At 43.7% G+C, this 60,948-nt stretch overlaps 2 protein-coding genes across 2 annotated transcripts; one reads left to right on the top strand and one right to left on the bottom strand.

Moving 5' to 3' along the window:
- Nucleotides 1-9,093: 9,093 nt before the first annotated feature.
- On the bottom strand, nucleotides 9,094-31,986 carry pamr1b (peptidase domain containing associated with muscle regeneration 1b). Its single transcript, XM_041938736.1, has 14 exons — nucleotides 31,814-31,986; nucleotides 23,856-24,032; nucleotides 22,839-22,964; nucleotides 22,192-22,306; nucleotides 19,243-19,460; nucleotides 18,401-18,508; nucleotides 15,766-15,936; nucleotides 15,389-15,580; nucleotides 14,285-15,163; nucleotides 14,030-14,206; nucleotides 12,197-12,263; nucleotides 11,769-11,998; nucleotides 10,174-10,532; nucleotides 9,094-10,094 (listed from the first exon to the last, which is right to left on the bottom strand). The coding sequence occupies exons 1-14, from the start codon at nucleotides 31,971-31,973 to the stop codon at nucleotides 9,513-9,515; spliced, it is 3,561 nt and encodes a 1,186-aa protein (XP_041794670.1). The 5' UTR covers nucleotides 31,974-31,986; the 3' UTR covers nucleotides 9,094-9,512.
- A 13,635-nt stretch (nucleotides 31,987-45,621) lies between these two features.
- On the top strand, nucleotides 45,622-47,959 carry fjx1 (four-jointed box kinase 1). The gene has a single exon (XM_041939512.1). The coding sequence runs from the start codon at nucleotides 45,990-45,992 to the stop codon at nucleotides 47,271-47,273; it is 1,284 nt and encodes a 427-aa protein (XP_041795446.1). The 5' UTR covers nucleotides 45,622-45,989; the 3' UTR covers nucleotides 47,274-47,959.
- Nucleotides 47,960-60,948: the final 12,989 nt, after the last annotated feature.

Below are 60,948 nucleotides of genomic sequence, written 5' to 3'. Positions count from 1 at the left end.
TTTGTTTAGATAAAACATGTTCAGCAATTTTAACTTGTTACATCCAGTTCAGTTCCTATAAAAAGCTTTTAATTTGTTCTTCATATGAGCTAATAGCTCCCAAATGAATTATTAATAGAAAGTCGTTTCTAAAATTCTTATAATTGATGGCAAGCCTCCAGGCTTCTGATCATCCGGATCCAGACATTAAAACAGTACTCTGCTTGCTGACTGTAATTAATGCTTGTTGGGCAAAGATGGACTTCTGTGCTGTGCTTGTGAGTCTATATATTCCATCACCGCCCTTCACCACCGTGCCCCATCTCAGAGGGTCAGCACAAACCTGAGCTAGCAGTGGCTTCAATCAACCTATTTTGTCACAGCCCAGTCCTAATCTGTCCTGCAATCTAACATGCAGGGTTGGTTCTGCATACTCCGGCCCACTTTTCCCCTGTGGCCCTGCCCTCTGGTGACAATGGTCTGAACCTTCACCACACCACCTGCGACCAATCACCTACCACAGCCCAGCTACAGCTGCTTCCACTCTGCTCATCAGCCACGGCTTTAAAACTAAGCCAAGGACTATGGTCGGCGCTAGATTGTTGTTTGCCACTCTGAAGTGAACTCTACCCGTGTTGCCCATGCTCAAGCCTTGCTTTGCCTGTTTTTGCCTTATTGTGACCCTTATTGCCACGAGAGTTTTTCTTTGTTATTTGAAGCCTTTTGGAGCTGTTTTTGAGTTTTGCCATGTGAGCCTTTTTCTGTTTTTTGGTCAATTTTGGGACATTTCTGCCTCTTTTCTTTGCTTGTGTTTTTGGCCTTTTTTGGAACTTACTGCCATGTGAGCCTTGCCTATGTTTTTGTTTTTGTGAAGATTTGCTTGCTCATTTATTGCCTGCCTGTGCTTCGAACTCTGCCTGCCATTGACTCTGATTCTCTGCCTCATCCCTGTCAACGCTTTTGCCTGAATAAACTACATTTTTGATTGACTTTTTGTCTTTGGTCTGCTCCTGGGTCTCCTAGCCTTGTTCAGCCATTCCACCCTGACACTTTTTCCAGCCTGTCCTCTTTTCCTCCCAGTAACATCTTTACCCTTTCACACTGGCTCTTTGCAGTGTCTTGTCCATCTCCGACCAATGCTTGAATACTACAATCCATGCATACAACTAAATATACCTCTGTCCCTCTCACTGTTCATGCTCCTGTCTTTAACTGGCCCTAATTCTCACCCTTTTCCTGCACTCCCAGAAAAACTATCCATCGCTTTCTCCTCCCTTATATGAAGGTTCTCTGTCATCAAGGTGAAATCTAGTATCAAAGGTAAATGGGTTTGTTTTACGCCTTGTCTGTGTTTGGAGAGTAGCACATTAGCACCACAAAAGCAGGGGCACCATGGCCATAATATGCTCCTCAGGTGCTGGTCAGTCACTAGCACCACCTTTGACCTCTTGCCAGTCGATGCTGTGACAACATTCTGCTGAGTCTCTTGTCCACAGCTGTTGCGTGTCATGTCGTCTTAGAATATTCCTGACCGCCCTATTGGATTTAGCAGTGTCCATCCTGGTCTTAAGTCGGGCTTGGATTCTCATTATCCACTTCTTGTACATATTGTGTAGTAGGGCCCTTATGTAGTGATGTCTCCATGAAAAAAAGGACTCTTCATTGTCATAAAGAATCGCAAAAACTCATTTGTCAAGCATGGATTTGGCCTTTTTTTTTGTTCCCTTGGTTAATACTTGGGGAGACATACCTTCATAATGTGATTTAATTGTGTCATATTTGAAATATTCAACCAGATGTGTCATGCTCATTCATGCTGGGGGCACATGTGCCCTACCAGATTTTATCATTTTATTGCAACTTTTTGTAGTTAAGATTTTTACATAAACATATTCTTTGAATTATGTCATAGCTCATACCCTAAAAAGTCACACACCCGTTATCTATGATACTTGTTTCTTCCAAAAGTTGCAGGATAAAGTCAAACAGCCTTTGCACACAGCCCTCTGGTGCTCATCAGTGCTAGAGGAGATGCAGGCTATAGCTTCAAGGTATATTGCTGAACTAATTAGTAGAGCAGCTGAAATTCAGCTAGTAATACACATGTAATATAAGCATAGTTTGCTTTGCAAGATAGTTAGCCAGGACCAGCTAAATGTAGTAGCCATCTCTCACTTTGGTTGTTTAGCCTTCTGGCTTGCTAGCTTGACTTGTATAGCACAGCGTCCTCTTTCATATTGCTAAAGGAGAGCTGTGTGAATCCTTTGGCAGTGAACTGAGTTTACTGCAGCTTGAGTTTTTACCACCACTATCACAGGTTATATTTAGCAAAACGCTGAATTCATTTTGATATCTGCTGTCAGGCTTTACAATCAACACTGCTCCCAGTAGACCACACACACACCCCAACTGAGAAATTCACTCATGCACTATCAGTGTATACTAAGCTGAATATCAGTAATCCCTGTGTGCAATAATGGGAGTTCAACCACTGTCTCTTTTACCTACATATTGTTTATTTGTATATCCAATCTTTCTCTGCTGTGGGATTGATAAAGAATATCTTATCATATCTTACTGTATCTTATATAAATATACAGCATTTACCCTAACATAAAGTGGGAGATTACTAAAAAAACGTACTAAGTTAAAATGGGCGTGTGTAGCCGATGCTAACCGGTGGCAAACTGATTAATTGCTAGCCTATTAACAGGCATGCAGGGCGTATGAATGGTTCTGATTCACCACTAAGTAGGTGTTAAGATGGCATATGAAGCCTTGCTGGAAGGCCTTGAGGAGACAACACATCTTCCAAGACCAGATTTCATGTTTAAGGAGAGAGATGACCGATCAGCCGTTTCTGCCTGCAGAGACAAGTTTTGCTGCAGTTATGCAGTTTTCTGGAACAGCTTCCAAGTCATCGGACACGCCGCCCTCCCCTGATACCTTGTAAGGTTCAGAGGGTATGTTTCAGAGGGAAATAGCAGATCAGGCTGGGAATTCACAGCCTTCCCTGAGCTGTGCCATCTCAAAGGTTTTAAATGGCTTCATAAGGCCCGACCGTATTAAATTCCCTTGTGATGAATAAAATCAGGTTAACGTGAAGACGGGGTTCCCTGTCACTGCTGGATTGCCAAATACTATTGGACCAATAGACTGCACCCGCACACACATCAAAGCTTCGCCTACTGACTCCATTCGATTCATGAATGATCCGTCAATGAAAAATCCATCAACGGCGTTGTTGCCCGCTGGCCAGGAGGCCACAACAACGACTCCCTCATGTTACACAAACGCACAGTGGGAATGCGTTTGGAGGCAGGAGCTGTGAGAAGCAGATAGCTTGCTGGTCAGCATCTTTTATTTATCTTTTATGCTATTATATCTAAACGCTCCAGTCCATTTGTGCTAAAAAACTTTATATTTTTTAAGTTTGTTTATATTGTTTCCTTCTTCTTCCACTGGTCTGGTATTCTCTTTTCACATCAACATTAATGTCAAACTATTTGTTTTTCACCTGAGCCACAGCGCGTATCTCAGGGGAAACAACATTCACCACCTCGGTTATGGCAGCCCAGGCTTTTTTTTTTTTTTTACCGTCACCCTAGGGGGCCATGATTCTCTCACAACAACCTCACTGCTTGCTCCATAGTGCACCTCTAGGAAAATGTATATTTCCTTGCAATGGGGGTGGGCAGGATGCTGAGAGCAAATAGCAGGCTCACGTCTGCCAATTTCAAATGATTCTGTTGAACAAAGGCTGGGTGTTAAGAATAAAATGTGCAGGTGCACATGCAGCATGAATCTGACAGTAATTTTACATCATTTTGTGTGCAAAGTAAGAACATTTCCAGACACATATTTGTGAATGAGGCTCATTGTATTTGTGGAATAAGGGCAAAAACTGGAATGTTTCGCGCATGTAACCGAGTCATAGTGTTGTACGTCTTTAAAAAAATTTATTTCATTTGGAGCCACTAAATTACCAAAAAAAAAAAAAACAAAAAAAAAAACTGAACTGTGTCTGCACCTGGAAAGGTTTTTTTTTTATTTTACTGAAAGCTCAGAAATGGCAGACATTATACACCTGAGATGAAAAAATCCATTAACCGCACTGTGGGTTCAGAGCAGGAACATGCTCCAGTGCACACAAATGTGCTTCACCTTTGTCCAAGATATAACTGCATAGAAGGGTGTGGGTCCCTGTCAGGTCTAAGAGCGAGTATTCTGCAAGGCAAAAGACAGTTACACAACATTCAAAGCGACACTGTTTGTTCAGCCCTGTATGTCGCCTAATGCTGACAGCCCATCTCAGATGAGTATTGTTGCACTTCGCCGTGTTTCAGCTCTGTAGGACAAAATGTGAGCCAGGACCATTCTGACATGGCTGCCAGATGTGACTCATTTTCTGGGTTGGCTACCTTATGGGCCACATGAGCTGATCTTAAATGAGAATCAGCTCCACTTAGCACTTGGGCCAACGTTTGGCCAGCATCACCATGGAACTGATTCAGACTGATTCAGTGCTGGATTGTTCAATTTAATTTCAGGGAATAGTGAACCTTTCCCTGGGTTTGCTTCCCCTTGAGACAATTATCTGGGCCGCTAACATTTGGCGCATTGGTCAGTTCACCTCACTCTTTTCTTACTCAAATTTGTGGGTCGCTGATGTTTAATTTCAGCCTCTCACTGGCTGTGGCTGCCTGACAACATCAAAAACTACAAAATAGGACAGCAAATAAAGTTGGTCTCCAGCGTGTTGAGTGGCATTCAAGGGATTTAAGAATTGTTACAAATCAGGAACATGTATACTTCATGGTACAAAGTGATGAGAAGCATCAGATATGACAGATAGATAGTGTCTAATGATACAAAACTACTTTTTACACTTTCAGAATTTATCTTTTAAGGCAGGATGTTTATAATGTTGTGCATTTTAATAAGTTATTTATGGGGAAAAACACAATATACAGCTACCATTTGCCCCTGCCGCAGTATGAAGGGTAAACTAAAGGGTGTGGGTCAGTGTTAGTGGCCTCTCAGGAGCAATCAGAAAACGCAGAAAGGTGTTACGAGGATGTTCGAGAGTAATAAAACTGGCAGGTCTTCAGAAATTCCCCCGGGGACTCGGGGAGGCTTCCTGGGGGGAGGAGGCTTAATACAAGTATTGAACTGTGTGCTAAGCCTTGTATATTTGAGAGATTGGCTTCAGTGCTGGTGAATGGTACACATGTTTACAATAACCGCTAAACCAAGAGAATGCTATCAGCCAGACAAAGGAGCCACACCTGCCCGCACATATGCATGCTGCATATCTCTTGTGGTCGCTTTCATTCATCCCCCTCTATCTTGCTATCTCTGTATTCTCTTCCTCCAGTTCTCTCTCTCTCTCTCTCTGTCTCATACACACAAACACACACACACTCTTTCTCAGTTCAGTAGCAGCAGCCAGGCGGCTCTCTCCAGCTGCTGCAGCAGTCAAACAATCACGGCTATAATAAATCATATTGCCACTTCTGGCTGTGCATTCAGTCACAGGCCTGCATATGGATGAAAACACAGCCAGGGCTTTACATCAATGCAGCAAAATTGCTTTGTGTGTTGAAACATGAGCGTGTTGTATATTTATTCAAGGCTGTGCAGAAGTGTATAAATGGCTATCTTCCATTTTACGTAGGCATATACGGCAGGTAATGACCGAATAATGCCCTGCTCTGTTTGGTTCATATGTATTGCAGGGCTGAAGGGGCTGTAGTAGGAATGGGTATGGGTAATATGATGAGTTGCTGAGGACATGGTGGGTGGAAAATGGGGGTAGGGGTAATTTCAAAGGGGAGTAAACACATTATTGTATAAAGAATGAGGCTAGCAACACTCCATGATATTTTATGTAAAGCCAAAAGACCAAAACCAACAATGACTCCATCCTTTAAACAAGCTTTGCCCCGAAAAAAAAGCCTGGTATTCAGTATTTTATTCCTCCATGCCATTGACCTCCATTAAAAGTATGCCACACCATTGCACTGGGTGACAAATAACTTAATTTCAACGAATGTGCCGACACAAATTTATTTTGAGTCAATTCCAAATGCAACATGCTGGTGCTGTAATTGCTCTCTAGTGCTACAAATGTCAATCTGCAGCCGAAAACAGTTCCAAATAAAAGCGCCATTTACTCCCGTTTGAGTAATGTTTGCTAAAACCTACAGTCTGACAGACTTCTCAGTAAGAACAAGAGCAAGGAAAAATACAGACTTATCCATTACATGTAAATTTTTCAGGACATCATCCCAGCAGTCCCACATTAGGCCAGACCAGAATACTAACACCGGAGCAGTGTGTGAATCCTTAGCTCAAACGGTTCCTCTCCTCACACTGAGAACAATGCAAAGAGGGCCCAGCTGGGAAACTGGACTGAAACCTAAACATTTTGTGTAAGTCTGGTGTTAAGTATTTTGCCCCTCCGCCTCTCCAGCGTTAACTATGGAGTTCTCATGGTGCCATTTTCTCATCATTATCCAGGTACTCTACTCAGGGTTACATCTCTGTTCCCAGGACAGTCCAGAGTGTTGCCAGTGTTTCTATGGACGGTGCCCTGTGAGCTAACCAGGGCCTGTGAACAGACAGTCTCCCAGACCAAGCAGGCAGGATTCTCCTCTGGGAAATATGGGACTATACTAAGCTGTTGTTGAACATCAGTAAGTGAAGGGAAGACAGAAAGTCTTTGATAGATTTTGTTCCTGTGGAGTCATCAAAGGCATGGTAGCAGCGCTGCCAACTGTGATCCTATTACCATGAAGTGTTATAAATGGATGGATATTTTTTTTGTAATAACAAAAATAATAAGAAGACGAAGAAGAAGAACCACAGTATATAAAGAGGTACTTTTTAAAATAGATCTTACAAAGTGCTTTTGAAAGTAAACAGCAAAACTTTACGACACTGACAAATGACAAGTCGGCCTTAAAACACAGAGAGCGAATGGTGATGATAAAATAAAAAAACACATCAAACTTACAACAACCCCATCCTGAAATCTTCTAAATCTCCCCTGCTGCTAAGAAAATTACACCAAATGTAGAGGCAAAGTCTCTCCGATGACTTCAGGCTATGCTCAGGCTTGTAAGGTTTTAGAAAGTTCATTATATATCATGGGCCCAGTCCAAGTCCTGTTGTACATTTTTTTTTAAAATGGAGAATATTTATGAGAGTGAAATACGGCCAAGACAGATGTGACGCGACTCCTGTTCTGGCACGTCTGGCAGCCCTGTCGTAGACCAGCTGGTGGGGTAGGAAAGGAGAGAATTTCAATTCAAAAACAAAAGTAACAAAATGTCTGACCTTGATACTGAAATACAAGAATCAGATCCATAGACAATTTCCCTCTGAAGAAAGACATCAAATTACATAACACTGATTTGCTTTATAATCCACCAAGTTATTACAGAAGCCCTGAGAGACAAGCAAGGAAAAAAAAATCTTAAGGACAGCTAACAAAAAGGTTTTGTTGGGATAATCTTTGCAAATTCCCTCATTTGTTTTCATCTGTGAAACTGGTGGAAAAAGTTTTGAAAGGATAATTTTTCTAAGTCGCTTTTTTTTCCCCATCGAAAACTCGAAAAGAAAAGTTTTGGCAGTTGAAAAGGAAAAAGGATTGTCAGGATCATTTTTCTGTCTCTGTTGTTGGAATACTCATTTGAGCTGGAGGGCACCACTGCCCCCGTGTCCTGAACAGGACTAAAAGCATGAATGTTTTCTACGCACGGGAGTTTTAATGTCTCCACGGAGAGACCAGCAAAGGTCGCTGATCCAAATTATTAACTTGTGTGCACAAGATCCACTGAGAGATAACTTGTTGGCACAGGATATTGACTTGTTGAATCATGGTGAACATTTGACCTGATCTAAAGAGGCAGGCGGCAGATGACGCAGCACACTGAATAGTGACTAACCATCACGTCACTAAAGATGAAGTTACGTCCCTGCTCTACTCTTCCTGTCAATTAATTACGTTACATTTGTTACATGTATAAATAAATGACTATAAACAGTGTGAAAGGGGTTATTGGTCAGATCCAGCGCCACTGAAAGTCTTGGGGTGGGTGGCCATGGCAGTGCCCATGGTCAAATCTCTCTTTTTTTGTTTGGCTTTCCGGTCCTCAACTCAACACTCATCCACCTTTCCAGCCACAGCAGGAAGCTGCTGTCAGTGAAAACCTACCTGCCTACCACTAAATAACAGACAGGTAGCAGCTAGTGAACATAGTGGAGCATTTAGCAGCAAAAGAGCCAGATATGTCTCTCAAGAGGTTAAATCTGGCAGAAAGAGAGAGAATAGTAGACTTACAATTAGACAGTGTTGCTCCATGTACGCACTCACCGAAACAACTTAAGAAGGTGAAAATAAGTCAGTGTTGTGTTTTCAGCTTGTTGTGCTGCCTCCCGGTAGATTAAAAAGTGATTTTAGTTGTGATTTTTCTACCCCCTGTGACCTGCCGGCCCTTACTCAGGCAGGGTCCTTCACCTTTGTTTGAGGCTTGCAGATTTTTCACCTTATTTTGTTGCATTGCATTTTATTCTATTCTGTCTCGTTGTTATGGTCTGTAGTCCTGACATGTTTTAACCTTGATTTACTCATGTGAAGCAGCAACTTTAATTATTATTTTCAAATCACCACGTTAAGAACAAATGCACCACCAGCCAGAGCCCAGCTCTTCTATCGCTGCTTCTGAACATGGAGGAATGATGTATTCTTTATTGCCCCCTTTTGGAAGTCGATATAAGCTGCAGCCGCTCTATCTATGTAAACTCATGTCTGAATAATGGAGGAAGGTCGGAATGGAAGTAATTGATTTAATTTGAGCACAGAGGAGGGAATTGATCTGTGAATAACGTGCTCCGTTCATGGTTGTGAAAATGGTGGAGCTCTGACCTGGATTCATTTGCTTCACAGCACAGGCCCGCTGTGTGCTTGATAGAGCAAATATAAGGTGTTTCTTTTCACATCATCTCAGTATCAGGATTTAATACAATAGGATCTATTCATACAGGCGCACATGCTGAGTTTTACATGATGACATGATGCAAAATAATCACACTCTCACAGGCTTTACCACACCCACATTTTCTTTAATTAAAAACCTGACTTTTCTGTCTTTCAATACAATATGTACATCTGGTTCGTCATATGAATTGATAGAGTAGTTCAGTACATTACAACATATATACATACCAATGAGTACAATACAAACCGCCATCAGCCAGAGGCTTGAAATGGATTTCTGCTCATTTTCAAGTCTGTAACGTCAGGTCGAGGGGCCTGAACGCTGAAGTCTTCTGATGAGAGCACATCTAATGTGTTAGCACCCCCTTCAGTTAGAGCACTGCGTTGTCCAGTGTTTCCAGTGCGTCTGCATTGAGTAAGAAAATGCCCTTGTGCATGAGACCAAGAAAAAAGGTTAGAGAGGATGAATAGACTGGATTTAAATACTTTAGAAGCATTGGGGCGGCGAGGTGAGGTGACAGTAGACTTTTTATTTCATGTTGCTCTCTATCCAGTCTTTGAAGTTGGCTACATCTGTGTACACTGTATAGAGGTCAGGATCACACTCCCCTTGGTCATAGCCAAAGCTCACCAGTCCCAGGAGTCTCCACAGGCCTTTGCTCTCCCTATTCACCTGCATAAAGCTCAGAGAGGGATTCTGGCTGCTGCTGGCTTGGTTCTCAGAGAGGGCAGGGAGGACGAGGACTCCCCCGGTGTCAGAGGGACATATGTTCGAGGGTCCATAGTCAGGCTTCTGGCTGGCACACAGCATATTGTCTGTGACGCTGACTGGCACGCCGTTGCGAGCGTACTGCTGCTCACATGGGACTATGTCAGCAAGGTGAACGAGCCCAACCCTCACCTTCTCGTTGGCACCTAAACTGGAATCGGGCAGTGGAGACCAGCCTGTCACGAGCCCTTGTCCAGAGTTCACCTCCTCTCCCTGGTTGTCTGAGAGACAGAGGGGCAGGACCTTCTCCCCGATCCTTGCTTTGTCCAGTAACTTGACCACGGCAATGTCAGAGTCGAGAATATTGGGGTCATAGTTTGCGTGAACAGCAATGGAGGCCACCTAAAGGAGAAAGAGATGGGCTAAATGTGCAGGTTTGACTAAAAGGGATCATGAGAAAACAATATCTCCAGGAGCTTACCCTCAGGTGTTGGAGGCCTTTACTGTCCCTGTGGTCATCACGGTAGTGCTTCCCCACAACTACCTTGATCTTGGCTGCATCCAAGGGATACACCTTCCCCAGCTCTGTCACACAGTGGGCTGCCACAACCACACTCCTTTGGTTCACCAGAGCCCCGCTGCACACCAGCTGCCAGTTCGAAGCCTGATTGTGGTTGCCAGGTCCTGCTCCATCGTCCCTCTTCAGGGATCCTGCCTGGCTGTCCGCCTTGGACACCTTTGTCTCAGCTCCGCTGGTGGAGCGGCGGTAGATGGCTGCCAGCCAGGGCCAGTGAGCCTCTGCCGGCCTCTCTGGGTCAAAGGTTGGATGCTTCCCACACACTGCCAAAGAGGAGGTGACAGGATGAGAGGACAGAGAGGGAATCAAGAGAAGGGGGGGATAAGACAGGAAAAAAAATACACTTACATTGAGACTGTGTCAACACTTGTTTTTGAATCTTCTTTCCCTTTGAGGAGCTTTTATTTTAACCTTGCAGATGAGATGCAAAGCAGCAGCATTGATGGAGCAACATATTAAATACTCAAAAGCCAAACAGTCTTGTGAGAAAGAAGCTTTAGTGCGTTGAATATTTCTTTTAAAGACAACCTCTACATAGTCCATTAACATAGAAGATGGACACCTGCTTTACCTGTTCATGAAGTGCACAACACAGGATTCAAACATCTTATACTTGATGTCAAAACTGTAAAAACAGACTAACAACATAGACTTCAGGCATACGCTTTTAGACTTTCAAGAGGCTTATTGCTGCTTCGTTCCTCAATATTGTGATCAGCACCCTAAAAAATGAATCTACCTCCAGTGCTGCTGATATTGTTATAGATGTGTGCAGACTCCTTTTATTAAAGCTGAACACAGCTCACACATCAAACATCTATCCAGGTTGTTGTTAGGGCTGTCCAAGAAAAACAGTCACTTTTGTGACTGCAACAAATGATTAAAGTGTGTAACAAAATGTGTCCAGGAGCCTTCATGTAAGAAGCAGTGACAAAGTTGTTGGTACATGGACGTGTTACTATTTCAACATCATGTGTGAGAAATGTGCAGACATTTGTCACAGCGCCTGTGTGAAAACATTGTCACACTCTCCAAACTAACTGCTTTGACATCCGATGTTTGTTGCTGCTGATGAAGAAACTATTAAACATTTGCACATTTGATTACCGCCTGGAAGGAGCCTTGTTTGCTCTGGATGCTGATCTTTTAAACTCTCATCGCATCTATCTCACAGCTCAGCCATAAATGTCAGCTATCGGCTTTTCATCCTAGCAGTGTTGGGAACTTTCACAGAGTTGTAATGAGCGGACGACGGCTGGCCAAAGTGATGGGTGGAGATGCTGAATGTGTATTCTATGAATTAGAGGCTGTTAATGCTGCTTCATGAGATAAATGTCTGCAAAGACATCATGTCTGAGTGATGGCATAATCATTTGTATCACATTCTGCATCATTGCATCAAATCACTGAGTTAAAATGTTTATCAGTGTGTTTGCTCTGTGAGAGTGTGGTGGTGAGCTCCACTGGTCAGACCACTAGCAGTCCTCTGCTGCCCTCACCTGGTGAACATGACACATGATGCCCGCTCCATTTCCCAGTCTTCAGGCAAGTGCGGCGAGAACTGCCTGAGTGCTGGTAGAACTGAGAGGCGCACTCGTACTCTATGTGTGTGTAAAGGTGGTGGAAGCCCTGGGGCAGCCGGGAAAGCACTGGAGGGCCTTTGGTGGGGCCGTCAGACTGGAGCTGTCGGCCCAGGCCAGAGGAGTAGAGCTTGTGCACAGGTGTCTTTCTGAGGTGAGAAGAGGCCGAGGTTAAGTGAATGCTTTTGAGTTTGAGTGCAGAAAGATGCACTGTGTGACTTCAGTTAATGCTTTTAATTCTTCAGTCATTAAATATCACAGTGGTGTAGACTATACTATAGACTTGTGGATGTCAAGCATGCTGACAATCGCTCACATTATATGCCATAACGCACTGGTAAACATACCTGGATGGTGTCTGAGGTGGCAGGACTCTTTGTTTAACCAGCTCTGACACTTTGGGCTCCCGGCATGCTGCGAATGAACACACACACTTCACTTAAACCTTTAACTAGCTGTGACCTCCTGATACAGGCCTGAGACGTCTGTGCTCTGCCTCATGCTCATGCACTGCGGCACTTCTTTTAACATGCTGTATTTTACTTGATTTTATGCATGTCATCTATTTTTACCTAGATTTTATTATTTTATGTTGTGATTTGATGCCTTATCCTTATTTTTAGATTTTTATTCTACTCAACTTCTACCTATGGCAGATTAATCCTGTGGTTTAATGCATTGTCTTCATTTTTATTTATTTTTATTTTTATTATCATTATCAAGTGTGTTTTGTTCTCTGTCTTATTTCACGATCATTGTTTATCTGTTTTTATGTCTATTTTGTCTTTTCTATGTAAAGCACTCACTTGGATCCACGGTTCGATCCAACCTGGGATCTTTCTGTGTGGAGTTTGCATGTTCTCCCTGTGCAGCGTGGGTTTTCACCAGGTTCTCCGGCTTCCTCCCACAGTCCAAAAACATGCTGAGGTTAATTGATGACTCTAAATTGTCCATAGGTGTGAATGAGTGGTGTGCATGGTTGTCTGTCTATATGTGTGTAGGCTGGCGACCTGCCCAGGGTGTCCCCTGCCTTTGCCGAGAGACGGCTGGGATAGGCTCCAGCCCCCCCGTGACCCTGCAAAGGATTCAGCGGTGTATAGATAATGGATGGATGGATGGCACTCACTTGGTGCATGTGATTTTTTTTCTTGTAAAGCACTTTGAGCTGCAATTCCTGTGTGAAAGGTGTTGTACAAATAAAGTTTATCATTATTACTAAAGTCGCATTAACATCTGCTGTGATTTAATGGAGCTACTGGAGCAGTGACTGGACTGGGGGGAATTGTGAACTGACAGAAGTACCAGGTATTTATCGGTACCACTGTATAATATGGCACACTTTATGAGGACTTCAGAAGTTGTAAGTAACAGCTTTAATAGCGGTTATAGGAAAAAGACGATATCTTGCCAAGAGTTGAGTTAGATGAATACCGCTCTCATGGCTGTAGATTAAACATGAGCCAGTTATCTTAGCCTAGCGTAAAGACTGGAAACAGAGGGGAGATGGCTAGACAGGCTCTTCGAAATTTCCCTACCAGCACTTAAATTTCACTGATGTGCATGAATGTGTGCTTTAGAGCTACAGAGGGTGCAGGTGGAATCTGCTGCCTCCGGACAGACAAGCTGTTTTGCTCTGTTTCCGCCTTTAAGGCAAGCTGGCTGCTGGCTGCAGTTTCATCTGTAAAAGGCATGAGAGTGGCATCAATCCTCTCCTCTAGCCCTCAGCAAGAAAGAGAAAGAGTTGAGCCACTATTCAGCAAGGTTGAAAAAAATGGAGCTGGCTGCTGTATATCCTCCGACTGCAGAACCTGCTTTGTCTTTTTTAATCCTCGCTCTTTAATTTATCAGGAAAGTCGAGCCAATGGACTGTTCGACTACTTACCTTTTGGCAAAGAGCTGAAGAGCACCCAGACCAAAATCCATTAAGAACTAATTAACATTTCCAACTCTAGACTGATGGATTATCATACTGTAGGAATCCTTTAGCCACTAGCATTTAACATTAGTATTTCAGAACCCTTTACTTCTTTCATATCTACAAATCTTCAGTCTTCAGATGATATACCTTATTAGAAGGTGGTAACTGATTATCAATGCAGTAACCATCAGAAATGTATAAATTACACAATAAGCGAACATCTTCATCAGTAATTAAACGGTGACCAAACAGGTGACGGTACCTCTGACACAGAGGGGCTGTTTGCCACTCCAGGTACCATCTGGCTGGCAGCTACGTCGGGCATCACCACTGAGAGCATACGAGTGGTTACAGAAGAACTCCACTGTTTCAGGCTCCACCCCGGGCACCGGCTGGTGGTAGCCGTGGTAGAGGCGAGGAAGAGGAGGGCAGATTTTATCTGCAGGAGGGGAACAGGCGGTAAGCGAGGGACAAGGGGAGAGTATTCGTTTTTATTTTTTATCAGCACGTGTCTTACCGGTGAAGCTTTGGTTGGCTTCTTTCTCCTTCTCTTTCTCTTTCTCCTCCACCTCCCTCTCCAACTCCTCCTTTGTTTTCTCAGCAGAATCCTTCTCTGTCTTCCCTTTAGCCGTTGTTTTTTCTTTCGGTTTCCCACTTTCCTCACCCCCCGCTCTGTACATGGTGTACTGTGTAATGTTGACTCTAGTGGGAATGATTTTCCTGTCCGTCTCTGGAGAACTTATGCTATTATTTTCTTTCTTTGTGTCCTTTGCATCGTATACGACTGTGTGGTTCTTCGTCTTTTCCAGTTGGAATATCTCCACTGTGTTTTCACCCTCAGCTATGACCGTCCTCAGCTTGGTATCATTAGGGCCGACTTTATCCGGATCTCTTTTTCCATTCACCTGCTCCTCTTTTCTTTCCTTCCCTTCTTGTCCTTTGTCTTTTATCACAAATATTTCTGTGATATCTGTCTTTCCTGTCTCCAGGTTTGTGTCTGGGCTGCCTTCTTTTGTCTCAGGTGGCTTTCCTACCTCAGGTTCCTGCTTTTCTACTGTATTCAGGCTGTTGTCTGGGCCTTTAGCATCCACTTTGTCTTTACTGCCTCCGGTGGATTTCTCTGACCCAGTATTTCTTTCCTCTGGCTCTCCTTCATTCCTATTCTCAGGCGCAGTTTTCTCTGGAACTGTACCAGTATATTTATCCTCTTTATCGACTGCTGTTGTATTCTCATGCCCAGGGCTTACATCTTTCCCGCCAACACTTTCCTTTTCTCCAGCTGTGTTCTCTTGACCTTTCTCTTTAGTTTTGCTGATATCTTTGTCCCTGTATGTATCTGTTTCTGTCTCGTTCGCCTTGTCTTTGCCCTTTCCTGCTTCCGTCAGAGTATTATTCACTGTGGATAAAGGACATAAAGAGAGATCATTACTGAATTGTCAGTCAGCAACTGATTGCAAATCTTTTTGTTCAGAGTTGATTTGTCACGCTCGGCGGCTATAGGCACTGACTCATTTTCTGATTCATTATCCTTACAGAAATAAAGGAGAATGTCCTTTGCACTGTTTGCTCTGACTCATCCATTTTATCTCTAATCCCCATTACTTAAGAAGCTTTGTCTGACCTTGGGTGCAAGCAGGAGGAGTCCCACTCCAGGTGTTGTTAGGGAGGCAGGTCCTCTGGGAGTTCCCAGTGAGTTCATAGGGGTGGTAGCACAGGTACTGTAGAGCAATGAGGACGTCATTGGGTCCATAAACCAAGAAGTGGTCCCCATGTGTTGGCTTGGGAGGTAAAGTACATACTCTTTCCACCGCAACTGGAGAGAAAAACCAAAATTGGGCTTTTAGAGGTAGCAAATTGTCCTTTTTTCCACAATCTGCACCATCTGTGGGGCGGTATCTATGGCATCCAGAGACAAGCAAATGACACACATACGACTTACCTAGATCCTGAATTCTAATTATTTGGCAGGAAAAAAAACAATTCACATCATTATCTTACCACACTCTGGAGCAGAAGCACTCCATGTGCCGTCACTCAGGCAGATGGCAGTACGATACCCCCGCAGCTCAAAGCCAGGGTCACAGCGGAAAGTGATGCGTGCCCCTGAGTGATGGAACAAACCCTCTGTGGATCCATGGGTGGGCACTGGAGGCCTGTGGCATCCCACCACTGAGTGGAAATACAGGCATGCACATTTTATTCATGAACACATGTTGTCACACACACACACGAGATTTTCCTGTTTCATAAGCGAATGCTGGGTGATGTAATGCAGATTTAGGAAGCATCTCTAGCATTGCTCAAACGCCAGTTTGTTGCACCTCCCTGTTGTAAAAGACCACCCATAGAGACCTTCAGTGAGTAACTGCCTTCTTGTGTTTGTTTTCAGACAGGTAGCTCACGGACCAAAATCTAAGCTCTCAGACTCATTAATTTAAAAATGTCCAGAGCTTTAAAAGGATAGTCTGCTACCATCGAGGCTCATTAATGAATAATTTTACCCATTGTGGTAAAGTGTGAACAGTTCATAGTGAGACTTGAACACATGGCTTGTAAATGAGGAAGAAATAGATGCAATAAAAGAGCTTTAGTCAAACTGTTCAATTTTCCAGTGCTGTAAAAGTGGATTTTATGAAGTAGGGCAGTAGAGACTGGTATTGTGGTGGTGGTGGACAACCGACTGCAGGATAAAAGTGTCTGAGGCATAAATGAGGAAAATAGCATGCAATTCTTTTAGGATTTTGTGATGTGCATAAGTATCTATTTCTATCTTAAAGGCAAATGTTTGCGCAAACATTGTGGTACGGCGCTGCACCACCCACAGCTGAGTTAACAAAAACTCAAACACACATGTTAACATGACGGTTATCGCACCATTACAGCACTCTCTGTGAGACAGTCCCTCAGGAGGTTTTCTGTGGTGTTGACTTTAAGTTGGGTCAGATCCATGAAATGCGCTGTCTGAGGTTTTATAGCTCCAAACCAAGGAACCCTCCCTATAATCTGGGCGGTTTTGCCTTACAGCATTTTCAACCTTAAGTCCCTTAGGGGATGGAGAATGCTGTTGGTGGACCAAAAGTGGAAAAATAAACTGAAGTTGACCTCCTTTCAATATGTTTTTGGAAAAGCTGAAGCATCCTGAGGTGGTGTGGTCTTTGTTGTGTTCTGCTTAAATGATCCATCTGCCATGTCTGATTTTGTCTACAGGCATAATGAGATGAGTCTGGAGTTATTAGGCTGGAATGCTAACATACTATACGCACAGACACATACTTTAAGTAAGTCATCATCCTTTTTGTTAATGCTTTGGAAACTCCGTTAAACACTGCACTCCAAAACAGATTATACTCAAGAATAGATAAACTGTGCAAGAGATAGAAAAAGGGGGAGAGAAATAATTTTACTATCCTGAGTTTATACGATGACGCGTCAAGATTCTCTCGTACAGAATGAGTTTTAGTTCAGGCTTACAACAGATGACAGGTTGATTATTGGACACCTAAAATGCGGCTGATGTCAGGTTCATACTTAAAATTCTCCATCTGTCTGCAGGGCAGAAACGTAGACTATATTTCCTCAACAAAATGTCAGGCGTTAGTGCCATTCCAGCTCTCTTCCATTAAAATTAACAGCTGAGGATCCCTCATGGGAATACAGATGAATGCGCGCTGTGTGGAATGAAACTCCTGCCTTTTTTACGTGTGTCTCCTCCAATGGAAAAGCTGGCGTGCGTTACAGGAGCAGAATTGTTTCACCATTGCTTTTATGGACTCGAATTTAGCCCTGAAAATGACACCCCAAGAAAAAAGTGACTGGGGTTCAGGAAGTCTGTTTTTGCAGGATCTTAAGGGAGGTGTATTGGATGTAAAAACACAAGTCAGAGTCCAGATGCCCATAAATAAAAGACCTGGCAGGCCAACCACACCCTAACTGAGCAGAACCCCACATGATGAAGTGGAGCCCTAACAGATTTAAGGTGGCATATTGTGGGTATCTTCAGAAACCAGAATGGTCTGCTGACACTACCAAACTCAAAGAAACACACTCTTTTCTTCTCATCATTCTTGATCTTCCGTATGTTTCGTTAGAGCATTTTCCTCATTGGCTCAACGAAGCTTTTTTTAATGCAAACAGCAGCAGATGATCATGTGGATTTGCAGCACATCCGCTGAAGCTTATTTTACATTTCTAGAAAAGATGATTGACCGAAACCAAAGACGGGACTGCACGGACAGGGAAGGCAGCTGGCGGAACCGAGTCCAAACCACAGACGTCTCCCTTGTGACAGTGAATCATCTGGGCAGCAACAACAGCAAAAAGAAAAAGGCTTTTGGGAAGAAGGCAATTCTCGACAAATATGTTGTAACTAGGCGTGTCTGATTTCTGATGAAAATAACTCAAATAATTCTGAGATTTTGTAAGCGTCGATACAGTAAGTCATGTCTTTCAGATGGCTCCAGAGATGGAAAATTCAAGTCATGCCCACAGCATGCTGTGAAGGCTGGTTTAATCCTCACTGTGATTAGAACCTGCAGGCATTCTTTTCCCACTTCCATTTCACTCCCGAAAATATAAAGCAGCATTTTTCAAGCACGTTCATAGTGCGGCGGCTTCAGTTACGTTACACACTCACCGTTTTCACACCTCTTGCCCGTGTAGCCAGCCAGACAGGCACAGTGGTAAGTGTAAGAGCTGTCCAGGATGCATGTCCCGTCATGCAGGCAAGGAGAGGAGCTGCAAGCTGTAAACAACACAAGTGTGTGACGTTAGGGTACAAGAAGAAACGTTCTGCTCGTTTGCTGTGTAATGACACGATCTGCGTGCCAAAAGGAATGGCTGTCCACACCAGGCTGTATCAAGGGGTTCATACTCATAGCTGGCACCGTTTAAATGTCACTGTTCCTTTCCATTTCTGGACGTGTGTGGGCATTTGCACACAGAAAGCCTCTGTTTGCTTTTACTAGATCTGGCTTAGCTGCTGGTAACTTACGTGTGTGTGTGTGTGTGCGTGTCTTTTTAGACCTTGAGGATGAGGACATTTCTGGAAAGCGGGTAAAGTTTGGTCCTGGCTGTTAGCGGGCTCAACGCCGTGACGAGGGCTTTTGCCAAAACATGTTGGTGTCATTCATGCACTGCTAAAAGCCTCTTTAATATATAGGGTAGCTTTAATAGTGCCTTGGAACTTGGAACCGTGCATTTGTTGTAGCTCATGACTCTAAAGAGTATCTTTGTTCAGTGAATATGATTTTCCAAGTAACTTTCTATTCACTGTGTAAAAAGCAAGGAGACTCTGTTGTTGGGCGCTCTTATTGGATTAGGGCTTGGTTTTGGGTTTAAGGTTAAAATTGCCCTGTGGTTAGAGTAACAGATTAGGATTTGAATGTATTATGTCACCAAGGATAGAAGTAAATTATTAGCTGTAAAAGCAGCAGCGGTATTTCTCTCGCCGTGAAGTGACGCTGGTGTTTGACCTGCCTGAGCTCTCCTGGAAAGTGGCGAAGAATCCATCAAAATTCTTGTAACCGTCGGACACAAAGAGGACGTGCAGACTGTTGCCAGAGCTCTGAACTGGGGCAGGCCTGTTGTTCCCGCAGAATCGGCCGATGACACGCGAGTTGATGCTGTCGCCATCTCGCACTTCCACGTAGTCATAACGACAAGAGTGGTGAAACTCCAGACTCAGCATCATGAACCTGTTGGTAGGAAAAGAACAGGTTTAAAGGAAACTTTCAAAATAAAACGATACAAACTAAACTATTCATCACTGCAAATTATTTTGACTGTTTCCAACCTTGATACCCCTCACGGATATGATGGTGCATGAAGCATGATGTGGAAGTTCCTGCTGAGCTCCTGCTATGTTGTTGTTTTCCTGGGTAATGAGAGCACCTGTGTTCCCTGGCAGTGCCACACACCTGGCACCATGGCACTGATGCTTTAAAATCTTCAGCCAGCAAACAAGTAATGAACGGTAATGATAGCTGCTGAATACATTAACAGCTGCTGAAGGTGATTTGCCCCACTATTACATGACTTACTCTCTTAATGGTGTGTGAAATGTGCCTCATTTTCACCAGGTACCAAAGCAGTTAAAGGTTCGGATTGATGTTTTCTGTTGGTTTGTTTTCTTTGTCTGTGTAATAAAGATTAGTGGCAGTTAAATTGTGAGCAGCAGTACAGATTAAAGGAAAAAAATAACCTGAGATGATTGCTACGAGGTATTGGCAAGTAATGTAAGACCACATGACTGCCTGCTGCAACTCTGTACCAATATAATTGAGGTAAGATTAAATATTTTGGATAAAGCAATGTAATACGTGACACCTGGGAGCAACAATAAAGCAGTCGGCACCTCCAGACACCAAAAACAAACAGAGGCCTATCTTAAGACAGCTGAAGATTTTTTTTTTCACCCCTATATTTAATACATCATGTATTGTTGACAGTCATTGTGTGCTTATTTAACAGTTTTAAGTGCACATATAAATGTCATAATGTTTATGTAATTGGCAATAATCACTGCTGAACGTTACCCATCCCAGCCTAAATAAGCGTCTCATTATTTCAGATCAGCAGCTGTTAAGTGTCTATAAAATCTATCCGTGACCGCTGAATAAACATGCAGCAGCATTATTTCCAAAACAAGTAGTACGACTGGTGATTGCCGGTGTGGAATTTTTAGCTAATGTGTTAATATTTCCAAAACACTCTTAGTGCGCTTGTCAGTACTTTAACAAGAAGTGGCTTCAGGGCCTGTTTCAGTACGAATTGAACTGAGCATACTGACTGTTTGGAGAAATTTACATACACTTTCAATTGAGCTGTTTGGTTCAGTCGCACGCAGAGTGTGACATTGAGATGACTGCCAGCCGGATTAGGAAAAACACAAAGGAGTCTCCTTTCCCCTTCCTGGCGATTTCAGATGTAATCTCCTTGGCCTTAGATCGGAACGGACATGAAGGACTGATGAACTTTATACAAGAGGCTGGCACGCTCCCAAATCCTCTAATTTTACCCTACATCACAGTCCCGTGGGTCACGGGAAGCTTAGACTAATGAGATATACAGAAATGCTAAATGTTGGCCTGCAGCAGCTCCCGACAGTTAATGCCAGTTGTAAAAGTTAACATGTTGCTTGTGATGTGAATGTACAATACAGGAGAGCCATGCCAGTAATTCCCCAGTCACTCAGGCACAGACGTATAACTTTCCATTAGCCTATGTCTGAGCAGAGCAGCTCTTTTTCATTTAGGGGTTTGTTTGTTTTATGTCACAAAGGACACAGAAATATCACATACAAATAGCTGTCATCTCTGTATTGATGTTTTTCGTCATAGAATAGGTTCAGCCCAGGTTTCTGTGCATCTCACAGTTTAATACAAGCTTTCATATAGAGCGGAAAAATACTTGGAACCATCAAATGTCTTTCATGCACATAATAAAGCACTGTGGTACGCACTGCATGCTGAGCCTGTATCTAACTGTATGGAGCTTTTGTTCGGCTAAAAACCATGCACAAATGCTGCCCGTGAAGTGGGTAATGGAGAAGATGACAGAAATAGAAAGTTATCACAGAACTGAAAAGTAATAACTTTCCTGAAAAAAAAAGGCACTGTTGTGGTGTCCAGAATTTGCTGTAGACTCGCTATCGAGCCATGACATACTTCTTGTGGAAATGTCTGAACTCAGTGGAAATTTGACTTAAGCAGGCCAGCCATTAATAACTATTACAGATGGACAACGAGGATCCCAAAAAATGATGCTTTAAAGCCAGGTGAACCTGACTGTGTTGATTTTCACTCTTTTGACACAGAGGCTTCCTCTGTTTCCGACAGGCACAGATTTATTTGCAAGCTGCGGTCATGATATCGGAGTCAACTATCATTTGTTCACTTGTTGGCTATGCAACCTAAAGGACTTTATTCTTCATTTGAAAGTGATTCCAGTGAAAACTGCTGACATTATTCAGAGCAGCTGGGGCAGCTGAAAAGGCACTGAGCTGTTGAATCGTTTGATGTGACTTTTAGCCACGCGGCGTGGCTCTAGGGATGGAAAGGTCCGTTAGTCACCACTTTGGTCCAGACTGAAAAATTTTCCAGGAAATTGTGTAGTCCCCAAATTTAATTTGTCCAGTGCTCTGGATTATGATGAAATGCCTGAAATCTAATGACATTCCCATCAGCCTTAGCTGCACAGTGTGTTTAGTGCACCTGAAACACCTGAAACTATGATGGTGGATATGGTCGACGTTAAGGCTGTTCAACATCAGCATGTTGGCATTGCCAACGTGTGCATGCTAGCATGCTGGGATTTTACCCATCATACTTTGTAGTACGCAAAATAAACCACTATCAGTACATATCAGGACTGCAGGTAAATGAGCACCAGTGAACAACCACAGCAGCAGACTGTTTATGGTCCTACCTGAGTTCTATGGTGAAGGGACGGTCCACCTGTATGGTCCACTCACACCGAGCATTGTTGGGGTAACTCTCCAGCACCAAGTGGCCCTGCCGTTTACGAATCACTCCCCCACACTCTGAAACACACATGGGAAAGAATTCCACTTTGGAAAGAGGCTATCAATTACAGCTTAATTGTTCTTTTTAGGGTCTATGTGCAGCTGCTTTGGTCGCCATTCAAACCATCAGCAATTACATCTGAGTTTCCATAGCCACTGCATAAACTCTATGCTGTGCTCCACAACATAAGGCAACATGAGCACAATATGCACAGGGGCAACGACTAAAGGCATTCAGTAGCTCTTCCAGGTTCTGCTTTTAATTAAATATATGCTCGTTGTGCCCCTTGGCAAATTATTTGCATATTGAGAAAGCTATAGCGGGTGTCCAAATGTTACACATTAAATAGTTTTATGAGATTCCTCGAATGTTGACTTTGACTCGTCATTCGGCTCATCATGGAAAACCTCCTGGGTATATGGCAGCCTTCCAAGTTGGTATAGTTTCCCCAGATGAAGACAAATCAGCAGGGAAGGGAAGAACATACACAAAAAGCATTTAAAGTAAAGCCATGTAGAATCCACCCTTTGGGAGAGTGAAGAGACTTACTCATGCAGTCTCCACCGGACCAGCCAGGCCGACACTCAGCGCAGTATTTGCCACTAATGAAGAAGTCATCCCTGGGGCCCCATGTCCCATTGTTACAGCGCTTACAGTTCTCAAATATACTGCAACCTAAAAGAATGAGAGCCAGAAAGAAAATCACAGTACAGCAGGAGTCAGGCTGACAGGCCAGAAAACAGAGGACACAAACAGTTTACATGAAGTCTTTCAAAAGAGCTGTTATTGTTTGGCAGAATTGGGAACCCAACAGCTTGCGCCGTGTCAATCAACTTCTCCAGACCCCCGCCACGCTCCCCTAAAATCAGCTCTGCTAAGCTCATTAAGATCATCTTTCACTATAACAGAATGTACAAACATATTGCTGCTTCCTGAAATAGAAACATAGAGGAAAAAAGCCCTGAAATGGCTTCCTGGGAGGATGGATTTTCACTTAAGAGGCTGCTCTGGTTAAGAACAACATTTAACCTGAGTGCAGGTATGCAATTTGAAATGTGCTGGGGATGCACGCAGGGGTATTTACGATTGTATGCATTTGGGTTTGCAACATTTTTGAGTTTTTAACTGTAAACGTGACATAAAGGTAACAGCTGTTTTCTTCCCTCATAAAAAAAAAAGAAAAACATGAGTGCACTCAAGCTGTGAAGAAAACATGACACACTTCTGTCGGCGGAGGTCACATAAGAAAATAACATGAAGAAAGTACGCTTGGATTTGTGAGCTGCAGCCCGTGTGTGATCATTCAATCTTGCACTCATTCAAGAGGATTCTGTCTGTGAGTCAAGAGAAGGGACCCATGTGAAGCTAATTTGATCAGACACATATTATTCCGAGGCGTTCCGTCATTCTGATGCTTCAGTACAAACAGCTGTGCAGTTGGTGGACAGCATTTGGTCTTGCACAAGCTACAGTGCAGATATTAGAGAAAGGCCAGTTTCAAGAATGGACATTTATCTCATCGAACTGAAGCACTCATTCAAATACGTATATATGCAGAGGCTCTACCTGGATGGATGATGCAGGGGTCACACTCATTGATGGCGTTGCGGCAGCAGGGCACCGCGTAGCCAACCGGAGTCCCCTGTAGGGGGCATTTACAGCGGATCACGTCGTACTCGCAGCAGCCTCTGCACATAACGTTCCACTCTGGGCCCGGGCAGTGATTGTATAAATACCTGTAATCTAAACAAGACAATACGTCAGGCTCAGCAAGTCAGCGAGCAAGCAGGAAGCGTTTGTTTATGCAACCACCGTTTCATATGTGTACAGAAATAGAGAGGAAGGTGAGTCAAAGGTGGAGAAAATGACACATGTCATCGTTGGCCTCGTGGGACAATGAGAGCAGACGTAGGCAGACGTAGGCTGAAGCCTGAGCTGCAGCGGAAGGATTCCGGTGAGTTCAGTGTTTACCTCAGCTGCTGCTCTGCACTGGCTGGTTATTTCCACGCCATATGGTTGCAAGTTCCTTTTTAGCAGACCACAATCCCTCAGTAGTTTACATCCTCCGTGTGTTCTCATATGTCTTACATCAGACAACATGCCACAATGGTAAAGTCACAGCAAAAACACAATCAGAAAGTGATTCATGAAGCAGCGCGTGAACACTGACTTTCTTTGTAAAGTTTTTACCCAATAAATACAAGCTTTAATTGGACTGGAAACCAATGATTCAGGGACCTTTTTGAGCTGCGGTGGTTATTATTATGTAACAGTGGATTTAAAAGCTGAAACAGACAAGTGGAAATTCTCTTGTGGCAGATGTGGACAGAGAACTAACAGAAGCTGCACTTTAAACTTGGCACGATGTCGGCGCAGCGTTTTGTACATACCCTCCTCCCGGCCTTGCAATCATCACGACGTCTCCCGCCAATTACTCTTCCTGATACTTTCCCACCGAAAGACACACAGACGCACTTGCATACTGGTTTTATATGTGAAGCCACGGTTGCGAACTAGGTCTATTTTGTCGTTTAAAAGAGTTTTGTGAAACCGAGAATCCAAAGACACAGAGGCACAAATGCACTGGCGTGATTCATCTCTTCGCGGTTGTTTGCAGACGGTCAGCTCGAGAGGAGAAACGCAGATGTCTTGGAATGCTGCGAGTCGTCCCCGTTGCCCTTCCACATTAATGATGTCATAAATTGTATCCCAGTCCAGCTACAATCTGGCCTTCTCCTCAGCCATCTCTCCAAGAGGACGCAGCGAGGTATGACATTCGCACGACATTAATCAAACAGAAAGTAGGTTGCGCGGTGCCACTAGGTCAACTTTAATGCGGGTTTGAGGACAGGAGTTGTGCTTCCTGAAGCTGTTGCAGTCCTTTACAGGCTGTTTTATGATTCCTGTCTCTTCCTAGGGTCATTCATTGTTTTGATAACGTGGGCTCAGCTGGATTTGTATGTTGTTCAGCAAGCACAGGTCAGTCTGCTGTCTGTCTGTCTGTATGGCATGGCGTGTGATAGATCATTTAACGTCACTCAAACGTTTTTTGGACCACGGAGCCCATACAAGTTCTTTCCTTACACAATACCCATGCTGTCACACTAACCGCCAGCAATGGTTGCTTGTGGTAAAAAGCAATGTAAACTTACAACCCCGAAGCTTTGGTTTTGAATCAAAGCTGGTGCTCTTTGTGCTTTGTCTTCTTTTGTTTAGCGCGGTCTGCCTCCCTGAGACAAAAGCAGAGAAGCACATAGTTTGGGATCAGATTGTTCATTTGTGGACTTCTTTTGACCAAGTGCGAGAACCACAAGCATCCATGGCATGGGCATGGCCTTTGTGTTTAGAGAGATGTGTGTTGAGACAAGAAGACACTGCGCTGAGAGCGGGATTATGCACTGTACTATGAGTCAAATACAAACATGCATTATGACAATGGCACAGCAAGTGAAAACATGTTTTACCACACACTCACTTAAAACTGACATTCCTCTCAATATATTCTGGTTAAATCAATTAAAAATACATAACAAGCACAGATATTGCCTTTTTTAGTCTGTACGTTCTTCTTCTTTGTCAAAACCTGGTGCCTCCATGACCTGCAATGCATCTCAAAGGTTTGGTCACAGATTTGGGTGTGTCATGCTGGCGAGCTGCTAGCCCAAAGCAGAGATGAAGTGCGGGCCACAGATGTCTGGTAAGCTAATTTCTTTACTTTACTCCACACCCATAGATTTATTTATTTATTTATTTTCATTTTCAGACTTGCAGTCTTCAGCCCAGCTGAGGCTGACTCAAGTGGCATCACTTGAGGCAATTTATCAGATTTTGCACCGTCCTCTTTGGAGACACAAATGGCTTTTAACAGCTTCTTTCATATATCAACATGTTTAAAAAAAAAGGTGGAGCTCTCTTTTAATCTGGCACTTTGCCCCCCCACCAAAAAAAAAAACAAAAAAACACTACACAATTAAATGATGTTGAAGCTGTTAATTGCTTGATTACAGCAGACTTTGTTCAGCGTCGGTCCACCGGGAGTCCATCCAAACTCCGGTCTGCTTTCACTCACTACATTAAAATGCAGTTGGAAGCAACCACATTTTCCAACAGCTATGACTGTTGTTATGATGATCCCAATTACACTGGGATCATATCATAGCAATTCCAATTGTTGCAACGTGACCCCCGCAGTCAGCATTACAATGGCTGACTGTGTTGCTGGCCAATTTTACTATTCAGTCTATAAACCACTACCATGAGCTGCCTCACAATGAAGAACAGTGTTTAAAAGGTGTGATGCCCGACATATGGGGGCTGAGCATAGACTGTGCAAAACACGGACACAGTCTTCGTGAGCCAAAGGCCCATAATTCTGCTAAATGTAAGCCTTAATATAATTTAAACAAGTGAGTTATGTAAAAATGAATTCCCCATACAGCTGTCATGAATGGGGATCTTAGCTATGGAGAGCAAAACCATTTTTGTAGCACCAGGCTGTAAGCATGTTTCTTTTTGCTGTGGCATTGGGCATTTTAACATGGGGGTCTATGGGGATTGACTCACTTCTGGAGCCACCCTCGAGTGGCCATTAGAGGAACTGCAGATTTTTGGCGCTTCATTTTTCAGGCCGGGAGGTTGCCGCTTGGGACTGAGAGGTGCCGACACCATCTCCCCTCCTTATGGGACAGCTTTCCTGCTCCCTCACTGAGGTCCGTAAACGATGCTGGCCAGAGAGACTGTGAAACCTGATTTATAGGACATAAACATGAAAGGGTCAAAAGACTTTATGAGCTGGCCTGGAAATGTCATTACATGGATTGCTGTTGTGTGTCTTGTCCTTAGATAGAGAAATGACATCCTGTGGCTGTAACTGCCCTCAGTACACTTATAGAGAAAACCCTGATTTCCAGAAGAATAGATCTTTATTTGTTCAAGTAAGGCTGGAAATTCATGTGCGTCCTCTCAGACAGTCAGTGCCATGAAAGAGCATGCATTTTTGATAGGATTAGTTTCCAGACCCCTACAAGCTGTTTTCTTCATGCTCCTCCTTGAGGCAAATAAACACAGGCAGCACCATTTTCCGTGTCTACTCACTGTGAATGGATTCAGTTTGCTGACCTCCAGCTCTGTTGATAAGACTGTTATGTTTTTCTCTGAAGCGTGACTGCGAGGTTTCTCCTCCAGTGCTGGCCGCAGAGCTGGAATGCATCTTTATTTTTCTGGACGGCTATCCCCTTTTCTTAATAAGTGTTTACTGATTTACAACACTGCAGATCATTTTTACATAACTGTGCTTTGGCTTGCGACCCGGCAATTTGAACTGATTCATTTCAGAGATAGAGCTCGCTGCCTTGTAAAAACACATCTGGGAGGCTTCCAGGTCAACACCTGCACGTAACTACAGACTGGACAGTAACAATTTCATGTGGGTTTTTACAGCAGTTTAGGAAGGCTGGAACAGGTGTGGAAATGCACATGTAGTAGTAAGCCTATAAGAGTGGGTGTTTGTCAGAGCATTAGTACCTGCCTGACTTCCGCCTTCAGACGATGAGGAAGCGTATTTGAATGAGTGACAACTATGACTGCAACATGCAAATTTCACTCCCTAGACCTGTAATTTAACCCAAAATTGTGGTTGTGCTGTGTGCCCCTGGCTAATGTGCATTTAATCACAGACTGGAAGTGTTGACAGTTGTCAGAGCTGTGCTGTTACTAGGAAGACATTCATCTGATAACAAAGTTTGCCTCCTTATTGTGCCTCATGGCTGTCTAGCCTCTTCCATGCAACCTGTCTGATACCTGATACTGTATGTGTTTTGGTATATGAAACAGTGTCTGTCTGCATATTTCCCCAGTGCACACATAACAAGTATTGTGTCTGTGTGTGAGAGAACATGCTGGCAGCAAGCCATAGAAACACAGTTTAACAGAACATCAGAATTTTTTTTTTTTCTTTTCCCCTCTGTCCTTCAGTGAAGCATGTGGATTTTTGTGTGGGTTGTTTGCCTTTCCTGGTCTTATGTAAGGGATATCTGCTTTTTTCCATTCCAGATGTTGAGCTAAATGTACTCCTCAACATGCATGTCAGGAAGCCGTAGAAATGAAAATACCAGTGACACAGGCATCATAACAGAAGCCCCGTCGCCTGGTGGAGACAGTTAAGAAGCAGACAGGAAACAATGGAAGAGAGAGGGGAATATGATAAGCGAGAAAGGTTCCCAGCTGAGACTGACAGGCAATGTTGCACTAACCATTGGGCTATCAAGGTGCACCACGCTGCACCTCTTTGATGGGAATCCAGAGACTGACATCATGAGCCCTGTGACCTTGCATCTGACATCGCTGCCCTGTTGGCCCTGTAGCCTGTAGATGCAAGACCCTATTTTCACATTATTATTCAGTTTTGATTCGTTTTTCTTAACTTCAAAGGCATTCTCAGTAAATATAAAGCTCACAGATACACACAACTGTGCCACAAGCCCTGGAAAATCAGCACTATTGATAAATGGATCTACTCCCTTCAAAATGTGCTACAGGGGCTGAATTTGACCTTACGACTGACTCATACGCATCAGCTCCAAAACCTTCCATCATTTTCTGGAAGCAGATTCCTCTGTGCTCAGCTAAGAATAAAACCCAAGGTCAGCCTCTGTCCTTTTAGTTATTGTAATTTGGCATCAGCATCGACTTTTCCCCAGTTCACATTTACAGCTGCCTCCGGAGTCTCAGGTAACTTGTATATGCATCTAATTTGATATCCAAATATGATCAGAAACACAGCTATGCTCACTGCTTTCTGTTCAGTCCAGTTGTTGTCTAGTTTGTCCTGCTCACTGCTCAGACACTGCATCTTATCAGCTTCTTGTCTTGTACACATCGCTGTCATAACTAAGCTTTTCTTAACTCCAAACAAAGCTAAAGAAGGTTTGTGACAGAGTCCATTGAGAACTGTATCAAGACAACACATGTGGCTGAGTCAGCTATGTCGGACATGTTGTCTCTACATTCTGCATGTTTAACTAAGGGCATTTTTACACCTTTAGTTTGTCTGGTCCAAAACAGCTGATGAGATGGTTTGAGACAGTCTCTTTTCACACAGAGAGAACTCCAAGCAAGTCCAAACACACCAAGTAAATACACCACGGTTTGTTTTAACTGAACTAAACAGGTTGTGAAAGCCCCCTAAGTTATCTAATATTTTAAGTTTTTGAGAAATATGCTTATTCGCTTTCTTAGCGAGAGTTAGATCATTGAGATTGTCACTGTCTCATGTCTCTATGGCAGTTGATTAGCTTAGCGTAGGTTAGCTTAGCTTAGCACAAAGACTGGAAACAGAGGGAAACAGCTAGCCTGGCTTTGAAATGTAAAACTGAAGTGAACACGATGACTCGTTGGGGTTTTACAGGGGGTTGAATGCTGGACTATTTCTTGCCTGGCCAGGCTAGTTGTTGCCCCGTTTCCAGTACGCTAAGCTAAGCTAAGCTAACTGGCATTTCACATTTAACAGACAGAAATATGGGTTGTATAAATCTTCTTCTCTAACTATCAAGCAAGCAAAAAAGTGAAATCTCGCAAAATGTCGAACCATTGCTCATTCAACGTTCAGTTCACCAGGTTTGCCCCACTTGCCCCCTGTGGCATGTAGCACCGCAGACAGCGTGCGTATCACTGAGCCATACTTGTTCGCTGTCACATTTAAGTGAGAGCTCAGACACAGTTGGCTGTGAAGAGAATGACAGGTTACAGTATATATCCACTGCTGAAGAAATAGTTTCCTCCTGACAAAATGATGCTTATTTCATGCCAATGTATCATGGAAAAATAGTTGTTTTTACAGCAGCTGTGAGCGCGCGTGCTGAGTCTGTGTGTGCGAGTGTATAATTCATTTTGCCTACTGCCCGCAGCAGCTGTCTGGTATTTTGAGGTTGGAGTGATTTTGCTGTCATGGAACAGGGAAACTCCCAGGGGAGCTCTGTGGGCAGTGCGTATCTGAATGTAGTCCGATCCCAAGCCCTGATCCCTGTGGTCATCCTGTAGATCGCTTTAAATAAACTTCCTTCTGCTGGGAAACCGCAAAGCCAGTGAAATACCCTATCGGTCTATTATCCACTTTGCTGAAATGGTATGTACACACACCAATATGTGGGTCAAACAGGAGTCTGAGATGTGCACATTTGTTTTCAGCATTTAGTTCCTAAACTCGGAGCGAACTCTCTGATATGACACACTATTTTTCCAAACGCTCAATCAGAGGCCATGTTTTTCTTCTGCGCCAAGATATCTCTCCCTCCAATCTTTTATACATATGCTAGCTTTGGGCTTTGTTTCCCCACAGCACACTTACCAGTAGCCCTGACAGCTTCCCTGTGGACTATAGCTAAACACACTATAAAGAACGTATGTCAGCAGAACAGGACATCTAAGGACACAGGATCCTGAACAGGAAGCCTTACATAGATCAGAAATGCCTCATTAGGAACAACACATGCACAAATGGACATAAACACACACACACACACGTATAAGGGACATGTCCATAAAGTCAGGATTTCCATGTAAACATGTCTGCTTTGCTTTTAAAAAAGTTACTATTCGAGGTTGCTCAATAGAAAACATCAATCCTCAGCTGATGATGTACGATTATGAAACAAGCCGGGCTTAGTAGGAGTGACTCAGCTGACAACAACATAAGTAGGTAAATCTGCCAGAGGGAACTCTCTTAACACACACACACACACACACAGCTGTGCTCTGCCCAGCCCGTCGCCACATTCACCAGCATTACAAATTATTTTATTGCGTGATAACCGTGCAGAGAAGGAATCGGGCAGAGTGCAGGGGCTTGGTATGGAGCCTTGGAGACGGTGTATGGTGCACACATTACCACAGCCGGCGTGATTGACTCAAACGTGACTCATGTCTTCCTGCAGCAGTTCAAGTGGTCACCGAGGGTAAACAGGCAGAAACTAGGGAGAACTCACCCTCAACAACACGCTCAATTTTCAGCGATTAGAGCTCTCACACAAAAGGGAATGAGTGCCAAGATTCAATAGCCTCGCTTTACCTCAAGGAATGTGTGGCCACATCCCTCTGTTGCTTCATTTTATTTAAGCGGAGCAAAACAATCTCACTTTTATTTCACAAAAAGAACAACAGCAATGAGTAGAGAGGAGTATGAGGATCACAGAGCCCCTCTTAATGGGACAATAAACACACCCGCACAGGACTATCCCAGTTTCAGAACAAGAGCTGTAACAACAAAGATTGCACAAACTTGTCAGTGCTGTTTTTCTTTGCTGCCTCTGTAAAAGGCTGTATTTTACATCACTGTCTCTCTGTGGCTCTTCTTTTACAAGCCCTGCTGAGCACTGCTGTGCTCTTAAAGGATAGAAGAGGGGATGGAGAGAGTGCTGATGCCGGCTTTTTTTTTTTTTTTGAGAACAAAGAACATAAACCAAGAAGCTGTGCCAGACGTAGAGACGGAGAGAAGAGCTGTAAAGGTAGAGTCTTTGCCAGTCTCTTACCGTAGGGCCAGGCTGTCCCTTGGGGTAAGGAGATAAGGATGAAGAGGGAGATGAAGAGGAACCAGCCCTCCTTCCCAGAGATAAAGGTGCTGGTCCAGGGGAGTGTGCGGGTGCCCCCATGGGTTTGCCCCAGCTGCAGTCCCTGATCCACAGACAGCATGCTGCAGTCTGGAACTCTGTTTACTTTCTGAACTCAGCTGACATCACCTTCTCTCGGCCCTTCATTCCTTCCCTCCCCCTTCCTCCATCTCTCTCTCTTTCTCCCTCTCTTTCTCTCTCTCTCCCTCTCTCTCTCTCGTTGGCTTCAGGTTACAGCCCAGCCTCTCAAGGAGTTCCACTTGCAGTGGTCTCCCAAAAACTCCCCTCGCTCCGCTCAAAGGGCGACGTCACTGCTCGTGAGTGAACGCAGGCACCAGTGTTCTATGCTTAACTCATCATGCTGTCACACACACACATGCACGCACATGTGCACACACACACACACAAACACAATGAGGGGATGCAACCAATAACAAGAAGTTTGTTCTACACTGTCAAGACCAATCATGTGGTGATAGGATTTATGTCTGCTTCACTGCCTAGGTGTTCATGTCAAAAACATCTTGAAGTCAGCATTATTCAAGTCCACACATTGCTAAGCTGTCTGTGGTCTAAGAAAACAGTGTGTGTGTGTGTGTGTGTGTGTGTGTGTTAAGCAATAGCATTCAGTCAGCAATTAAAGAAAGATTACAGGAACAGTTCGATATTTTGCTAAATAAGATTATTTGCATGTTTGCAGAGTTAGATGAGAAGATCAATACCACTCCCACGCACTCCAATAAATATGAGGCTACAGCCAAGAGAACTTTAAAGCTTAATTATTAACATGTTATACCTCTTTTGTTTAACCTGTAAAAAAAAAAAACTGCATCAACAACAATTTGATGTTTTAGGGAGTTATGTGCCAGGCTATTTCTTGGCCGGGAGCAGGGATTTTGTCACGCTACGCCAGGCTAACCGTCTCCCCCTGTTTTCAGTCTTTATGCTAAGCTAAGCTACCTAGTTCCAGCAACATATTAACTGTGCAGAAATGAAAGCAGTGTCAGTCCTCTTATCTAACTCTGATTAATCTGCCAATTATTTCCATATCATTGGAGCTCTAACATGGATGTACAAATAGTATGAAATGAGATAATTACCTTGGTTGTTTTTCTGCAAAGTGAAGAAAATTAAATGAGGTAGTTTTCCCCTTGATTGCAAACCTGCTTTCAAACTTCGCGACCATAACAACAGAGAGGGAGCCAGTGAAAAGAAACTTTTTTTGACAAAGCCTGTTGTTTTTTGTGATCTTTTGGGTGTGTTTTATTTCAGCTGGATACGGCACTGGAATTGATTCATTTGTTGTTCCTTCGCTCACTTGGACTCCAAGCTGCATGCAAGCCCTTAAAATACAGATCAAACGACTCAGAGGAGGAGAATCAAATATCCCGTGCAGTTTCCTAAAACAGCAGGATCTGGAGGATAGAAGGAGGCACAGGAGCGGTGCTCCAGCCTGTGTATGTGTTTGGAAGAGATGCTGAAAAACAATCCGAAATCAGAGTTTGTGAAGAAAATAGAGGAACGAAGACCGGAGGGTACACAGGGAGAGAGCTGGAAAAAAGGGAAAATCAAGGAAGAGAAGGGGGAAAGGAAATATTGTCTGTCTCGCTGTGTTTTCTATCTACCTTTCACCACCTCTGCACTGTTTGTCCAGATGCCTAATGGTTTATTATGTGAAACCCAAGGCTTTCAGGTTAATGTGGACACCGGTTTCATGTTTTCAGAGAGACCACAGCTGCAGTCTACTCTCTTAGAATACAGAGCAGATCATAAACACCTTCGTTTGCATTACATACAGAGAAAAAGCGTACAACTGTCTACCTAATGTGTTTTTAATCCTTAATTAAATGATTTATTTGTCCTAAAAAGTAGAAGAAGTTATGACAGTGATTGGAGAAACATGGTTTTCAGTGTACATTGACAATGGATGACACAGAGTAGGTTCTCCATAAGACTCAACCCCCTGATGTGTTGTTCTGTCATGTTGTTATTAGTATGGTTTGCCCACTTGACTAAAGGACACTGTACCATTCTAGTCACCCTGCCAGCGCCCTTGCTGTTGCCTCCATTCATCATTACTGTCGTAGAGACTTTCTCCTTAAGGGGAAAATTTTCTCATGACCCACAGATCATGCTCATCCTGGGCTGCACTATAGAGGCTTGTCAGATGGCACCACAGTGGTCAGAGAGAATGGGCCCCTTGCCCACAGCGCACAGTAAAATCTCATTACCAAGTACATGAAGGAAGTGGTGCGGTAGGGGCACAACAAATTACCTGGGAGTCATTACACTTAATGGCATCCACTGTTGACTACACATTCCTTACAGAAGGTTTTTCACAGGCCATTTGTAAAAGTGAGAACAGTCCCAAGACGTTGTCTGATCTGTTCATTATTAATAGTGTTACCTTGATTGGGTTTTCTTTGAGGTCCCAGAGGTGTCATGGGGTCAGACAAAATGAAGGTGTCTGACTATGGAGCCATGTGGTTTTAATATGAAGGAATCTAATCATGGCATCACATTCATCCTATTTCTATGGTTACACAGCAGACACGGAGTAAACACAAGCGCCTTTTTTTTTCCCCGAGCAGCTTACGGTCTCACTGTATCGTGCATGCGGTGGATGGAAACTAGGCCGCCTGCTTCACAGGTAAGACAGATGCCTGCAGCGGCTTTTTAGCAAAGCCGGCGACAACTGTTGCCAGGAGCATAGTGCCATGACGAGGGGCAGTTTAGTAACTTAATAGTGCAGGACAGCGTCAAACTGGTTGCCAAATATGCTCTCATTTATGTGCAGCACTCTAAAGAGAACACTCTGCTTATGAAGACAGCTTGTTTTTATGAACTCTTTTAAGGTTAACTACTCCCCCCGCACAGCCGCTGTGTTTATGCATAATTATCTGTCCCTAAAGAAGGGCCGGTCCTGTCTGTCCTTTTACCTCACCAGTCTTTTCCCTTCAATATACACACAGTTCAAGAGCAGGAGAGAACAAAAAGAGTCGAGCTAGATGGTGATAATGATATGAAATTAATTGACACAGGATGAAAGAGAAAATGAGGTCAAATAACCCTGAATATACTGGAAGAGGATATACAGCACACATTTGATTGTGCTTTAGGATATGTGCCTGAACTTACTGACCTGTTCTGCCCATTCCCCTGTGTGTTTATAATCCTCTTTCTGACATTTCATATGTGCCTATCGGTATGTCATGCCAGATTAAGCTAGATACAGTGCTCCAGGAATTGTATTTCACATTGTTGCCACTGCTCATCCAATTCCGGATACTTCAAAGCTTTCTAAGTGCTTGAAAAAACATATTATGATGAAGTAATCGTGCCAGACATATCTAATATAGCCTTGGCTCACATGTAGCCACTCTTGGTTTTTAAGTCACATTCCAAATAGTGCCTGTCTGGCTTTGATTTACCTAAATCTATACTAAAGTCAGGTCAAATACATTTACACCTTACTTTGAAGGTCTAAATCTGGGCTCCTGAGTCTCCAGCCAGTACGGCCACGCGGCTACGGCTGCCCTGGCTGGAAATGACTGGGATTTCACGTCCCATTACACCCTGTTAATCCCACAGCAAAAGGTCCATCTGCAGGAGATCGCAGCAGCAGGGAACCACATTAAAGACGAGATTATAAAAGTGCCCTCAAGGGCGTCTATAGATAGAATGCTAGAGATACGGTGTGCATATCTGAGGATACACACATGCAAGTGTGACCTGGTGGGCTCCACGGCCACATAATATCCAGTGTGCAGCATGAACTCTTCCACATGTACCTCCAGAAACATGCTATACAGTTGAGTCAGTCTCGATAATGTAAACCTTCTGATGACTTTGAAGCGAAATGTTGGCTTTTTCCCTAAATCTGAACATAGCTGATCCTTACAAGAGAAAAAAAAAAAAAACGTTTAATAGGAAACAACTTATTTTAATAGGAACCAACTTCATCCAAATGACAGCATATGCAAAATATCCGCCGACATCAGCTTTCCATGTAAATCCATGCACAGCCAAGAGTACAAACAGCCAGTAACCCTTTTACTTCAGTTAACATTATTACACATATTCCTTCAGGCTTTAACTGTTTAATCAAGATTTAAGAGCTTGAACCAAGGGAACTTAGTTACTTTTTCCAATATTTGCCAATAAAATAAAGGCTCTCCTCTTGAAAATAAATTGGAGATTGACTACGGTGCAACAAGGTCACCTTCTCTTTCAATACTGTGAATGGCATTTGTCTCAGAATAGTCTCAGGCCATCATCCAAACGGCTCCCGAGATCACAAATCTTGTCTTGCCATCCAATTTTATAGGGAGACGGTAGACTCCAGCTGTGAGGTCTAAAAAAGGGACTTATGAGCATAACAATAAAACTCTGGAAATCAAATTGTTGAAGGGGGAAGAATGACTGGAGCTGGTAGCAGTAGCACTGGTAGCTCCTCGAGTAGTTGCTGACCAAACTCCCTCCTATGAAGACGGAACCACGCTGGGATTTAAAAAAAAAAACACTCTTTTAATGGAAACCTCAGAAGGACAGGGAAGGAGACAGAGAGGGAAAGTAAGGTATGCAGGAGGAATGAGACTTTCCATCTGCTCTGGGTTCCAACAGGGACTCACGAGGTCTGCGACATGAGACACAGTCTCCTGCAGATGTGCCTCTGCATTTCCTTCCCTTGATCCGTATTTATCGCAGTGACCCTGGTGTCATTGGTACGAAAGAATAACCCCGCGGACAATGAACCAGACAACTGCCTCACAGGGCAGGGTTTGTTTTGGTGTACCATGGCAACTCAGTTTCTGTTTTGGTCATCTTTTTTTTTCCTCCCCCTTCCTGTCACCGTATGCAGTGGAGCAATGAGCCTGTGCCATTGTGGTGGAAATAACTTGGTCAGAGAGATATAGAGGAGGTGGAAGAAAGAAAGAAAATGCTGGTCTGAGTGAGGTCAGTGTGAGAGACTGGAATTGGAACCACTGAGCCACTTTAAAGTGGAAAACAGTCACCCAAAGCCCATTAGCAGAAACCCAACATTTTACAACACACATCACCTCAGCGCTCCGATTCTACTACTCCCCTCCAACTTTGCTGCTTCGAGAGCAGCTTCTCCTCTCCGAGCTCTCTGTGTTTTGTTGTTCGTTTCTATTGGTTATAGCGCTTGAGGAGTCTCCAGACAGGAGCTCGGTGATCTCAACACGTTCTCGGCGACATAAGTGGCGCTTTGTGTGAGGAATGGAACACTTGCCGGGAGGAATTTGCGGTTTTATAGAACAGAGCCCCTTAATGAGGCTTCACGTGGAAAACAAACAGGAGAGAGATCAAGCTCGTTGTGCAGCGTGTCAGGATGCAGGGTGTTGACGAGGTGCTCCGCCCTCTCGACACTTGATCTCCTGTGTGTATTTATAGTTGCATTAATTTGGGATTAAGTTTTATGGGAGGGTTTGTTGCTCCGCAGCCATCATAATAACAGTGCATCCAGGGTGGTATTCTTTTCTGCCGTGCTGAATGTCAAGCCTGACCATGTAGCATGCCTCAGTGCAATTAAATGGGATACTGTGTGGTACAAGAAAAAAACTAGTGAAATATTGAGATCATGTGTGCAATATAAATAATGTTATAAATAATAACACAGCACATGCATTAATTATATATTATATACTATATTATTACTATTTTTGTAACACAGCTACTGCATCATACAAGTAAAATACGATAATATTCTGTGAGATGAGCGCATATTCTCATATTTCAGCTGTTTTTCCAGCAGCTGATCCAAAATGATCACTGACATGTATTCATTTTATTCTTTCTTTTTTCATATTAATGCATTTTATTTTTGTTATGTAGGGCACTTTGGATCCACAGTGTTGTGTTTAAGGGGCTAATAAATAAAGCTGATCAGTATACAGTAAAACAATGTGTAACATACAATAGAATATGTGCAAGTAGACACACTCACAGTCAGTTTCTGTGGCCTACAGTCTCTCTTTTGCCTCCCCCCTTGCCTCCTTTCTGTCTTTTCAGCACTATGTCTTGTCCTCTCTGCTCAGACTAGAGTTGAAGGGAAAAGAGCAACGACAGCAGGCAATATAACACAGCTCAAGTACAGTGATCTTTAAGGGAAAGTTAAAAGAGATATGTGCACAGCAGCCTCTGGTGGCCAAACATGAAAAGGCACAAATGTTTTTGGAAATTGGGCAAAGGCCCTGACCGCACGGCAAACCGCACAGCAATGCATATGCACTGGCAGTGTCAGTAAACAGGAGTAATGCTCTGAAGACTTCTTGGGTGGTTGAGATTCAAGTGGAGAAGGAAAGTCAGTGTACAGTCTACATCTGTTTTGTTCTTTTTGGGCTGCGTCTGTCCAAATCGTCCCTTTAGACATTACAGCAAATAACACTGACATGTAACACAGACCACTCTGAAATTCTAAAATGTGAAATTCTAAGATTTCATCATTTCTCAGAAGAGACATTACGGGCAAGACACTGCACATCCAGCACTTTAGAGATACAAGTGTCCCTGTTCTTAAAGAGGTGTATACAGAGTCTGGATTTGTGATCAAATTTACGTGTGTGTGTGTGTTGTGTGTGTGTGTGTGTGGAAGAGACAGAGACAGACATAGAGAGAAAAAGTGAGCAATCGAGTTTTATAAAGCACTAGAAAATTAAACTAAACAAGAACAGAGAGTGCGGAAGCTCTTTTAAATTGTTAACAATTTCTGAAAAATTTAAAAGCACTCCCACTATCAACTTTGTAGGCTCTGCACTTGCAATTTTTGTTGCGATTTCACTACTTTCTCAAAGACAAAGTTAATTTCTAAAACCCTTTGATCCTCCTGACAGATTCATGGCTCTCATTTCCGAACGTACTGGAGCAAAAGCCATGATGTTGAAAGGCCTGGACTAAATTAGTCGAACGTCAAAGGGAGGATCACGTACCTTGGATCAAATAACACAACCAAAAAAATAATAAATAAAATGAAAAAAAAATCCAATCAAAAACATGTTATTCAAAAATACTTGAGACATCCATCAGAAGCAGCACCATGATCTCAAGCGACTGATAAATCCTCCTGATAGCTGAGGATGTGTTTCTGTCTCGAATAAATTTACACTTACAGAACTGTTACATCATGCGTTGCACATGCTGATGTCTAACCTCCTACGATGTAGGCAGCTGACGGTAGAACACGCCACAGCATGTGGCGCTGACTGTGGTGTGAGTGCGGAGAGATTTGCCTTTAGATGTGTATCGCCCTACCGTCAGTAAGTCTGATGCTCTTGTGGGTGGAAACTGACAAATATGCCGCAGGGACTCTCGAAGCATGACCATTTCACATAATCCTGCAAATGTGAAATGTGGTGGAAGCTAGAAGATACATGTTTCAAGTTTGTGGGAGTGTTTATGGGAAGAGGCATGTTGTTGTTCATCCTCTGTTTCCTCTAGAGGGCGTCAGAGGCTACAGATCCATGAAATTTATTTTCAAGGGAGAAACAAGATGAATCGAAAGCAACCTTTGAAGACCTCTAAGCAGGCCTGATGTGGAGGAGATGTTTTTTTTTTCTTTTTCTTCGTCGCACAAACCTGCACAGGCCAAGGTGAAATTAGAATAAAAGAGAACCCTGCGCTGCTGCGCATTGCTTTCTAGAATTCACATAAAGTACATGCCATCATTCCCACTTCCATCTGTTATGGAAAGTATTGATTTGCCACTGCAAGGAGCAAAGTGGAGTCAAAACGTCCATGGCCAGAATCTCAGCGGGATGGGAATGTAAGTAGCAGGCACCGAACTGGAACGGGGCACCATAACTAATCACTCGGATCTCATTTTATTATTTATATCCCCACAGCTGGGCGAGGGCCGGCTGTTTGATCAATTCTCCACTCCCTTCTTTTAACAGCGTCGAGCCACTGCCACTACGTTAAATTATTCAATTGGGCCTCCTTTGTTGTTAATAGGAGTGATCATTCTTGCTTAAACGGCATAATGTATGCGCTGACAGGCAGCAGTGATACAAACCTGTCCCGAGGGACACAAATCTATCAGTGGCGAGCGTCTACATGCCACATTAGAGATTCCAGGCACCAGTGAAGCGTGGGCAAGTAAAATACACTCAGCATCAAGGCCTATATGGAAAAGGCTCATTCCACAAGGCCACGGACATAAATGATCAAGCCTCCTCTCTTTAGCCACTTCCAGTGAAATAAAGCCGGCACCACACGGCCAGAGTGCTGAGCCTCTCTGGGATTTTAAATTATGGAAAGGCCTATCTTACATACTTGTACTGCTCTTAGGCTCAGAAAGACAGGCGTGGTGTTGTTATTTATGCAGCACAGTTCAGAGAAAGGAACAAAGATTAAAAGATAAGAGTAAAGGGATTATTCCTGATTTAGACACGCTGTGCTAAGAACACACAAAGTTTTGCAAAACTACAAAATTCTTTGAATCAAGCCGCGCTATTTCTAAATTTAACGAGCTGCAGCTATTGCACGCTAATTTGGAGTGAGAGACCGAGTGAGTTTTCTTTTTGTTTTACTTGCAGCGGAACTCCGGAGTTCTTTTCCATGTTGCTCGTTTGTTTACCCTTCCCCCACCGGGGTGCTGTCAACACCACCAGCCTGTGAATAGGAAAAGGTCAACGTGCCAAGGGGTCGTCCTTGTGTCCTGGATTCTGGACTTTTCCTTCCCTAAACCCTCCGGTGTTGTTATTACTTCTGCTGCTGCTGAGGAGCTGGAAAGAGGGAGTACAACTGGGAGGAAGAAATCTCACGGTTGAAGTAACAGAGAGTTTTCTCACATGCTGCCGGGTGCAAGATGTTTTTTATGTTAAGATTCAAGGAATTTAAGGTGGAGAAGCAGAAGAAGACGGCATACTCTATTAATCCCTCTTGGGGAAATGCAACTTTTTAAATAATCAACTAGTTTAAATGTAACCAATGTGCTCTTTATGGGTGTATCTACCTATTATAGGATATTTCATATGCTGAGAAGGCTAAATGTTTTTCATTAGTGATTGCTCAAACTGGTTCGAAATCTGGAGAGGGCGGAGAGGAGCCGAGAAGGAAGATACATGTAAACCGCAGCACTCCTCCCTCACACATGCAGCAGATTCATTCCAGTGTGATATGATGAGAGCGAGCACTTCACGCTGCTCGCCCATTAAGCTTGAAGCTGCTAAATGTTTCGCTGAAACGTTAGGAGGACATTCAACCACCATCTCTAATCTTAACTGACCGCGTGACCCCCCCCCCACCAAACACACACATACACACACACAAGAGCTGGGGCACGACCATATCACGCAGCGCATTTCATTCGAACAAAAAAAAACACAGAGTTTGAATGTCACGACTTTCTTAATAAAGATCAGATGTTCTTAAGCTCTCCCTTCAGCCAATTTAAAGGAGAGCCTCACCACAAAGCACTGAGCGCACTGGAGTCAATAAGCCAGTTAGCAGAGGGGAAAGTAAAAAGAATTCAATTCTTGACTTATTTAATAGGGGATTTGGCGTGGCAGGTCAGGGGGTGTAATCCAGGAGATTGGACACTGATTCTTTAATCGAGTGGCTCCACCGTACATCTCCTTCCTCCCCTCCCGATTTTGCTGTAGAAAGAGGGTTTCCCTTGTGTAGCACTGAATTTCAATGGCCCGCTGCTCTACTGGTTCAACCCGCCCCCCCCCTTAACTGCTGCTGCATGGATACCAGATGGAGATGGGAAGTACAGCACATCAATAAGCCAAGCCTCCTGCTATTCCTCCATAGCTGAGAGAGTAGTTCAGCATTCATTAACAATAACGCATTCATTAGCAAATAGCAAGCGACCAGTCATTGCTAAAAACCTTTAGCCTGCGTATCAGGAAATTGGCAAAGGCAGGCTAATGAAACCGCAGTGAATGGTGGGAGGGGGGGGGGGGGGGGGGGGGGGGGGGCAGCACTTTGGTGGCTGTGTGCCACGCTCAGGTCCCAGCGGTGCAGAGATCTCTCAATGTAGCAACAGCTTCGGTTTGATTCTGCACATTCTGCTTGTTTCTGCTCGCTGCCTCTGAGACCCCTGGTTTTTGTCTAGATAAAGCCAGGTGGGAGACTGCTGTTGCCTTTAAAAGCTGCGTCACCTTAGAAACGCTGCGGTTGAACGCTGAACTGCGTAACCTCTCACATTCAACACCTGCAACATGTGCCCGCTAAAAGAGGCAGAGTAAGTAGTGTGCTGCCTACAAGGCCCATTTTGTGTAATTCGTGCACTATTCCAAAGTGTTACTTCAGATGAGGGCTGAGATAAGTGCTGACAAGATTGTGTCTCTGTCAGCAGCAGTTAAAAGAAATGTCTTATCTGTCTCAGGAGTATTTATTGTAATGGTACATCCTCAACTGCAAGTTAACCGCAGCCAAATTCTAGCAGAGTCGAGGAAAGCACATGCTGGGTTTCTTGAACAGATGGCAATATCCCAGTTCCTGGATTCAAGGCAGGTATTGACAGTTCAGCGTGCATACGTATGCACCACCAGAATACTAAATCAAATCAACACACCTCCTTCTTATTATCTGCTCCACTCTCCCTTTTTTTTCAAGAGTAAATGCATACGAGCAAACGCATGTCCACGGAACACACAGATACCTTCATCAAACCGATGGAAGATGAATTCATCCCATGGATCTCCCCCACCCCGTCCCTGATTCCCTGAGCATGAGTAATTGTCAGACCCTGTGAAATAATCGGAGCTTTCAACGCTAATGGAAGCCCCTGCACATTCATTATTCAGTCCAGGAAACAGAGTGCTGCATAGTGTCAAGGGACCTATGAGTTATTGCTCAGCGTGAACTAACCTTAGACTGTGAGGGAAGTGACAGAAGCCCACTGCACTTTCTCCTCCTCTGTCCCCATCCCATTCTGTCCATCTGCACAGGCAGACAGGCACCGCACAGAGAGCCCGAGAATGTGTCACAGCTGCGGCGTGGCCGGACGGCCAGTGACGGGCGTACTGTGCGGCCGCGGACAGAATGACAGACAGTCTGCGCTCTCCTGTGTCACTGCAGCGCCTGACCACGGACAGCCCCATGCCTGGCGGAGAAAGGCTTTCCCCTGCGTTACGGCTCTCCTGGGACCGCTGTGGGATTTACGAGGAAAGAGGAGGGAGGAATGCGGCAGGAGGTGGAGGGGGAGGTGGGGCGCGGGGGCTCAGAGGTTGGCTGACCTGCAGATAACACATGGCAAGAAAACAGATAGGTTTGATATGAGAACATGCCCGCACTTGTGCCCAGGGGGAAAGGGACACCACCAATGTGAGCCAGTAAATGCGGTTACTCCACACTCCTAAAAAGCAACACACATCAGACAGAATTCCAGCAATGTACTTAAGCCTTCTTCATTTCCTATGTCTAGACCTTGGGAGTCTCGCTGCTACTCAGCTTTAAAGTGAGAGTGGAGGGAAGCAGCTAAGATGAAGCAGGGTTTTTTATATCAGGACTAGAGAGCAAGCAGACAACATGCAAAACACATTCTTTCAGACTCAAAATACTTGAAAGCATCTTTTCTATATCCATCTATGCTTGGATGTATTTAGTAAGCCTATTTCGTATCCTCAACTTTCTGCCTTTCTGGGACACGGCGTGCAATTTGCAAAGGCTAGTTTGTTTGAAACAGCTCTTAACACCAGATGGAAAAAAAACCCCACTTCCACAAGGACCCCGTCTTTTGCCGACCATGTTAGAGAAACACGCTCAGCCGTGCACCGCAGCACAAAACATTTCTCCAGATTCTAGGACTTGTAAATGCTTCTCTACTCGCGCCACCCCGGGATTTTTTTGTTCCCTCTGCACCGCCACCGCTGTCAATCTGCATTGCAGAATCAAACGCGGACAGGGAATTGTACAAATTATTCAGCTGATGGCAAAAAAAAAAAAACAGAACACAAAAAAAAAAAGACTGAAAAATCAAACTTGGCAAAACAGAAGTGAAGGCGACACGGGCAGCAAGACCGCATCATCTCAATCTGCCTGTCTGCGAGAAGACGTGTACTGTCTATTCCCGCGTGTTGTTAGATATGTTCGGATGAGTTTCGTGTGGTTTCCGTATGTCTCTCTTCAAGCCATAAAACGGCACAAATATCAGCATGACGATAACAGTTTCTGCGCTCCGAGCGTTTCAAGCATACATTAGCGGACCTCTAGTTTACAGGGTGTAATTGAGTATTCTTGTCTACGGCTGTCTTTTCGACTCAGGCAATTTAGCATGTCGGCATGTTGCTATAAAAATGACCCAATTAATTTGATTAGGAAACTAAGGTTCAAGATACAGAGTGTGAAAACATGAGTCGAGCGGTAAAAAGTGTGGGGGAATGCTAATGAGGAGTGATTTAATGAGGGAGATGTGTGGAAAGGAGTTTGTGTGCTTGCATGTTACGTGTGGTTTAGCAAAAGCATCAGACAAGAATGAAACGAGGAGCTGACTTCACCGTGCCCCGGGTGTTCGGAGGAAAGCGGTCAAATACTTAGCAGCAGAAAGTGAAATAATGTCAGTCTTTAAGAATGCAGAGCAGTAGCGTGAGATGGAATGATGTCCGGCATTTTCCATCAAGTGTATCTTGAGCGGGCTAACTTTATCTGGTGCTGAAGACGGTGAGATGTGGTAGCACAACATGCACTTAAGGCCACCATGTGGATTATTTACAATGTCTCACACTGTTGCGTGGTATGGGAGGAACAGATCGTTGCAAGGTTTAAAGCTGTTACATTCCTGTCTTCACATCTGAGGAACGTCAAGCACTTTTGTTGTCGTGGCTCTGTGCTACATCGGAGCGTTCACTGTCACCGTTTGCACGAAACAATGACGGTGAAATTACGGTGCGGACCGTTAAACGTGAGCATCTTTACAATAAACCTAAATGATCACATTTAACGTTTAGTTGTATTCATTTCTGTTCACTGAGGCCTTAAGTGCTGCTACCTTTCCTTTTTGCTTGTTTCGGGAGCTTCTTGCCTTCAGCCTGGGTATCAACAGTGAAACATGTGATCAGCTGGGCAGACATCAGATGACTAACTTGGCAAGTCAGGAACATTCCTTTATTGTGGCATAAAAGGTTGCATTGTCTGTTTATGTTTAATGTTGGATCACTGTCCTAAAATCGAAGGCGTAAAAAGGGCGATGAGTCCTACACTGTTCAGTCAATATGGCCGTGAACCCACTCAAACAGCCTTACAGCGTGAAGTCAGCATTTTTTAGCCCCGGGTTATACTTTCATTTGAAATCCAATGTGCTGGAGCGCAGAGCCAAAACAAGTGGAAGAAAATGTGCTGATATTACTCGATGCTTTCTGTGATCCACAATGACCTCATGGCGATCGTGAATTAAAAATAGAATACAAAGGTGGGCGAGTGCTTTGCACAGGATCTGGGTGGACTGGGTCCAGGCTCCATCCCTGCCCGCCTCTGCCGTACTGACACGGATGTTCAGCACGAAATAACTTTAAAATGGTGACACTGTTTCCAAAGTCAATTATCATAATGGCTGCCTCTGCCAGTTCCACACAATCCTCTCACATCACACACACACACACACACACACACACAAAACGCAGCGCGGTGCACTTGCTCCGCTCCTCTCTGAACCCTCCTTCCCACGATCCGCCCACCATCTCGGGACTGGAGTCACGTGTCTCACCGCCTAGTGTCTCTCCGCGAGCCGACACCACCTCGAATCAAAACTCAGCCAGCGCCCGGCGGAGAGCGGCAGGAGGATGAGAGACGGAGAGGCGGACGCGGACAGAAAGCGGCTGCGACGCCAGCGGGCTGGAATGGAGGACGTTCAGTAGCGGACATCCGCCGCGGTGATCCGAAATGCTCTCTCTGTTCCCCGCAGAGGGGGGGATAGGACAAGGCGTCTGAGCAGGACGCGGGATGAGATTTGCACAGCTTCGGAGACCCTCTTCGTCCTGTGATCTGAAACAGCCGCGGGGCTTGGGGGGTGTACGGGACACGGGGCGCACGGCTCACAGCCGCTCCGGCTCATCTGTGGATTGAAGAACACTGATTCTCTCTGCATCTCATTTAAAAGCTACCGGAGCTCGGTGGGTACGGTGGTCTCGCCATGAAGGCTGTTTCGGCAAACTTATTCGCTCTTCTTTTCCTGTGCGCCCTTGCAAGTGTTTTCTACGTGTGGAGCGCACTGGAGACCCGTTTGGAGCGACACAAGCGGAGGCTCTCAGTACCGGGAGGTGGGTCTTTTCACCAAGGTCTCCCGGCGGACCTCTCTGCCAAAACTTTCCGGGTTTTGCTCGCTGTCCCGGCGGCACAAAGACCGCACTTGGGGGGCAGGCTTGAGGCTCACAACCTCACTGATCAAACCGTCTCTGCAGGAAATCAAAATTACCATGTGAATGGGGATAACAAGAGGTCAGCGCTGCGGGAGGGCCCGGTCAAGTTGGGCTCCCCGGTGGAGGATGGGATATTTTGGAGTGAATGGCTGGAGGACCTCCTCCCTGTGGGCTTCACGGAGGAATATGCCCGGGCATGGCGAGGGAGGGCCAGGACACACCGGGTAGTGCGGCTGGAGCCTGGATGCGGCAGGATATCTAATCAGCTCGCCACTTTTGCAGATGGGACCAAAGCGTGCGTGCGTTACGGGATAAACGCGGATCAGGTGCAGGGAGAAACTTTGACATATTACCTTGCCAGTTTGCTCGGCATCACAAACCTGCCTCCTCTAATACTGTCCCAGCTGAACGGTGACAGTGAACAGTGGGCGGCTGTGAGGACGCGGATAGACGCTCTGCAGTGGAGCGATCGGGCCGTGGTCTCTCTCACTGAGTGGGTCTCCAACCTGACCGGGGTGGTCACACCTGCGCCGCTCAGACAGGAGAGCAGCGGGCTGCACCCTGTGCACGGGGAGCTCTGGAACAAGACGACGGCGGAGCTGCTGGAGCTGATGCAGTGGACCGACCTGATCATGTTCGACTACCTGACCGCAAACTTCGACAGGCTCGTCAGCAATCTGTTCAGCCTGCAGTGGGATTCGCGCGTAATGGAGAGAGACACCAACAACCTCCTCAAAACGCCCGGCGGCGACCTCGTGTTCATAGACAACGAGGCCGGGCTCGTGCACGGGTTCCGGGTGTTGAACATGTGGGAGAAATATCACAGCACGGTCCTGAGCTCCGTGTGCGTGTTCAGGAAAAGGACCACGCAGCGCGTGGCGGAGCTGCACAGGCGCAGAGACTCCAGGAAAAGGCTGCTGGAGCTCTACAGAGACAGCGAGCCTTTGTCTCCGGAATTAGGATTTCTCTCAGACGAGCATGCCGGCGTTCTCCAGGACAGACTAGACAGATTACACAGACACATTTTGCATTGCAAAGGAAAGTACAGCCAGCTGTGAACATTCAGCACGCACAGGTGACGGATTTGCAGCCTGCACGGTATAATGAGCTCTGCAACACGGCTGGCACACCTGTGCTAAACTGATGCGCATTACAAAAAAAAAAAACTGTCTTGAATATCCAGCTGAACTACCTCTTGTGAATAGAATGTGTTGCCTACTTTATAAATAACTAATTTGACACATGTTTATAAGCTCCCTGATGAGATTTTCACTGTATGCCTCACAGAGACGAATGATCAAGGCCAGTTCCTCTTGTCTACTTCACCCCACTGACGCTCACCCGAATAGCATTAACTGTAAAGAGTAGGCTATATTTGTGACTAGGGTGTCATAATGCAGCACTTCATTGTGTTTGGATTCTTGCCTTTTGTCCTCCCTAAGCCTTAACATGAGTTGACTCTTGAATACTGTATTTCTGTTAACATCTGGCTGGCTTTTTATACATATATATATAGAAAATCCTTTGCACAGTACATTGTCATAGAGGCACCTGCACTCCTGTAATTGTGTCTGAATTGCATATTCAGCCTTAAAGTCACAGGTGTACCGTAGTACTTGTACATGCTGTAAGTACATTGTAAATATTGTCTGTCGACCTGTTTTGGGAATTTGATCCTCCACTAATTTAACGTGCATTGTAACATTCCAAAAATCTCTTGTCCTTTTTTGATAAATACACTGTAACTTAATTTAACTCTTGTCAGCCTGTGTTTTGTATGCAGTTTGTACTTAACTGCCTTATTAGAGTGCATCAAATATTTACCTAGTCTGTGTGGAGCGCTGGGATTTTTCAAGCCTCTGTACTTGCCCATTACAGCGCTCTCATTGTGCTGTAGAAATATCTTGTACTGGCACACTGTTCCCCAGGAGCTATTCTGTCAGCCACAGGCACGCTACAACAGAAATCTCTAATCCCCTTAATAATCTCACCCAGAATGATGAACTGAAGGAGACAACTGACATCATTTGACGTCCTTTGAAAAGGGGCTTTACTGTTCCCTAACTGTATCAAAACTTCCTCCTTCCCAGAAGACAGATGACAGAACATTCCTCACTCTCGTAATATAAACGGTGAATCTACGGCCAAGGCTGGATGGCTTATTGGTTCAAGGTGCCGAGATGAGAAGAAACTCCCTTTTGCGGGGGCGTGTGCTGCAGAGAGGCCGAGCCCACAGTTAATTAGTGCGATGTCCTCAGAGAGCCTTGTTTACCGTTTTTCAAAGGTTGAATTTGTACTCGTGAAAGATATTTAAGAGAAAAAGTACCCGCGCAGTACATATAGCGCCTGGAGGTCAGCTGTGTTATTTTGCCTTATACTGTATCCCACATAAGTCTTTAATTTGACCCTTTCTGAAGCATCTTCTCCTTATTAGTTCCACCGTGGGCCCACCTCTGTGTCTGATTTCAGGTTCTAGACTCACGAGCACATCAGAGGGAAAGTCAGTGATCAAACTTTTGAAGACCTCATTCTTTCCAGCCTCTCGCTCCTCTGCACTCCATCTGGTTTCTTTTAAAACTTTTTTTTTTTTTTAAATACAGCATGTAGGGCCAGCTCCAGGGCACACCACTACAGTTGGTACATCTCCATAAAGTGGGATGAGTGTATCTTGTTCAAATAGTGGCTTGATTTGCACTCGCATTTCATTTCATGGCTTACAGCACGTGTGGCGGTATCTGTGATTTATGCTTCTCCCTTCTAGGTCACTACATAGCGGCGGAGAAGCAGCAGAGGTTTAAGCAGGTGTAACTGAAGGCTTTTTCCAGACTAGCTGCCTGGTGCAGCTCTAATAGGGGCTTGGGGATCAATATGTGCTCTGACTGTTGTATAGGGGAAAGCAGGTCATGTTAATGTGCTGGGAGTAGGGTTAGTATGTGTGGGGTTGCAGCTGGGCACCTTGCTCTGAGCATGTCTGTTAATGGCGAACGCTGCAAAGAGATTTACGACAGGCTGCAGGCAGCAAGGATTAGACACAAAGCCAAACTCAGGTCTGCAGGGCTAAACCAGACTCACAACCCTCCCTCTATTCCTGCCTCGTACGATTTCCCTGCCTCTGTATTTCACCCACATCTCGGCCCTTCCCGCCGCACATCTGTCTTCACTGTTAACATCACTGTCAACTTCATTTGTTATTTGTTAGCTAAATGGAAAATGAAAGTTTCATTTTCCTAATTAGTTTGTTTTTTTTTTTTTTTGGTGCATTCTTTCATTCGAGAAAGCCAGGCTTTTTTAACAAGGGACGATGCCAGCTGTAATCACACTAATGGTGGATATCAAAGAGGTTGTTGAATCACCCTCTTAACTGTTCACATATGTTCCTCCCTCACTCTTTCCGCCTGGCTTATTTCAGATCACTACACAAACTCCTTCAAGCCCCCCTGCCTTTTTTCACCCAGAGGCAACAAAATCTTCATGCACATAACTTTGTGACATGGTCTAATGGGTGCAACCTGTCCTAGCTCGTGGCACCAGTGCAATAGGTTGTTATGCAGTATCTGCCAGTTATACACGCCAGCATTGTGGTTCCTTCCAGATGTGCTTGTTTTCTATGTCAGTATGCTGAATCATGGCCTCAGACAGTCATGCAGCCAGGGGCCCACAGCAGGCCCCTGCAAAGACCCCAGGTACTCCTCGAGCCGATCATCTTCTTCTTTGTGCACATTGCAAACATTCCAGAGGAGCTGAGGGAGGATCATCTCCATGGACACGCAAACGCACACAGACTCTTCCCAGGCAGGCGGGTGGAAGGAGTCCCAGCTGTGTACATAAAGTGTTGTCAAAGCTGGCTCGGATCCCATTCCATGATTTTTAAAAAGAAAAATAATGTCAGGATTTATCTGTAGGCCATATTAAAAGAAAGTCATTCATGTTAATCAACAATTTATGAGAACAATGTGACATTTTGGGAAATGTTTATTTCTGTGACTTTCTTGCTGAGAATTAGATGAGAAGATTGATACCACTCTCATGCCGGTCCAATCAATTCAAGGCTGCAGCCGGTTATTTTAGCTTAGCGTAAAGATTAGAAACAGCTAGCCTACCAGCACCTCGAAGGCTCACTAATTAAAATGCTCGATCTTGTTAGTTTAATCCAAACAAAAACCAAAGTGTAAAAATGACACATTGTGGTCCAGTTCTTGGCCAGGAGCAGTGACTTCCTGAAGTCTCTCAGTCAGGAAACAGTCTGGCACACAAGTCCCTGTAAAACTGCTCGTTGTTTTTACACTTGGTTTATTTGGAGAGAAAAAACGAGTAATAACATTGTAATTAGGGAGCTGTGGCGGTGCTGGTAGGCAGATTTTTTGTTGCGCTCAGACAGATCCAGGCTAGCTGTTTCCCCCTGTTTCTGTTCTTTATGCTAAGCTAAGCTAACAGGCTGCTGACAGTAGCCTTGTGTTGATCAGGCAGACACAACAGCGGTATCGACCTTTTCTCTCTCTAACTAGAATATCAAAGCGTCACCATCATCATCAATTAACAAAGGCTGCAAAAGTTTAGTTCCCCTGTAAAAATGCAGACACCAGGTGACTAACTGGCACAAGCTGTCCCCGTCCCCGTGGGCCTGCCATGTGTCAGTGGACGGACATAAGTAGCATTCTTTCGTGGCTACACAGTGCAGGGAACTTCCTGCGCATGACTGAATGATTTCATTATGAAACACGGCACACACTAGGGGGAGAGTCACTCAGTCACAGCTCAGTGGACACGGCCATGAAGGCTAAACTGGGGGGCCTGGGCTGAGACTAGAGGGGCTTTGGCAGTGTAAGGGCTGTGGTTTGCCTGGAGAGCTGGCACAAAGCCTGGCTTTGTCCAATCCAGGGGTGAAAGCATAAGGTCAGGGCCTTTGGGCATTCTTTCTCAAGACAAAGTAGAACCTAATGACTAACTGAGGGAGGCGAAACAAGGGCCGCACATACCTCAGCTAATAAGAGGGGGAAAAAAATGTGTCGTGACCTTCTTTGCTTTCATATCGGCATGTGCATCTTCTTCGTCTTTACTTTGCAATGTTAAAATTGGCTACAGTTCCTCCAGTTGGTTGCCATCCACATGTGTGAGTTTTGGATTGTCGTCACATTTGATCACAGAGTTTAACAAGTATGTGCACCTGGAAACATCACAAGGGACACCACGCTTTGTTAATCTCTGCCATGTGGATTGACTTTAAAAGTCAGCTGTAATAGCACACAAGTGTTTGATAAATCAGAGTGAACCAGGGCGATGAGTGTGTGTGTGTGTGTGTGTGTGTGCGTGTGTGTGTGTGTGTGTGAGAGAGAGAGAGAGAGAGAGATAGAGAGAGAAAGCATGTAAAACTGACAGATTTCTCCTTTCTTGAACAGGAGATTTCCCTAAACTGTGATGGCCAATGTCTTCAGCCAATAAACATGCATGGTTGGGTGGGGAATTGGTTTTTGCAGAGTTCTGCCACAGTAAATCATGCACAAGGGAGCAGACTCATACATCTGTCCAGCTGTTGTCCACTCTCTCATGGCTGCCATGCTTGCAGATTATGGAAAAGAATACGTCCTACTCAACTTTTTCCATCAAAAACTCATCAGAATCAGATCTTTGATGTAGTTTATGTTGACAGAAATATATCAGATACCACAGACAGATGACATTGTTACATTCCTCCTCATCATTTTATGCTATTAATAGATTTTGAGCAATTATACAGCCTCCAGTGTATGTACAAATAGACATAGAGATGTGCATATAATCCATTAAACTGTTTTTGAAACAAGAACTGTTAAACCTCAATTTGGATTGCCTCTATTTTCCCTTAATACGATTTGCTTCATGCCAGTCATAGCATACATAAAAATAAATCCTGATTAATTTCACCACTTAATTCCATCCTATTTGTTATGCTGCGTCCCTCAAGCTCCGTCTCCAAAATGTCAGACCATATTCTGCAGAATGCGATAAGCCTCATTTGATTTCATGTAAAACATTTGCCTTTCATGTCATTAAGAGAACAGGTCTAATGTCATATTTCAGTATGGGAAAGACTTTTTTTTACAGGACTGAACTAAGTGCGTAATGGCGGCCCTCCACAGACCAGAAGCACACTTGGATGAAAGCCCCGACCATTGCTGTAGAAATGACAAATGAAAAGGTAGCGAGAGAGCTCAGTTCAGATTTATTCTGCCATCGTAGCACATGTCTTTCAGTTTTGTCTATTAAATTGAGGATTACCTAGGCATGACATTAGCTCCTTTGTAAGGACTTTGTTGTGTTCAAATGTTTTTCCTTGCCTTTCCCCTCCTTATTTTAACTGAAATGCTGCACAGCATTTGATTGACATGCTTGAAGGATTTTGATATTCCTCCCGGTGATGCCTGTTGATGCCTCAGTGCAGCCAGAGGACCTGTTTCAAGTACATGCCGTTTCGCTCATTTGCATCTGGATTCATCTCTATGTAAATGTGAATTAGTATGCTTATGGTAATGACTGTATTTTTTCTGTCTTTTGCTGGAAGGAATAACTGATCGAATTCAGGGGGGGATAATCTATCATTTCGCTGCTGAATGCACCTTTCTCATGGCCACCTGCATCTCGCGGAAACTGCGGCCGTAATTAAGATATTTCTATGCAAACGTTGCAAGGGGAGGTTATGAATCAGCCCCAATGCCAGACAAAGAGTTGACTGGTCCAAATTTGCTGGCTGGACATATGGTTATGTCTGCCTAACAAGACTGAAGGAATGACTGTTCTAATTCTGAAAAGGTGTATGCAAATACGCACCACTTAGCAAACCCAAGTTTTATAACTGACGAATCTTATTATTTAGATTCGACATTAGCATTCATAAAATCTTACTCCTACTCAACAGCATGCTTATTTTCAGAATACTCACTTGTCTGTGGAGTTTTTTGTTCATTTTTTTTTCAGTGTGCTGTGACTGTGTCACAAGGGCTTCGTCCTCTCCATGCCTGAAGTGCAAAGAGAATCGATACACAGAAGGGCAAGAGGACGTGTGTGATACTTGATGACAAAATACCTCCAATGTGCTGAGGCAGCACATTCCCGCCTGCTAGCTGACCACTTATTCTCTGAATGTTAGCGTTGGCTGGAGGCTGTACAGGGGTCCCGCATGTGGTCACAGTAGTCGTTTTGAATTACAGCGCCCATTGGCTGCACCAGTCCTCAGTAATTTGGTCATTTCTATGTAAATTGCACTTTGTGCCACCATAGTAGGCTGTTGTACCGCACAAACACTCCGGCTTGCCCCGTTCCATAATGGGACACTGTTACTGTGAAATGATTAAAGCTAACTGTGAGAAAATGTCATGACAGTCCATCAGTTAAGTAGACAGGTCAACGGGCGTATAGATAGAACAGGAGGGCGCTCAGGCATGCAGAGATGAAGACAGGCATAAGAGGCAGGCAGTCGATTTGGGCTGCGTCCAGGTTTTTGGCCTCTCTCCTTTGAGGGGGGAAGAGGGAAGAGCTCACTAGAGACAAACATTAGGGGGTTTATGGCTGACTCTGCAGTATCACTGTCGTTTGAACAAGATTGGACATGCCTTAGTGAAGGTGAGATAGGACTTCCTAGTACAGGATACAGCAAAATGGGGCAATGTATAAAAAATGGGACACAATTATATACATATAAGTTAATGAAGCTTATGTGATTCCATGGCCATTCTACTTGAGGATTTTATAAACTTAGGCTTGGGTACAAGTCTTGGCAGCCTTGCGAGCCAGGCAATCTCTCACAGATATTATTATCCCTGCTGTCCTTGACAATCATGTCACTTGATGACATTGCTACCTTGAATTACTGTATCCCAAGGAAATCAGTTTCTTGTGTATTTGGGCCAGCTGTTCTCCGAAAATCTCTCATTTATCAAGTTTTCATTTAAAACAAAATCCCAATCTTGACAGTAGTGTTTTGTTTTTTGTTGCTATCTTTGAAAATAATCCTGTGGACTACCTGCACAACATTCTGCTACAAGCAAACGATCTTGTCTACATTAAGTTTAATGGTTAAAAAGTTAAAAACAGAGGGACACACCTGGGTAGCACAGACTTGAAATACTGCTTGCATGCAGAAACCTTAGTTAAAGGTTCCGTAGAGGTCTTTCTTTTTTCTTTATTCTTTTTACCATAAGTATGGACCAATGTCTTTATGTGCAAATCCCCATTTTGTTTACACACTTGATGACTTGCATGTGCATGCACGACCACAGAAGGAAAGCCTCACTCATTCCTCTGCGCCGGTTTCACAATATCCCACTGATTGACAGTTTCTGGCAGTAATGTGCAAAGTAAGTGTAGCAATGCATGACAACAAAGGCAGTGAAGAAGAAGACTGCAAGCTGGCAAACGAGGGAATAAACAAAGCTAGATTTAAAATATTCAAAAAGTTGGATCTGCAGATATTTAATGAGGAAGGAAATGCACTCAACATGTTTCTTAGGCCTCAAAGATGCACACACTGTGTTTTGGTGGGACCCACTAAATGCAAACACAACTCTGCTTGATTTGAAAACTCCAAACTGCACCTTTAAATCGCTCAATTTTAACCATTGGGTCAATTACAAATGACATAAGTAAAGCCTCACCATTCTATGTTTGCAGGCATTTGGCCAGCGGAGCAAAAAATGGACGTGAATGAAGACAAATTGAAAAAGCCGCAACAGCTTTTTCAGGATCCAGTTCTCTTTATATTTCTATGAGCAGCAGAGATACATTTGTTTTCATTCTCCCCAGAACAGAATGGCTGGCAATGACTTGCAGTACATCATGCAGTAGCAGTGACTAAGCTGTGAAGAAGAACCGGACAAAAACAATAAAAAGGATAAAGAATGCAGACATGCTGTTTTCCTTGTCTTTTAGAATTGAATTTAATGATATGTTATTATGAATGCTTTAAAGATGTTGCCTCCCTCAAAGGCATTCCTTTTCTTTCACACCTGTAACCTGACTCATCTCAAATAACAACTGTGAGACACCCAGCCCACGCCAGCAGCCACAGCAATTATACTCTGACACGACTGCAGGGCGAGGCTTAGTGTCTAGCACTTCATGACACCCTTACATTACCCTGACCAAAGGGGAAACAATACAGGGTGCAGTGGTTCACTTCCTTCCACACTGAGTGGCAATTCAAGCAGCAAACCTTTGTGCTTTAACCTTATACGTTGCAGAACACGAACCCTTGGGCAACGGAACTGAAACGTTGAATGTGGGAGGTTTCAATATCATCTCCATAAAAAAAAAAAGCACTTGACAGACAGGGCGGGGGTTACAGGAAATTCAGAGGGCCGTATCATTTTGTGAATCAGCAAGGCTGAATCCAACTCAACAAAAAAGGCTTTGTTACAGTGATGTGGCTGCAGTCCTTGTCTTGGTTTTATAAGGTCTGCTCGCTTCTCTTTTCCTCTCTCAACCTTTTCTCTTAATTTCTCTCCTCTTTTCATTCTACAGCCCTGATTCCAAAAAGGCTGGGAAACTGTGTAAAAAAATAAATAAACCAGCATGTGATGATTTGCTGATCCTTTTTGACATATACTCAACTGAAAACAGTATAAAGATAATATATTTACCTCATCAGCATCATTGATTTTTGTTAATATCTGCTTATTCTGAATTTGATGCAGCAACATGTTTCAAACATGTTGGGACAGGAGCAACAACAGACTGGGAAAGTTGTGGAACGCTCCAAAAACACCTGTTTGGATCATTCCACAGGTAAACAGGTTGATTGGTAACAGGTGATATTATCAGGATTGGCTATGTAAGGAGCATCCTGGAAAGGCTCAGTCATTTACAAGCGAGGATGGAGCGAGGTTCACCACTTTGTGAACACATGACTGTATAAAGGACATTACTACATGGGCCCAGGAATACTTAGTAAACTCATTCTCGGTAAACACAGTTCGCTTACAAATGACTGCATTCTGTTTTTATTTACGTTTTACACAGTGTCCCAACTTTTTTGGAATCAGGGTTGTATTTCTTCACATCCATTTGGCCTGTGCAAACATTGCCATTGAGAGATCCTGCCTGCATTGATTGATTGTGGGTGGGGGCTAATCATCCGAGCTAGTTACAAAGACATCTTCCACAAAATCAATACCACTGAAAAAGAAGCTAAATCTTTGTAGGGTTCCGCAATCTTTTGCAATATAGCTCTGTCTACCACAAGGGGAATATCTGGTATTTTCTCTCATTTTGTCTCTTTTCATTTTTTTTCTGACTCCTTCGATTTTTGAACCACCTCATTTATTCTATATCATTTATCCTTTTAAAAGCAAGACAGGGGTTTATTGGACACTTGGGGTTTGAAATATATCACTGAGATCAGCTACTATACATGGCTCAGTTTTAATGGTAAAATTGATAGGCTCCCATCAGGAGATGGAGAGGTATAGCGATAGGCTGTGAGATGCACTAAGACAGAAAACATCTCCGGCAAGGGCAAAGAGAGTGCGACGGAGTGATTTATTCATTTGCGTGTTGACGTTTATGCTCCTCCTGCTTCGGCTGTCATGTGTGGACATAACAGGGAGCAATAATCAAGTGATCTTCATGGCTTCAGTCCAGATACTTAAACACACACAGAAGGACATGCATACTAAAAGGATCAGTTGATCATCTGACTTACTGATGAACAGAAAATTCATTGACGGCAATTTTGATACTGGAGTAATCATGCACAGTATGTCTGATTTATATTCATGCAAATTGCATATCTTTCTGATATGGACTGCTTGTCTGACAAAACAAGTAATTTGAAGGTGTCACCTTGGGCTCTAGGAAATTGGCCAATCACTAAACCCCACCCCCTAACAGCGACTATCCAATCATAAATTAGCAACTGTAACTAGGCATGGCAGGCCTGTCAAGCTTTGGATTTCTCCATATGCGATGTGCATGAGGCTGTTGTAAGACAGACACACAAGATTTTCAGACTTAAAGGGTGCTGTCTTTTCTTTTTTTGTCTTTTGAACACAAGAGCAAAAGCGCATGGGATGGATTACACAGTATGTTCATCTACTCCAACACAAGATGCAAATGTTAGCATGTTTTAGTAATCTTAGTAGCTCACCTCCTCAGGTGTTAACTGAGCATTACTTCAAAGGCCAAGGGCCACTTCATTTACTTTGTGAGGTTACAGACTATGTGTAAAACAGCACCGTCCACGACCACCACATGTATGCTATTTCCGCACTGCGTGTCCAGGATGCAGTCAGATATTAGGGTCAGGTGAGCAGCTTCGTCCTGCCCTTTATGAGATTGCATTCCAACAACCCCATTAAACATCAACCGAGATAGATATAGATAGATATATATAAATCTGCTGAAAATACAAACGAGCAGGTCAGATAATCAGCCAAAAAAGGGTTATGACAGAAAGAAATATGAATTTCTTACTTATCCTTACTTAATACTACTACTACCCTACAGTGCAAGCCAAAGGAATGCTGTCTTCTTATTTCCAGTGTTGTTTCCAGCCACTGTCCTTGATTGGAGGGTCACATCTCAGCCAGCTCCTTGTGATGGCCTGTTTACATCCAGATATCAGGATTTTGAAGAGAAAGTTGTCCTTCTTTTGCATTGTGTAAACAATCCAGGGGTCACTGGGGATCTGTAGCTTAAGATTTCCTCAAGAATCCTAGTGACTCTGTCCTAGAAAGCTTGTATTTTTATACATGACCAGAAAATATGTGAGTTGTTGGCATTCATCTGCAAACACTGTCTCCAGCATTGCTGCTGTTTACCCAATTGTTAATTTTTTATGTGGGATGTAATAAAAAAAGCAGATTAAATTCTTCCATCCGAATTGCCTCCATTTTTTAGAGCTGGTGGAAGTCTGTTTGAATGCCAATCACTGTTTGACAGTTTAATGTTCAGTTCTAGTTGTCATTTCAGTTTTACATACAGTGAATTTCTTCCATTTCGTTTTGGAAACTATTGTTCAGTTTAGAAACAATCTATGAGTGCTTTTTTGGATGCACCTGTCAGCATTTCAATCACTTCATTACCTTCTGCTGAAATTCCTTTTTTAATTTCTGCAGCATAGAATTGTTTCAGCTGTAAATATCTGAACAGTTCCCTATTTTCCAACTATTCTCTTTTGAGTTTTCAAAAGTTTTAACTGAGTTTGTTTAAGTTCCTCCCTCTGAGTGTACATAAAGTTGTTTTTCTCTCCACCTTACCAGGTCTAAACCTATGAGTCTGAGGGCTAAATCAGAAGTTTACCATCTCTTTCCAATTTTTCTCTCTCCTCTATTTTTACGATGTTCAATTGATAAGCCAACATCATTCCCGTCATCCACTTTGGGAAGTGTTGAGTTTGGATTTTGGACATACGTAATAATATCATCTGCAAAAAGTCCTATTATATGTTCCTCTTTTGCTATATTGATTCATTTTCAGCTTTTTGTTTTGTAGCTCGAGCCAAAGGCTCTAAGAATATTGCCAAAAAGGGAGGACCTAAGGGAGCATCCCTGGCGAGTGCCTCTAAACAGCTCAAACCACCTGTCAGATGGCCATTGATCTTTACTCTAGTGGTTGGGTTCTATATAAAGATTGCATGCACCTAATGAATTGGTTATTAAAGCCCAGCCTCTCTAGCACTCTATACAAAAAAGGCCAACTAACTCTATTAAAAGCCTTTTCCAAGTCATCTGACCAGAGCTGCACTAAGATGTTCTATATTACCTGACACATTAAATGATCTATAATATGTCAGGTTAATCTGATGTTTTTCTGTGTTTGTCGTCCATTTATGAACTGACTGACATCACAACCTCCTTCCATGATGGCAGGCTACAGCTAAGTTGAGTGTCCAATTTAAGGGTTGTTAAGGATTGTAGCAATGCAGCAAATCAATCGCCAGAATAAATGTGCTGCTCACTGCAGAGCCTGGCCTAGTCTAGCCCCACTTCTAAGATCATATACATGTACCAGTAATCTGAACTACGCCATTTTGATACCTATTGTAGAAACGTTGATATGATAGACATAAAGCATTACATCTGAATGTATCCCTGGTTAAATGCCAACATTTTATTCTGGTTACTGGGCTTAATATAGGGGCTAGGTCTTTTTCAAATATTTCATACCATGCATATGGAAAACCATCACTCCCTGGGCATTTTTTCTTGTCTCCAGTTTACTATACGGCATATCCAATTCGTTTTTGTGATGGCTACAGTTATTTCATCGTTTCGTATTTTTCCTATGGAGGGAAGGTCTTACGATAAGAAGTATTGTTTAACAGTATCTCCATCAACCTTTGTTTCGTAGTAATCTTTGAGGATTTTATAAATTTCTTCTGGTTCATAGGCTATTTCATTAGATAAAGGGTCTCTGATGTTGTATATCTGCTGTGCCCAGAGGTGTCTTGCTAAAACTGTGTCGCTTTCAGGCTTGATTCATTAAAGGTTTGTTTTGTGAATCTTAATTTCTTTCCCAATTTGTCATTGTATGCTCAGTATGTTTCTTAGTTCCTTTATCTGGTTTCTCAATCCTTTGTCCTCATCTTTTTGTTGCAGTTTCTCTAGTTTTTTTTTCTGTTTTCTCTAATTCATCGTATTCTGTCCTCTCATTTAAGTATGCTATTAGTCTCCCTCCCCTTACTTCTTTAACAATGGTTGGGTCTACTTGGCCCTTCTTGTTGTTTTTCATACAGTCACTATTTTTTTTATAATCACTTCACAGCAGTCCTGTTTTTTAAAATACTAATATTTAGTCTCCATAGGGTCCTCTTTAGTCTGTTATTCAAGTGTATAGTCTACTAAATTACACAGTGATCTGAGACACCAGCTGTCCCCAGTCCTTCACCCTGTGTCTATCTATAGCACTCATTAGGAAGTAGTCTAGAGTGGCCTAACAGTGTGCAAAATCTTTGTGTTGTGCATGGAGCTTCCTCGTGCATGCCTGTCTCTTTAATTAAGAATAACATATTGAGGACTTTTGACCTGTGGCATTTCTGCCTCTCTCTACTTGTCATATTGATAGAGTAGTTTAGTTTATGCTCCATCTCCAGCACAAAGTAAAAATCCTCCACTTTCAGAAATGATTGTATCAAATAACAATTTCCTATTGCTTTCCTGCAGGGCCAGTGTGTATATTAGCAAATGTGATCAGAACATTATCTATCCTTCATCCTGACAATTATACATCTGCCCTTTTTGTCCCTCTTTAACTTAATTAAATCAAAGTCAACATGAACATCAGAGAAGCCACTTCTCTTTTTCAATGACCTGAAGGAGCACGTAAGTACCCAAATGTTTTCAGCTTGGCGTGTCCTTGTTATGACATGTTTGTCTCTTGTTAAACATAACTTTGTTTTTCATTTTTGCTGGCAGTTTACTCTAACAGGATGAGTGCTCACATTAGGAAGCAATTCTCAAATTATGTGACATCATCTTCCATATTCCAAATAATAAATGAGCCAGTACCCATGAAGCACAAAAGTGAGCAGACCTCCAACTGTGACCCCTGTTGGTGGGTTGAGGGTGAAGCCTCTCATTAGAAGCTGGTCCAGATGGCTGATGAATCATTAGGCAGTAACTCTACCATCCTATGAGTACAACCTGTCCCATAGAAAAATGAACCTGCCTCTCCCAGGCATTTAGTGATCAATACAAGGCCAAAAAGTTTCAGCAGCCTCGCTGGGATTGCAAGCTCGATCTGCTTCAATGTTGCTGGCTTTCG

The sequence above is a fragment of the Chelmon rostratus genome, chromosome 6 (genome assembly GCF_017976325.1).
Source record: "Chelmon rostratus isolate fCheRos1 chromosome 6, fCheRos1.pri, whole genome shotgun sequence".
NCBI classification, from domain to species: domain Eukaryota; kingdom Metazoa; phylum Chordata; class Actinopteri; order Chaetodontiformes; family Chaetodontidae; genus Chelmon; species Chelmon rostratus.
Note: the sequence above shows the minus strand (reverse complement) of the source record. Positions and strands in the feature narration are given on the sequence as shown.

Coding starts and splice junctions, on each gene's coding strand:
- pamr1b (XM_041938736.1), bottom strand. CDS start 31,973: ATGCTGTCTGTGGATCAGGGACTGCAGCTGGGGCAAACCCATGGGGGC. Junction 22,307..22,838: donor GTCCGGTGGAGACTGCATGA/GTAAGTCTCTTC, acceptor TGTGTGTTTCAG/AGTGTGGGGGAGTGATTCGT. Junction 10,095..10,173: donor AAGGCCTCCAACACCTGAGG/GTAAGCTCCTGG, acceptor TTTCTCCTTTAG/GTGGCCTCCATTGCTGTTCA.
- fjx1 (XM_041939512.1), top strand. CDS start 45,990: ATGAAGGCTGTTTCGGCAAACTTATTCGCTCTTCTTTTCCTGTGCGCC.